Here is a 72089-nt window from a genome sequence, read left to right as displayed (position 1 = left end):
AAAGGGAACGGGCTCTTCTTCATAATTAAAAAAACAAGTTTAGTCAATCAAGGGATTACACCAATGAAATGATTTTTCTCCTAACTGGTCACTAAATTCTAAACATAATTAAAAAAAAAATAATAATTTTCAGACATAGCCTCCTTATTTGTAACTGCATGGGTTTCTTTCCTTTTTTTTTTTTTCTTTTCTTTTCTGTTAACGATGTCAATCACACAACAAAATATGTACAGTGTTCATTTTAATACTATTTTTTGTAAGTGCACATGTGAACAGCAAATTGTTTCCCTGCCATGGTCTGAGCTTAGGGGTCTGGGTACCTGACGAGGCCAAGCTGTAAAGCTCTACTCCTGAGCTTGCCTTAGATTTCAGAAGTGACGCTAGTGACAGCTTAGTGTCCGTGCAGGACAGGAAGTTTCACAGGTGTCTGCAGCTAACTGGTCTCCACTGTGTGTTCCTTGGTTGAGCTTTATGTGTTTATTAGAAACAACTATGAAGTTTTAGAGTTTCCATTTTAGAGTTTATATTTAGATTTCATTTTTAGAGATGAAATCAGTAAGACTCAAGTTTTACCTGGATAATAAAAGCAGATAAAGTATAATAATAGCTGTCACTAAGTACATGGCCCTTCCTCTGTGCCAGGAAGCCTTCCAAGTAGATTCTGCACATTAATTCAACCCGTCCTTACCACAGTCATGAGGAAGCAACTCTCTTTTTCTTATTTTATAGGAAACTATGGCACAGAGAAGTTAAGATGTCCAAGATCACTCAGGAAGCAAGCTTCTGTGTTCAAATATGAATTTAGGTAACTTCATTCCCAAGGTCTCACTACCACAAAGCTGGCCTCTCTAAACAATGGAGCATGCATTTGCAATTAAAGTAAAACTCTTCAATTAAAAAACTAAAAACAATTAATTTTTTAAATAATGAAAAATGATAAAGTGAAATTAGTCTTCATCTTCAATTTTTCAACAAGCATGTTCCAATGAAAACTTAAACTTATTAGTTGGCAATTTAAAATTTAAAATTGGCAGTTTAAATGACCAAAAAACTTTTCTTCAGTATTTTTTGTATGTTGCCAATATGATACGTTTTTGTTTTTCAGGACTCAAAAATATTATGACCATCTAATTTTGTCTAAGTTTCAGCTTTCATCTCTGAATGTACAGTCTTTCACCAACATATGCTTTGACCCTCATCTTCAGTTGTAAACAATGGGAACTATTCATAATGGGGATTATTAGAAGCTTATTACATTGGAAAAGACAAATGTCACTTTCTATTGGTAGCTGAACCTCATTTTTTTCCATTTATAAAAAGAGGAGTTTGACCTGCTCCCTCCAGACCTTTTCAGTGCCAACATTCTGTAGATCTGTGATTCAATTTATTAAATCTATAGTTGAAGACATTTTCAGATGCTCCTAGTAAAAGCATTTTCTTTCCAAGAGTTATTCATGCTCACAACCTACTGTCCTGCTGCTGCTGACTACAAGTACCATCATCTCTAAATTATCTCAGCTGATGGAAAGAAGCAATAATACAGATGACTCAAAAATCATCTTTTCATAGCTCTGGAATGTTGATACAAAGATATATAGTTTTATTTTTTTAATTTTGCAGCAGGAGTGGCAGCAATAAATTTACATTTCCAATTATATAAAATGCCTAGCTCAAACACTGCTCAAATACTGATGGCACCTCAACAAAGAATTCCCTGCTTCTTCTACCCTTTCTCTGACTTTAGGATGAGAGCCATGCTGCTTTGTGCACATCCCAAACGGAAGGGGGAGCAGTGACCGGGACTTAGTTCAAGACAAAGGGGCACCTAGTCTACAATGAAAAGGAGGCCGCAATAATGAAGGCACATGTGAAAAAATGGGAGTCAGATATAAAAACCAATGTGTCTTTCCTTCTACATCCATGTCATAGCGGCTAAATTATTTTGCATTTTTTTATTGGTGTTATGAAAGGATACAAATCAATGCCTCTTTTCTTATACACTTATACCAGTCTTTTTCTTTTCCCCCTTTTTACTGTTATTATGAAGGGAGGACCTCACTTCTCTTCTGTGTCCACCATTCCAGGCAGTGCTCCTTCACCTTGGCTGCACATTAGAATAACCAGAGGAGCTTTAAAAACTTCCCTATGCCAGAATGCACCCCAGGCCACTAAGTACCATCAGAGTTTGCAGTGGTGGAATCCAGGCACCAACATTTCTTAAGGTCCCCTGGTGATTCCAACATGCAGCCAAGGCTGACAAGCCCAGAAGTAAACAAACTACAGTGCACCTAAACAGCGCCCGCTTTTCCTGGGTAATCTCATCTGTCTCCACGTGGGGACACCGCGCCTCCTATTCTGGCCGGACTTGTTCTTCCCGCTCAACCATGTCCCGTTTGTACTCAAGTTCTGCCTGGTGCCGCTTCCAGAGCTCCAGAAGTAAGGTGACTAACAGAGAGAGAGAACAGCAGAATGTGGATCTTCAGTGATGACTGATGCTTCAGAAATCTGTACTTAATATTTATTACCCTTAACAATTTGGTAAATGGTTTATAAAATCACATTTATTTATAGGCGATACTAAACAGAAACATGAGTTAATGCCTTTTTTTCAAGAAAAAAGAAAATGTAGATAATTTATTGAACTTGTGAAAACAGACTATCTAGCTCTCTAGCTCAGGGGAAAGGTATTAACGTGATGGTCAGAGGCAGGTGACTGTGTCTGATGCTAAAGTACCTGCTACCAGCATATTATGCCCACTAAAAACACAAATATCGGGGGGAAGGGTAAGTATAGCTCAGTGGTAGAGCACGTGCTTAGCATGTACAAGGTCCTGGGTTCAAGCCACAGTACCTCCACTAAAAAAAAAGTTTAAAAAAAAGCACAACTGTCATGATTTAAAAGCAGTGCACGGTCCACCCTCCAAGCCTTCTCCTCACATCCCTGTCTCTTCTGTCCAAAGGACCTGAGGGTGGGGAAGGGGATAAGAATGCTTTAGTAACCACTGCATTTCTATTTTCCACCACCCCAGTCACACAAAATTAAAATAATATTCTTAAATATGGAAAACTGCCATTTTCCTCAATCTTCGGTAAAGTAATTTTTAGAAATCGTCAATCTGTTTTAAGACTCTTAGCTTCAAATAGTAGACAAAAACAACATGAAATGTTTATTGAAAAATGTGGCTTCAGGGTAAATCCCCTAACCCCTTCTTCCAACCAGACTGTTACCCCTAGGCCCTAACTCTAGAGAAATTCCAGAATAACCACTGTTCCCTCCACCATTATTCCCTCTACCATGCTCTGAGAATAGAGAAAAAAGACACAGTCCCTGCTTCTGGGAGCTCCTAGGTGCACAGAACTCATCGTGAAATGATGGCTGAGGAGGTGTGTTAAGAGGGCTTGGATAACAGTCAGCAGTGGGTGCTTGGGGCAGAGAGCCAGAACTGTAGCCAAGGCTCTCCCAGAGGAGGGAACCACTGTGGTGAGTTCTGAGATGCCCTAGAAGTGATCAGGTGAAGGTATAATGTTAAGGCCATTTCTCCCTGGGGAGCTGCACATGCAAAGGAGGTAGGCCAAAGAGAACCAGGTCCCTTCCAGGAACTGCAAATAGTCTAGAAGCGAGCACAGGGTGTGGGAGGCAGGTGAGGCAACCAGGTGGAGAGATCACAGGTGCACATCACACAGGACTCTGTGTGCCTCCAAGGTAGAGGAGATATGCAAAGTGATCTAGAAAGAGACAAGATGGAGGCAGGGAGACCTATTGGCAGGTTCATGTGAAGGCCTGCTGAGGCCCCGCCAGGAGGAGAGAGAAGAAAACATTTCCGCAGGTGGACAGATTGGCCACAGGTGTGACGGAAGGGCAGGAAGAGGTCAAAGATGCCAGCCAGATTTCTGGCTTTGGCAGTGTCCTAAATTATAGTGCCATTCCCTGAAATAAGAAAGGCAGGAAGAGGGGCAAGTCATGAGAGGAGACAACTGATTCAGTTCTGGCTGGGTGCCTGTAGGCTCCAGGAGAGATGTCCAGTATGCAAATAAAAGTCTAGAAATCGGGAGAAAGTTCTAGGCTGAGACAAGTAGTTTTCCTGTTTCAAGAGGCTAATGGGTGTGAGTGGACAAGCTCACGAGAAGAGGTGTAGAGGGGTAGCTCTCACCGTCCTGCACATGGGAAGCATCTGGGAGCCTTTAAAATATAGTGCACCCCAGCCTGGAGTGGGGACTTTGTACTGTTTATTGTTTTTTAAATACTTCTTTCCTTTTTTGGGGGGTAGTTAGCTTTATTTATTTTAATGGAGGTACTGGGAATTGAACCCAGGACCTCTTGCATGCTAAGCACGTGCTCTACCACTGAGCCATACCCTCCCCACTTTTCTTGTTTTTAGACATTAGCTCTACTGAGTGGTCAGGTTTGAGAATCAACCTGTGGAGAGCAGAGATCTTTGGGGTAGAGATCAAGGAGAAGCTGCCCAGAGCCCTGCAGACCCCAGCAGGGGCAGCTGGAGACGCAGGGAGCCTCGGATGGGCTGTGAGGAACGTGAACTCAACACTCCCCAATGGCGAAGATGACAAACATATTTCAAGCACCCACTTCCCAGCAGTGTTTGTTCTGACTTTATTAGTTTTCCAGTAATACTGAGTGAGAATAGAAATAACCTGGACACAGGGATCAAATTCAAATGCTGGTTCTGACCATTCTTAGCTGCATGATTAATGATTAAAAGGTTACTCGTCTGCCACGTGTAAACTGGGGGACCTAGAACCGTGCTCGTGGGCTGCTGTGAGCGTAATGAAATGACATCCATAAAGGCCCTCCCGACTCTCAGAGGTAATTGCTACTATTGTCCCCATTTGGGACACCAAGAAACAGAGTCACAGAAAGCTTCAAACATTTGCCCAAGATGAGGGTTGGGGTCAGGAATCAAACCAATGACTTCTTGGATCCAGAGCCCAGGATCTTCTTACGAGCAACATGGCACTGCTCAGGCTCCCTGCTCCAAACCCGCCTCCCTTTGGCTCAGTTCCATGACGCCTGCGCTGCACAGATGTCATCACTGCCTGCCTGCCCTCCCAGTGTCTGACCCCAGCACTCCTCCCTCCGTCCCACACACCGCTTCCTTGGGCACACCAACCCTCACGAGGCCATTGCTGTGGCTACTCGGATGTTTACACGGAAACGCAGGTGGCAGCCCAGCTTTTTGCTATAGCTGCTGCTGTCAGTGGAGGCAAAGAGCTCACAGTTGGTGGGGGAGGCCACTTCTGGTCTCCTCCTTGGCTGGAGAGCTGGATGGAATCCTGTTTCCCTCTGCAACTTAGACATCCAGCATGAGAGATATGTAAGGCCATCTGGCCTCTCAACATAGAAATGATGCCCCCGCAGTCGTACTTATCATTGTAACCTCCTGGCTCCATCAGGGAGCAGAGGCCATAGCCTGTTGTCCACCAAGTTTTGTTTCCTTGCACAACAGCTACAATGGGGTGAGTTAACACTGGACCACAAAATCTACAAAGCCCTCGTGTACTATTTCCTGACACTTGCAGGTCACCCAAATACCCCAGATCCTCCAAGTAAACAACTAGTAAGAGGAACTGAGCTAGCTCGTCTGTCAGACCCCTGATGACAGAACGGATTTGGCCTCTCCTGCTCTTGGGATGATCCATTCTCCTTTTGTGTGCCTTCCCTGACTGAAAGATACTGTTCATTGTTTATGGGCTAGGGAGTATTTGTGGCTCTCTGACTGGAACCTTCAAAAGTAGAGCTCTTGGTGAGAATGGAAGCATGGCACCCACGTCTCATGAGCTCAGCTACCCAACAGCCTCATCTACCAAGACTGTGGCCAACACCAGGGGTCCACGCTGTTGAGTGTTGGGTCTGGAGAGCAATGCCTCCACCACTGAGAACCTGCCCCACCACTTGTGCCCTTGTTCCCATCCAGGGGGAGGTGATGCATCCATGGGATGAAAGCCTTGAGGGCACTAGGTGACTGTGGACCAAGCTGTGACTGGCCGGTACTGCTCCCCATGTGACCCATGTTAGCCTCACATGCAGAAAATCCCCAAAGAGACCACTGCTTGAGTGAATAGGTCACCTATAAGCCAACTGTCCTCGGGCCACCTAAGAAACAACACAGTATACACAGTGAGCCACCCACTCACTGATGTCCCCAAGGCTCACAGCTCCCTAATGTGACACCAGGTACCCCCAGCAAACAGAAGACCCTTACTTTACAATTGACTTGAGAATTCTACTGCCAACACTGCCTTCCACCTTCCACTTATGAAGTTCTTTCCACTCTTTCCCCTGCTCTGCGATTGTGCAATCAGTCCAGAGCTCCTTCATGAGACAGGAGGGAAGGGGGCCGGGCACAGCCATTAAAAGAATGGCACAGCCATTAGCACCAAAACGATGGAAAAGTCAACTCCCAGTAGAACTTGAGCTTCAATACACACTCACCAAAATACAGCAGGATGCTAGATGGCATGCCCACAGGTGCCAGGACAGGTTCAAGGCTGACCATAAAATGTCAAAGGTGAGTGGTGGCCCAATTTCTGGGAATCCCAACACCTTCCCCAAAGCGGTTGGAATATTCCTCCCACTTATTAGCATATGAAGATACTGAGTGCATAAAAACTAACAACCCCACACCTCGTGGCTGCTCTCTCTGCTGAGGGAGACAGCCCACACTCTGTCTGTGGAGTGTGTATCTACTTTTACTTTAAACTGGATCACCCAAACCCCACATCTCATGGCCTTTCTCTTGCCTTCTGAAACAGCCAACTCTGTCTATGGAGTATATATCTCTCTGAATAAATCTACCTTTACTGAATTGTGGCTCTCTCTTGGATTGTTCCTGTGCAAACCAAGGACCCACACTTGGCGAGGTGCATCCCAAGGACCCAAATAAGACCTGGGATACGGCCATCCCCTCCCCCACATTTTCCTGTATCATACATTCCTTCCCAAAGGATCTCACCTTGTGCACTCCAAAATTGACAGCACTCATGTGACCTGACCTGGATCTGCTTCTGCATATATCATTTCTCATGTCCACTAGCATGTCACCTTCATGAGGGCAGGGATTTGGTTCTGTTCACAACGGAAGCTCCAGCACATTACAGGTGCTGGAGAAGTATTAGCTAAATGAATGAGCTGTAGGAATTCCTGGGAATTCCACTTGCAACTCCTAGCCACTTGGGTCCCAGCTGAATCCAGGTGCTCCCTGCTACTCATGGATGACCTCTTGCCACCACTCTCTGCTCTGCCATCACCTGAGCCAGGATGAGCTGAGATGAGCACACACCCCGGAGAGCATGGCGGCTGGTTTATGAGGTTGCAACACACTCACCCTCTGACTGCCAGGGGTTACTTAGGATGGACAAACTGAAGGCAGCCCCATGTGCACTGCCCTGCCCCACAACTCACTTGAAGCACCAGGACTGCACACAGGGGAAACGCTGGCCCTTTGCAACCTAAGGAGAGGGACTATGGGTGAGAAGGGGGTCTCTGTCAACTAACAGTCTCTTCATAAGCCCAGTCTTAGAAAAGCTCTTCAAAGACACTTTTGGTATCTACCTTGTGTTTCTGTAATCCCTCTAGATATTGTCATTTTAATCTATGCATCAGAAATACAGATACTTTTGAAATCTTTATTGATTTTCAATGAAGAAAATCCTCAATTTCCTTCTCTGCTAAGAAAATTACTGCACTTTATATAAAAGAAAGCAGATTCCTTTCATGAGTTTCTATCTTCAAACACCTAATTTCACAAGAATCAGTGAAGCAGGACATGAAAATCATGCTGTGCTTTATCACCTACAGGTGGGCAGGGATGAAATGAATGAGTACTGATCTCATGAGACGGGAAGGCTGGGGCTGTCTTATTCCTGCTACAGATGGAAGGGTCCATATCTGTAAGGGTGAGGAAGGACCAAGGATGAGAAACCAACGTTTCTAACCCACTTCTCTTTTTCAGAGTCCCAGACAAAACAGTGTGATTGTATCAACAAAAACAAGAACATCTGCACCCTTCTAAAAGCACGCTACAACTTTACTACTACACACGGCTCTCTGTCACTGGCCTAAAGGCTGATGACAGCCAAGAAATTTGCAGGACCTTATTCTGTGCTCATCCCTTTTTGTCTTTGGAACATCAGGAAATTTGCCTCCTCTTCCTGAGTGTCATTTTCCTCATCCTTCAAATGGGAGTGTAACAGTCATTCACTTGCTCAGTGTCTATTCGACAACAGGAGACGGCTTATGAAAACAACAACAAAAAAAGCAAAACAGCAATTCTGATCTGTGCTGTCTTCCTCCTCCTCCCTGAACATGGACATACAGGGTAAAATGGCATCTTTCACTAAATCCCGAACTTAAGGAGCAGTTCTGATAAGGAAGTCACAGGACTGCCGTGTAACCGAGAAATTACCTGGTGAAAAAGAATGAGTTGCCTGCAAATCCTCAAAACCTGTAAGGGTGCAAACCCTGGGAGCTACAGACATGGGTGGGAGTTCCTTAGTTCCCCATTTCACAAAGCCAAGAACTTTGCAGGGTCCATGAAAGACACAGATAGCCCAGTACAACCACACCATGTTTTGGAGTACACCAGGGCCACATCGCTGCTGACCTGTACTTCTGTGTGTCCCAGAGCAAGTGCTCTGGGTGGGGGTGACTGTGTTTGAGGCTGGAGAAGAACTTCCCATTCTGTCTCTTTTGCTCTCTCTCTTCCTGCAATAAAACAACTGGTAGGACTCTGCTTGGGAGCACTGCACCCACATTCTCTGGCAATCCACACACTAGGCAGCTCTAGCTGATCTGAGAAAGGACTCTTCAATGAACATATATACACCAAAGTCAGGCAGAAGGCTGCCTGTGACCTTGGGAATCCAAACCAGCTTGTCCTGTTAATCAGGATATTAGACATCTAAAGAAAGTGTGCACCAGATGAAGATGATGCCTTAGACAGTGTTGGTGGTTATGGCCAGCAGTGTCTAAGGACAAGTCATGCTCTGGCAGATGGGAGCATTTTGGTTGCTTTAAGTTTACTACTGAAGGGCTGGGACATTTCATTGGGCCTTGAAACTCCAGACCTCTCTACTCACAAAGGCAGACAAGTTACGTGAGCCAGCTCAGCCTTTATTCCAACTTCCTAACCAAAATGCTATGAGGGTGAAAATATATTTCTCAGACTCTTCTGCAGCAAGGGTTCCAGATGTGGCCTTAAAAATGCCCATCAGAGATTGAGACATGCAAATATTAACTACTATATATAAAAATAGCTAAAAAAATTAAATTTCTTCTGTATAGCACAGGGAACTATTTTTAATATCTTGTAATAACCTTTAATGAAAAATAATATGAAAAGGAATTCTTAAATATATACGTGTATATGAATGACTGGAATACTGTGCTGTACATCAGAAATTGACACATTGTAACTGACTATACTTCAATTAAAAATATATATATATATAATGCCTATCAGCAGCATCTGAGTGTCACTGAAAGCAGAAACTCTGATGAATGGAGGCAGAGGTGAGTGGAGGAGCTACGTTATTTTGCTGGGGTGGATGCAGCCGGCATGGCAGAGATCTAGAAGGAATGCTTACAACAGCCACTTACCGATCTGCAAGTGAGTTAGTGTAATAGCTTCCTGAAATCCTCCCCACCCCTCCTGATGAGCCAGGTGTCTGGCGTTTCTCTGGAAATCACTAGGTGCAGCCTGGAACTCAAAGGTAAAAATTAAAAACTGCAGTCAGGCAGCGAAGAGACTGGCAGGACGTATTGGACAAAAGTAGGTCAGAAACAACAAGGAAAGTGGAGGCGATAGAACGTGTGCTGAGGACCCTGACTTCAGTGGTGGATTGTCTGTGTTGAGGAATCTGAGTCAGTGTGAGTAGATGGATTGGTGTGGACTAAAATGGTGGCCATTCTTCAGATAAGTGTGTGATTTGGAATATATTTATTAGAGGAGGGTTTTTTTTCCCCTTCAACATTGATCACTTCTAAGGAGCAGAAAAATACTCTGCCACACAACATCTAAGTGCAAAAGAGATGCTACGGGATGATGGTGGTATGAAAAATTTCAGTTCTGCAGTTCCAAGATTTCCTTAATGAGGTTCACAGCAGTATGTACTTAAAATAAAATAAGGTACTTAAAATAAAGACATCATCATATGTACATATTCTTAAAGATACACATATGGTGCTATAAGTGGGTCTGAAATGTGTTCTGCATTCTAAAATCCGATGAAATAAAATCAGTAGCTCAATATGCCTGTCGGCTCTATAAACATGATGTAGCTAATGATCACAGAAAGCAAGATCAGCCAGGAAATTTGAGATTTGTCTTTTCCAGTGTCAAAGTTAATATTTTTTGCTTTACTTAAAAAGCATTTTTTTAATTAGGGCTGTCAGCATCCATTGGTAAATGGGGTTCAGTAGATGTGTTCAGATGTTCTAGACAGTGAATCAGAGCAAAGACTGAGGTTTAGACAGTAGTTAAATGCCTCACCCGTGTGATCAGCATCCACATACTGCTATACAGAAAATCCTTAAAAGTGAGAAGTTCACTAAAACAACGAAAAGAGAGGGAAAAAAATAGCCACAGTCTAGTGGAAGTTTTGTAACGTGTAAATATGACAAAGGGCTCTTCATGAGCATATTTTTAAAAACCCCTACACTTCAATAAGAAAAACAACAAACTGACAACAGGTTGCACACTACTCCCCGTAGGAGAAGCCAAGCAGATGGACTCATGTGAATGGGGCTGGAGCTGTAGAAATAGTTAGTCTTGCATGTAACTCAATTAAAAACAAATGCAAATGGGATACACTTCTAGAACATCTGAGTAAATATCTTGGAAAATTTACTCCTCTATGAAGCAATGACAATGGCAAAATTTGTCAATATTAACCTCTGCAGAACTCTGGAAATTAAACAAAAGCTTCCAGCAATCCGGGGAGTGTTTATTTGAAGAAAAAAACAGCTAAATCTCCATAAAGATAGTGAGTTTTGTGGCATTGTAACTTGATCTACCCCATCCCCGTATCCTCACCTTAAATGGTGGCCTTTAAAAGCAACAGTCTCACAATCAAGGTAGGGGCAGAATTGATTTGAAGTTACCCAAAAATTCCATCCCCAGAGAGCTGTCACTATTTGACCTATCTCAATCTCATGCTGTGCAAACAGTCTGTCCCCAGAGTGTGTGTGGAAAACAATCAGCATTGAGTATTTAACATTAAACTGCCTGAGGCAGTGGTACCAGTAGAGGCTAACTAGATGCTGACTAGGAAACTTAGAAGGCAAAATTGAGTAATGAGACGTTCTGGGGGTGGAGGTAGGGTTAAAAGGCTCCAAAAAATACTGAGAATTGTAGAAGGCCATACACATATGTGGCACATGGCAAGGAAAGATCTGAGAAAATCTTAAGCCTTCAACTCTGGCTGAACTTGAGGTTCTGCATAAGCAAGAGCTAAAGGCTACAGAAGAGCTGCAGACTGCCTACCAGTGCTGAGGGCATCCCTCAGCACGCAGACACACAGCCACCTGGCAACAGCTCAAATGATTGGCTCCAGACATTGAAAGAAATCACTGTCCAATCATTATTACAGTGATGACAACTAGGCTTTCTGCACACACACTGATCTCATGGCCATGCATGATAAAGAATACAGACTTTACAGAATTTGTTCAGAAAAGTAACTAAATAAATATCTGCAGCAGCAATGACAATGGAAGCAATGATAAACACTGGAGATGAGCAAAATCTGGCTTTCAGATCTGCCACATTGTAGTATTTTAAATGTCCAGTTTTCAACAGAAAATTACAAGATGTACAAAGAAACAGAAAAGTTTGGCCATAACACAGGGGAAAAAGTAGTCAATAGAAACTCCCTGAGGAAACCCATACACTGGACTTACTAGACAAAGACATAAATAAGGAATTACACATATATTCAAAGAGGTAACAGAAACCATGCCTAAAGAATTAAATTATGTGAACATCTCATTGTACAGAGAATATCAATAAATAAATTTTATATTAAAAACCAACTAGAAATTCTAGAGATACAAATATAATGACTAAAATGAAAAATTCAATAAGAGGTTTCTCTGTAGATATGAACTTTCTGAAGAAAAAGTCAGTTAACTTAAAACTACTGAGATTATCCAGTCTGTGGAACAGAAAGAAAAAGGAATGAAAAAAAAAAAGAACACTGTGTCAGAGATAGGTGGGACACAATCAACAATACCAATACAAACATAATGGGAGCACCAGACGGAAGGAGAGAAAAAAAAAGGGTAGAAAGAATATATAAGAAAATAAAGGCTGAAAACTTCCCAAATTTGATGAAAACATTAATTTGTACATCCCATCAGCTCAACAAACTCCATATGGTATAAACGTAGAGACATCTAGAATAGGCACATAAGACTCAGTGTGTCAAAAGACAAGAACAAAGAATCTTGACAGCAGAAAGAGAAAAGTTGCTCAACAAATACAAAGGCTCCTCAGTAAGACAGTTGATTTCTCATCAAAAACCATGGAGACCAGAAGGCAGTGGGATGGTATCGTCAAGGTGATAAAAGGAAAAGACTGTCACCAAGTATTTTATAGCCAGCAAAATGATTCTTCAAAAAATTAAAGGAGAAATTAAGACACTCCTATAAAAACAAAATCTGAAAGAATCCATTGCTAGCAGGCCTGTTCTACAAGAAATATTAAGGATAGTCCAGCAGCTGTAAATGAAAGGACACTCACCTGAAAAATAAAGAGCACTGGTAGAGGTAACTACATGAGTAAAAAAATAAAACAGTATAAATACAGTATTACATGTAAGTGTTTTCTTCTAATTGATGTAAAAGACAGCTGCATAAAACAATAATTATGAAACTGTGTAGATGCACTTATAAATACATAAAGGTGTAATTTGTATGACAGTGACAGCATGAGGAGGGGGAGGGAAAAGATTGATACCAAAGCAAAGTTTTTGTGTACTATTGAAATTAAGTTGGCATTCATGTGAACTAGATTGCTTTAAAACAAGATGTTAATAATAATCTCCAGGGAAATGGAGGAGAAGGAGGAGGAAGAGGAGGAGGAGAAGAAAAAGATAAAATAAACAACAAATTAAAATGCCACACTTGAAAATGCCTACTTTGTACAAAAAAGTGTAGTAATAGAGCATTGGGGAAATAAAAAGACGTATAGAAAGCAGATAGCAGATGTAACTTCAACCTGATAAGAAATTACATTAATGTAAATGAATTAAATATTCTAATCAAAATAGTAAAGGCAGAAATAAATGGAATAGAGAATAGATGAAGAACAGAGAATAATCAACAAAAAGAAAAGTTGGTTCTTTGAAAAGATCGAGAAAATTGACAAATTTTTAGCTAGTACTGAAGAAAAAAAGAGAGAAGATCCAAATTACTAAAATGAGAAATGAAAGGAAGGATGTCACTACTGCCCTTACAAAAATAACAAAGAATATAAGGGAATACCATGAACACTTGTATAGCCAATAAATGAGATAATCTAGATGAAATGGATAGATTCCTAGAAGGATATAAGTGACTAAATCTAATTCAAGGAGAGACAGAAAACTCAAATAATCCTACAATAAGTAGTGACTGAAATAGTAATCCAAAACATTCCCACAAGGAAATGCTAGGCCCGTATGGCTTTGCTGGTGAATTCCATCAACTACTTAAAGAAAAACAAAAACAAAAACAAACAAAAAAAATGCTTCACAAATTCATCTGAAAATAAAGAGGTGGGTACACTTCCCAATTCATTCAATGAGACTAGTATCACACTGATACCAAAACCAGATAAAGGCATCACAAGAAAACTAAAGACTATCTCTTATGAATATGAATGCAAAAATCCTCAACAGAATACAAGCAAATCCAATCCAGTAACATATAAAATAGACCACATTTAAGTGGGATGTATCCAGGTATGCAAAAGCAGTTCAACATACAAAAGTCAATTCATGTAATATGCCATATTAATAGAATAATGGATAAAAACTAGGAATAGAAGAGAACTTCCTCAACTTGACAGACAACATCTATGAAAAACCTGGAGCAAAGATCATACATAATGGTGAAAGACTGAATTAATTCCTCCCAAAATCAACATTGTATATTCCTCCCAAAATCAACATTGTACTAGAGGTTCTAGTCAAAGCAACCAGACAAAGAAAATAAAGCCTCTAGTTTAGAAAGAAAGAAATAAAACTATTTCGATTCCAGATGACATGATATTATATATTGAAATCACAAGGAATCCACAAAGAAAAAAAAAGAGAGAGAAAAGAAAAAAAATCTATTAGAATTAATAACCAAGTCTGACCAAAATTGTAAGACATAAATCAGTATATAAAAAAGTAATTATATTTCTATACAACAGCAGTGAATAATCTAAAAATAAAAAGAAGGAAAGATTTTCATTAGCAATAGCATTAAAAAGAATAAAATACTTAGGAATATTAAGAAAAATATGTGGAATACTGAGAAAAATGTCTGAAACTTGTATATTGAAAACTAAAATACTACTGATAGAAGTTAAAAATGACCTAAAATAAATGGAAAGCTCCTCTGTGTTCATGGATCAGAAGCCTTATTATTGTTAGGATGGCAATTGTCCTCAAAATGAGCTATAGATTCAATGCAACTCTGGCTTTTTGGCAGAAATGAGCAAGCTGATCCTAAAACTAATATGGAAATGCAAGATACCCAGAATAGTCAATCTTGAAAAAGAACAAAGTTTTGAAGTTTCCAAATTCAAAACTCACTAACAAAAGTGTAATCCATACAGTGTGGTACTTGCATAAAGGACAGACAAATAGATTGAGAGAAAAGAACTGAGAGTCCATAAACAAACTCTTACATGTAGCCAGTTAATTTTTGACAAAGGTGCCATGACAATCCAATGGGGAAAAAATAATCTTTACAAAAATGATGCTGGGACACCTGAACATACACCTGGAAAGAAAGAAAACTGAACTTTTATGTTAACACCATTTATGAAATTTAACTCAAGATAAATCACAGACATGAAACTATAAACCTTTTAGAAAATGAACAATGAGAAAATCTTCAGGACTTTGGATTACAAATACTTCTAAGATATGACACTAAAAGCACAAACAACAAAAGAAAAAAATCAAGTAAACTGGACTTCAGTAAAATTAAAAACTTCTGTGCTTTGAAGGACTTCATTAAGAAAGTAAGAAGACAATCCACAGAATGGGTGAAAATATTTCCAATATTTTCCCTGATAAGGGACTTTTATCCAGAATAGACAAAGAGGACTTAAAACGTGACAATACAAAGACAAATACAATTAAAATGGGCAAAGAATTTGAATAGATGTTTCTCCAAAGAAGACATACAAATGGGAAATAAGCACATAAATAGATGTTCAACATCAGTAGGCATTAGGGAAACAGAGATCAAAAGCACAATGACATGCCACTTCATACCAACTAGGATGACAAATATATATGATATATGATATATAAATATGTATCTATAAACCTGGTAATAAAGTGTTGATGAGGATGTGGAGAAACTGGACCCCTCATACATTACTACTGGAAGTATAAAATGGTGCAGTCACTTTAAAAGCTACTTTAGCAATTCCTCAAAATGTTAAAAGTAGAATACATCCCAGCAATTCCATTTTTGATATATCCTCAAGAGAACTGAAAATATGTGTCCACACAAAAACTTGTCCATGAGCATTTACAGCAGAATTATTCATCATCAACTGATGGATGGATAAGCAATGTGGTGTACTTATAACAATGGCATATTATTTGAACACAAAAAGGAATTTGGGTACCGAAATATGCTACACCATGGATGAGCCTTGACAAAGTCACACTAAATGAAAGACGACAATCAAAAAAGGCAGCATACTGTATGGTTCTACTTATATGAAATGCCCAGAACAGGCAAATCCGTACAGGCAGAAAGTAGAGTGGTGGCTGCTGGGGGCTAAGGGAAAGGAAGGTTAGGGAGTGACTTACTAAAGGGTACTGGTTCCTTTTGGGAGTGATGGCTACACAACACTGAAATGTACTTAAAACACTAATGCACACTTTCAAAGGCTGCATTTTATAGTATGTGAATTATATCTCCATAAAGCTGTTATTCTTGAAGTTGAGCTCACCTATGGAGCAACTGGCACAGCACTGACTGCGGCATCCAGAGTGGGAGTGACCCACCCGCCCACCGTGAAGGAGAGCAGCACCTGACCCAGTGTTGGAGGGGCATGATCTTCTTGCCGACGGACACTGTGAGCAGCACAGACGAGGGGGCCAACAGAGCAAGCTGAGTTCGTGAAACAGGGTGAAGACACAAAGACCTCTCAATAAAACCACTAAGAGTGCACAGTCTCTAGGAGAATATATCTTTGTTTTTTAACTCTTGTTATGTCTGTTTTGTTTTCTATTACCTTTTCAATCTTTACTTTTTAAAGAGTTCTATATGTTTACAGTTATTTCATTTTTAATTCTCTTGGTTTTGATCTGTTATTGATTATTCACAGGTTTCAAATATTGTGTTTTGATTTTTTCCTTCTTTTTATTAAGGTTTTTAAAAGACATCTCAACTCGATTCCTAATCTGCTTCAACTTGCTCTTCTATTATTGATTATACACTTTTTTCAAACTTTCTTTTCCTCCATTCTTTTAAAATTCTCTCTCTCTCTCGTTTTTAAGTTTTATTCCCACAAAGACTTTAGATAGATAAACTCCTTTAAGGACCATAATAGATAACTGATACTCCTTAAGCCACAGTGCCAGAGAGATATGAGCATTATGAAGAAGCAGAGGCAGTACTCCCAATTAAAAGAGCAAGAGAAATCCCCTGAAAGAACGATCAATGAAATAGACATTGATGGCCTACTAGATCAATATTTCAAAAAAGAAGTGATCAAATTACTGAAGGAACTAAAAGAGATACTGTTTAGAGACATAAAATATGTCAAAAACAAAATAGAAGCTATAAAGAAGAGCCAAGTAGAATTGGTAAATTCATTGGCTGAAATGATATCTGACCTAAAGGCTGTACAAAGCAGGCTAGATAATGCAGAGGAATGAATAAGTGACCTAGAATACAGGACAACAGAAAGCACCCAATCAGAACAGCTGAGAGAAAAACAAATAAAAAACAATGAAAACAATATAAGGAACCTATGGGATAATATAAAGCATGTCAATCTATGTATAATAGGGGTTTCATAAGGGGAAGAAAGAACAAAGGGGATGGAAAAGGTATTTAAAGAAATCATGACTGAAAACTTCCCAAACCTAAAGGAGGAATCAGACACCCAAGTACAGGAGGCTCAGAGGTTCCCAAACCAGAAGAGCCCAAAGAGACCCACACCAAGACATATCATAATCAAGATGGCCAGACTGAAGGATAAAGAAATGATCCTAAAGGCAGCAAGAGAAAAACAAAGAGTGATTCACAAGAGAAGGCTCTCAGCTGATTTCTCTACAGAAACACTACAGGCCAGAAGGGAGTGGCAAGATATATTCAAAGTCCTGAATGAAAAAGAAGATGCAGCCTAGGATAATTTGTCCAGCAAGGCTATCCTTTAGAATAGGAGAGATAAAGATTTTCACAGAGAAGCAAAAACTAAAAGACTTTAGCAACACTAAACCCATGCTAAACGAAATATTGAAAGGTCTATTCTAAATAGAAAAGATGCACGATGCTACAGAAATGAGAACTCATAAGTGGAAAGGTGATAACTACCACGAATTACAAATAGAATAAACATGAAATTGTAAAAGAAGACATCTAAATCATTGAGTGGGAGAGGGAAGCAAGAAAATATAGAGTATTATTTTCTTTCTTCTTCTTTTTTTTTAAATTTTTTGTTCTTGGTAGGATGGGTTTGAGATTATATTACTATCTGTTTAGTACACACAGTTACAGTAATTGGTTAACAGACTTACAAAAAAGTGTAACTACAAGCCAAAAACTTACAAGTGAGTCACAAAAACTAAATACAATCCAAGATAATACAAAGGAAAATTACCATACCACAAAAGGAAGAAGGAAGGAACAAAGAAGAAATACCAAATCAACTGCAAAAATAAGTTCAAAATAGCAATAAACACTCATCTATCATTAATTACTGTAAATGTTAATGGACTAAATGCTCCAGTTAAAAGACAGAGTGGCAGACTGGATAATAAAGCAAGAACCTTCAATACACTGCATACAAGAGACACACTTTGGAGAGAAGGACACATATAGATTGAGAGTGAATGGACGGAAAAGGAAACTCCATGCAAATGGAAATTCCAAAAAAGCAGGTGTAGCAGTACTGATTTCAGGCAAAATAGACTTTAAATCGAGGGCCATAAAGAAAGATAAATAAAGACATTTTATAATGATTAAAGGAGCAATACAAGATGAGGATATTACAATCATTAATATATATGCACCCAACATGAGCACCTAAGTACATAAAACAACTACTAACATAGATAAAGGGGGAAATTGATGGGAATACAATCATTGTCAGAAATTTTAACACCACATTAACATCACTAGACAGACCTTCCAGACAGAAAATAAAGAAGGCAAAAGAGAAATTAAATGATACAATAGAAAAATTAGATTTAGTGGATATTTTCAGAGCATTACAACCTCCCAAAATAGGATATACATTCTTTTCAACTGCGTGTGGAACATTTTCTAGGATTGATCATGTACTTGGTCACAAAAGAAGCCTCAACAATTTTAAGAAGATAGAAATTATCTCAAGCATCTTTACTGACCACAAAGCCATTGAAACTAGAAATCAAATACAGAGAAACAAAGGAGAAAAAAAAAAAAGGAAAGCATAGAGATTAAACAACATGCTATTAAAAAACCAATGAGTAAATGATGAAATCAAAGTTGAAATTAAAGAATACCTTGAGACAAATGAAAATGAAAACACAACCACACAAAACTTATGGAACGCAGTAAAAGCAGTGCTAAGAGGAAAGTTTAGGGTGATACAGGCTTTCCTCAAAAAAGAACAACAATATCAAATAAACAATCTAACCCACCAGCTAAAAGAACTAGAAACAGAAGAGCAAAAACACCCAAAAGTCAGCAGAAGGAAGGAAATAATAAAGATCAGGGAGGAAATAAATAAAATAGAGACTGAAAAAAATAAAGAAAATAATCAATCAAACCAAAAGCTAGATTTTTGAAAGAATAAATAAAATCGAGAAACCTCTGGCAAAACTCACAAAGAAGAAGAAAGAGAGAGCGCAAATTTGCAAAATAAGAAAGGAAAATGGAGAAATTACAACAAATAACATAGAAATACAGAATATCATATGAAGATATCATGAAAAACTACATGGGAAAAAAAATGGATAACCTAGAGGAGACAGACAAGTTTCTGAAAACATACAGTCCACCAAGACTGAATCAAGAAGAAACTGACCACTTGAACAAACCGATCACTAGGATTGAAATCGAATTAACAATAAAAAAAAAAAACTCCCTAGAAATAAAAGTCTAGGATTGGACAGCTTCACCAGGGAATTCTACCACACATACAAAGAAGAACTCATACCAGTCCTTCTCAAACTATTCCAGAAGATTGAAAAGAAGGAACATTCCCAAACTCATTCTATGAAGCCACCATCACCCTGATACCAAAACCAGGCAAAGACACCACCAAAAAAGAGAATTACAGACCAATATCACTGATGAACACATATGCAAAAGTCCTTACCAAAATACTAGCAAATAGAACCCAACAGCACATAAAAAAGATTATACATCATGCTCAAATGGGGTTCATCTCAGGGACACAAGTGTGGTTCAACATATGCAAATCAATCAATGTAATACTTCACATCAACAAGAGAAAGGACAAAAACCACATGATGATCTCAATAGATGCAGAAAAGCTTTTGATAAAATTCAACACCCATTTATGATAAAAATTCTCACCCAAGTGGGTATTGAGGGAACATATCTCAACATCATAAAAGCTATATATGACAAACCTACAGCCAGCATAGCACTCAACGGTGAAAAACTCAAAAGCTTCCCACTAAAATCTGGGACAAGACAAGGATGCCCACTATCACCACTCCTATTCAACATAGTCTTGGAAGTCCTGGCCACAGCAATCAGGCAAGAAGAGAAGTAAAAGGGGTCTAAGTTGGAAAAGAAGAGGTAAAAGTGTCACTATATGCAGATGACATGATACTATATATAGAAAACCCTAAAAGGTCTACACAAAAACTACTAAAGCTGATCAAAGAATTTAGCAAAGTAGTAGGTTACAAGATTAATGTTCAAAAGTCAGTTGCATTTCTTTACACTAATGATGAATCAACAGAAAAAGAAAGTAAAGAAACAATCCCCTTTAAAATAGCACCCAAAGTAATAAAATATCTAGGAATAAATCTAACCACAGAGGTGAGAGAATTATACACAGAAAACTATAAACCATTGGTGAAGGAAATTAAAGAAGATTTTAAGAAATGGAAAGGTATCCCATGCTCTTGGATTGCAAGAATCAATATTGTTAAAATGGTCACACTGCCCAAAGCAAACTACAGATTTAATGCAATCCCTGTCAAATTACCCCGGACATATTCCATAGAACTAGAACAAATCACAATAAAATTTATATGGAACCATCAAAGACCTAGAATTTCCAGGGCATTACTTAAGAAAAAAAGAAAGAGGCTGGAGGAATAACTCTCCCAGACTTGAGACAATACTATAGAGTTACAGTCATCAAGACAGCATGGTATTGGTACAAAAACAGACATATAGACCAATGGAACAGAGTAGAGAGCCCAGAAATGAACCCACAAACTTTTGGTCAACTAATCTTCAACAAAGGAGGCAAGAATATACAATGGAATAAAGACAGTCTCTTCAGCAAGATAAACATACGACAAGATACAATAAACCTCCTAGAAGAAAATACAGGCAAAATATCTCATACATCTCAGAAATGTTCCCCTAGGGCAGCCTACACAAGCAATAGAAATAAAAGCAAGAATAAACAAATGGGACCTAATGAAACTTACAAGCTTCTGCACAGCAAAGGACACCATAAGTAAAACAAAAAGACAACCTAGAGTATGGGAGAACATTTTGCAAATGAAACTGACAAAGGCTTGATCTCCAGAATATATAAGCAGTTCATATGACTTAATAAAAAACAACCAAATAACCCAATTCAAAAATGGGCAGAAGACCTAAACAAGCAATTCTCCAAGGAAGACATACAAATGATCAATGGGCACATGAAAAAATGCTCAATATCACTAATTATCAGAGAAATGCAAATCAAAACTACAATGAGGTATCACCTCACACCAGTCAGAATGGCCGTCATTCAAAAATCCACAAATGACAAATGCTGGAGAGGCTGTGGAGAAAGGGGAACCTCCTACACTTCTGGTGGGAATGCAGTTTGGTTCAGCCACTGTGGAAAACAGTATTGAGTTTCCTCAAAAGACTAGGAATAGACTTGCCATATGACCAAGGAATCCCGCTCCTGGGCATATATCCTGAAAGAACCCTACTTCAGGATGACACCAGCACCCCAATGTTCATAGCAGCACTATTTACAATAGCCAAGACATGGAGACAGCCTAAATGTCCATCAATGGATGACTGGTTAAAGAAGTGGTATATTAATACAATGGAATACTACTCGTCCATAAATACTGACAATATAGGGCCATTTTCAGCAACATGGATGTTCCTGGAGAATGTCATTCTAAGTTAAGTCAGCACGGTAACAAGGAATAAAGAGAAGTTACCTCCAGGTACAGTTATTTTGATTAAAATATCCATACAGAAAGCAAGTCACCCCCACCACTGTTGCCAGGAGGAGCATCTGAGTGTAATAGCCCAGCCAAGCAAAGTAGATTCCAACCGTCTCTCCATAGAATTTCCTGCAGAAAGACTGAAGGTAGTTTCGGAAGACACACAATCACTCTGTAGCTTCATCCTCATGTTAATTTCTTTTTTCTTTGTTTTTTGGTGGGCATAATTAGGTTTATTTATTTGTTTTTTAAACGGAGGCATTGGGGATTGAACCCAGGACCTCATGAATGCTAGGTATGCACTCTAGCACTGAGCTATACCCTCCTTCCATCATACTAATTTCTGATTCTAAATCAAGGGGGCTTTAAGTTTAAACCTCTGACTCAATTCACACTTAAAACATATGCGTTTTCATAGAAGCCCCCAAATTCTACCATGAAATAAGAAGTATTTTACGTATCATAGAATTACAGATCACTGGTTCACCTGCTGAAGAGAGATAAATGAGAACAGAGCAAAGGAGGGGACGAGGCCGACTCTGGAGCAGATGCAGGGGATCATCACCACTCACTGGACACACTGGCACATTCAACAAATCCCCCCAAAGATCATTCTTAACAGGCTTGACACAAGTGGACGTCAACAACTGGCTCAGTCATCTGCTCCTGCCTTATCTCGTGAACTTCCCTGGAGCAAATGCATCGTAAACCACAGATAATAAGGAAATGGCTGATAATGATAACAACTGGGAGTGCAATGTCTCTGTGACAAAATATTTATAAAACTCATTGTGGGAATGGGAGAGGGCAGGAGGGATGTGACTGAGGAAGGCGATGCCCTGTATTCTTTGTATCTAGCATGTCTGTTGTTCTTAGGTTTTAAAAACTCTTCAATGTTTCTCAGTTCATATGGAGTAGACGGAACAGGCCAGGGAGTCAAGATTAGAAGCAAGGAGGCAGGGCATGAAGCGGTGCCAGGCTGGTCCTGAAAGGGAGACAGACACAGACAGGCAGACACAGAGGGCTTAGGGGATGAGGCGGAACAATGAGGCGGTGGCTCAGGTGTGTTTTCTGTGGCTGATACTTCCCTCAGCTGGCTCACGGCTGACTCAGCAGTGCTGGGTAAAACTTGTGGCTTTCCTCAGCTCTGAGTTCTCTCTGAGGCTTCCGGCTCAGTCTGGAGCTGAGATGAGCTCCGAGGGCTTAGCCTAGGGGGGACTCAGCTCTGAGAACAGCCTGGAGTCCTGAGAAACTTCACGCAGGAACCCCTAGGGCTGGACCAGCGCTCACAGGGCTGCTGTGAGACCAGCTCCATCGTCAGAGACCTGGGCATGGACCATTCCATGGGGAAAATGGCTGAGCCCGATGCCAAATCAGATAGGAGGGACAAAGTGTGTTCATTCTCATGTGACTGTTCTTTGTGGCCTGGCTCACAGATGGCAGGCTCAGGATGGTGTCTGGCAGAGAAAACCCTGGCAATGGGTTTGAGATGTCTTGGACTCTTTCTTGTTAAGCTTTTTGTAATACATTCTTATCAACTATCCGTCCTGAAAATGCCACATTCAAAACTGAAAGAATGTTAGAAATTGCCTGCTCCAACTGGCCAGTGGTAAAGACACCCTGCTACAGTTAGAGAGCTGGGCAGGCAGCCTCTGCCTGCATATTTACAGTGACGGGGAGTTCATTACTTCCACAGGTTACATGTTGGCAAGAAGGTCAGAAAGAATTTTTTAACCTTAAACAGATGTCTGCCCCCTAGTCCTTGCTGAAAGGCTAGAAATAATGAGGATCCCTTCAAATGTAGTTTTGTCTGATTGTTATCTCTCTCTGTCAAAAACACCCCAATTCTTAACATCAATTTTTCAAAATTCAGCTTTGATTTCTTTTTATCAAACTTATACCATACATTCATTAAAGAGTCAAACAGTTCTCGAACACCGATTGTAAAAAGGAGCAGTTCCCAACAACCGCCCCATTTCCTGGCCAGAAGCAACCACGTTCAGCTCCTACTGCTGACTCTTGGAATAATTACTCCCTGTCTCTGACTAATATCCTTGTAACACAGCCTACTGCCTTTTTCAGCTTTATGTATCACCTATTTAACTATCTATTTTGGAAAATGAGGATTAAGCTCTCTTTCAAACCCCATCTCATCTACACACCCAAACCTTCATTCTTCCAAACTTTTGACACAATTACATTATAATTTTGATCAGCTCGGTATCCTTTCTTTACGTTATTAGGACTCTGTACAGACTGTTCACAGCTGTAGCAAGTTGTCTGCTAGGCTTACTTTTTCCTTTCCTACTTTGTTTTCCCTGAAGTTAATAATTGTCTTGGTGGTTCATAGCTTAGATTTCTGTGCACTTAACAATTCAACCCCAGACCTTCTCCTAATGAATAACTTTCTCAATACTTTCCAATACATTGTCTACAAATTTCATTTCCTTGAATAAATCTCTTCAGATCTCCTTCAACCTGGATTAATGACACGCTAGACTTGTCACAGAGCTCAAGGGGCCACTAGTGGGAAGCAACAAAGGGAACACATGGACCAGGAGCAGGGAACAGATCAACATATTTTCCTTAGCAAAACATACTTAAAATAGTGGGAAAATTGTTTTCTTTACAAACACAAACACACACACAAATCCCAAAAGCCCATAAAGAATGATTAAATAGCCATCAAACCCATTGCCCTGCCATCAAATACTGTATAACATAAAATAAAAATAACAGAAGGAAAATATCATATAAATATGAATCTCAAGGGGGATGGGGTACACTCAGTGGCAGAGTGTGTGTTCAGCATGCATAAGGTCCTAGATTCAATCTTCAGTACCTCCATTAGAAGAAAAATTAAAAAGAAAAATGTATCAACTTTAAATATTTACATATGTACAAACATCCTCTTTTAAAACTGTGTTCTACAGGATAACCCAGGTTAATGAGAAAGTGCCTCTTAATGACTGTGATCTTGCTGATAATTAAGGGAGGAAATTAGGGTATGACCACATGAAATAAAATCCCTTATGAAATAATGATCTCTGGTGACAATAATTATTGGCTGCTGTCATCACAAAAAAGAGAGTCAACTGGACATTATGTACCTTATGCTAGGAGTACAAAACTTCACATAACAAGTATTCTTGCACAAAGTTGAATCTCAATCAGATCAAGCTTTTAGGGGAGGATCAAATCACTTAGCTAAAGCAAATACATAGGATGGAGAAACAAGTCTAACACCACAGGGGAGAATGAAATCAGCCAAAGAGGAAATAGAGAAACCCCTCAGCAATTTTAAGGAAAATGAGAAACAGGAAAATTATAGATTAGAACCCACTTGAGAGATATGCTAGCTGCAATGTCTGAACCTAGTCTGGATCCTGATTTCAACCCCAAAACTACTTAAAAGTGTATTTTTGTGACAATCGGGGAATTATTTTCTAACCTTAAAAAAAAAAGGAATATTCCAATTGTATTTGAAAGAGACCTTGTCATTTCACTAATGAAAGGTTAAGTTATGTAGGAATGTCTTCAAAATGATCCCTTTGTGGGAGAGGGGAGGAGGTGGAGATGAAAGATGCAACAACAGTGACTCTGAGTTTATAATTCTGGAGCTGGGTGACTGATACAGGCAGGCTGGCTGTGCTGTTCTCTCTACTTCTGTACGTTTGAATCTTTCCATAATATGTGAAAAAAACAAAAAGACTTCCGTGTTTTAAAACCCTCACTTGGAAGGTTAAGAGGTTTGCCCAAGTAGGTGGGCACCTGCATGGGGCACTGAGATTAGAAAGAACAGGCACCTGGCTCCAGGCCGACCTGGGGCTACCTTGACCCTTCTCTTCTCCTCACCATCCACAGCCAGCCCATAACTGCATCCTGTCAGCCCCATTCCCCAAACGCATTCCTCCCTGGCTCCCACCATCTCTCATCTGGCCCACTCCAAGAGCCTCTGACCAGGCCTCCCTGCTTCCTGGGTCCCTGCAATTCATTCTCCACATTATCTTTGCAAAATGTAAGTGAGAGAAAATTACTTTAGTGCTTAAACAATCATGACTGCTTCTCACTGCGCTTAGAGTCTACACTCCTTTCTGGGCTGCTGATGCCCTTATAAACCTCGCGTCTCATCACTCTCACCAGCGCTGGCTCCAGTATCTCCTCAAACCTGCTGAGCATATTTGTGCCTCGGGGCCAATGGACAAGCTGCCTCTGTTCCTGGGGTGACTTTTCCCAGATCCTCAAAGTCCAGCCTCCTTATCACCATCTCAGCTCACATGTAACCTACTCAAAGATACCTTTCCTGACTCACTTCCCCCCAAGTCTCCCATCTCAACATTGTGTTACTTCATTCATTTCAATCTGACATTGTTTCCTTATTCGCCCAATTATTTTTGTTTGCTCGGTTGTCCTTGGCCTCCCTCCCCCCAGCAGCCTTGCCCAAACTGCATAAGCTCCCGGGAAGCAGCCGGCACTGCTGCTCTGAGAAGACACATGCTGAGCGTGACATTACAGTCACGTGGTGTAGTGAAACGGTGTCGAACAGCAGATACAGCAAAGCAGTGAGAATTTCTCTCTTATTTTATAATTTAAGTGAAAACTAACATTTACTCCTGTTTAATGAAGAATTTGGTAGGTCTTTTGTCCCAGTTCCTGGACGGCAACCACTAAAGCCTTGAAATTTCCCAAGATAGGAATGTCTTTGCTATTCATGGTGGACCCTTGTTTGGCTTGTATTCATGGGATGACTCAGGATGGGGACTGGCCAGCCAGAGACACCAATCATGTGATTAGAGGAGTGGGGCTTTGAGCTTTGTGACAAGTGAGTGACCACCAGGAGAGGAAGGGGCTCAACGTTTAGGGCTAAGTAAAGGTTTGAGTTACAGTTAGGGTTTGGGTTAGCCATGTCGGTAGTGACCCAGTAAATCATGTCTTTGTTATAAAGCCTCCAGTAAAAACTTGGGACAACAAAGCTCAGAGCTCCTGTGAGCTTCCTGGTTCGTAACACTCTTGGAGGACTGTCACACTCAGATGCCGTGAGGGCAACCCTGAGCCCTTCCCACTGGAGTGCTCTCCACAGCAGCTCACCTGATGAGATCTAAGGGCTGCTTCTTGTCTATGCTTCGAGGAGGAGCCCATTCCCTGTACAGAAGGCCCTGTTCGCTGGTGCAGCTGAGGTCCTCTGACGGAGGCTGAAGTTGCACTGGGAAGCAGAAGCAAACAGGTGAGCGTCACTGTCACCAAGTGTTCACATGTTCTGTTGATAAAATGTGGTGCTAACACTTTGTGGTCATTTGTAAATAAGAGGCCCTCACTTGCCAGGAGGGATGGAGGTACCATATAATTTTTCATAATTCTCACCCAGTATTAATACTAACCCTTTGAGGGTCATTTGCAAAAGTGGGTGGAAAGGAACACTTGGATGTTACAGTCCTGGGACCACCGTGGGTACCTGGTGAGAGCCTTGCAGATGCTTAATGTCCTACAACAGTGCCAGTCTTCCACAGCAAATAACTAGGCCACACAAGTGCCCAAACTGCTGCAGTGGAAGGACACCTGATGGTCCAGCCCCCTCCATGGACACCCAGAGGAACCTGGACTCTGGCAGGTTAGAGGCAGGGTCAATTCTAAAACCCAGGCTTTTTTGTCCCCACAATTCAGTAGTTATTCAGTGACAGCACATGGAATATAAACAACAAAGAAACTTGACATGATGTTATATATTTAGCTTACTAAAGAAACAAAATTTAAATCCAGTCGTTCTCCTTCCCACCTGACCTACTTTCCTTTCTCCTGTACTAGAACCAGATTATTACCCACCCAGCCTTAACATGGGTCCTGACTCCACTTACCTCCCTCCCAAACACCACATAAAATGATTCCTCAGCCTGGATGTGAGACCAGCAATTACAACAGGCTTTAGTGGAAAAGTACTGGTTGTGCGCAGATGCCAACTAAACACTGTAGAATCCTGGTGTCCCACATTAGTAATCATGACAGTTGTTTGCCAGTGTCCCCAAAGTTCATTTCAGACTCTCACTGCTAATTTTGCAGGGACATAAATATAAAACAGGTGGACTGCTGGGCTGGACTGCTATGCTGGGTCTCTGATCCAGGAAGCTCAGTGTCTGCTCCCTGCACCCAGCTCCCTGTTCTGTTCATGCATGTGCATCAAGCAGCAGTTTAGTGCCCATTTTAATATCTTAAACAGTGCATTTCAGTATTGTCTTCATCCACATATACGTGTACCACACAGTACTAATGATCAATCTCAGTCTTTGCTTTCTTTGGTCTTAGAGAGTCAGATAAATAGATAGCAAAGATAACAAAGTCATAGAGCGCTATAATACAGTATTTCCTTTATTTCAATGACAGGATTTATTTAAAGAGCTTAGATATAACATCCTTGAATTTATGGCATCATTAAGCGTCTGAAGCTGTTACATTTTGAAAACGTCATTTCATGCGAGATGTTATCAGTTAGAGATGTGCTCCTGAATTTGAGGGGTTGCTGTCATCTCAGACGGAGTCCCTAAAAAATGTCAACACTCTGCAGTATTGCCATAATGACAAGAACCCAGACAGATGAAATTTGGAAAGCCCTGTGGCTTCCAAGTGCACAGACAGAAAATGGTATTTCAGAGGGAAAAATCCTGAATTACAGAAAATGGTAAGTGAAATGGTCTAACATTTATTTCCCTTACAAAGAAGTAATACTCCTTTGGTTGATAATAACATCTGTCAGTAATTATGAAAAGAGCTGACAGATGCATAGTACTTCCTATTAGCCAGGGCTGTTCTAACATTGACTCAGATTCATTAATCCCCATAGCAACTCTACGAGGTGGGTATTATTATTATCCCCATTTTATTGATGAGGAACTTGATAAACACAGAGGCTAAATGACTTTTAAAAGGTCGACAGCTAGAAACCAGCACAGGTGTTCCAGCCTGAGTCTACGCTCTTGTCCTCTTCTCTTTTTTTTTTTTTTTTTTTGGTGGCGGGGAGATAGTAAGGTAATTCTGGTGGGGGCTGGGGAGGTAATTAGGGTTATTTGTCTATTTTAGAGGAGGTGTTGGGGGCTGAACCCAGGACCGTATGCGTGCTAAGCATGCTCCCCATCACTTGAGCTGTACCCTCCCCTCTTGAGTCTATGCTCTTAGCTGCTAATCCACATTGCCCCACATGGTAACTCTGGGGGAACTACAGTTCATTCATTCACTCACTCGTTAAACTCAGCCTTCCTGGTGCCTGGGATTCCGCAGTGAACAAGACAACATTGTTCCTGCCCTAAGTGAGCTTGTCGCCTCCTGACATATTATCTTCATTTTACCCAGGAAGAAACAAGGTCAAGAAGATTAACCTTTTCCTGTTAACACCGGAGGATACATGAGGTGCTTTATTTCATTTCTGCCATTTGACTTACACCATGGGGAGGGAAAGCTGCCTTGCAGATCCTGGAGCTCACAAGCCTGTTAATCCCGAATTGTTTTTAACACTGTCCCTTACTTGATACTTGATCTGAGAAAGGATGAAGTAAACCTAAAAAGATTCTAAAAGAGTGTGTGGTTTATACAGGATAACTAACCAGCCACTGTTTACTATCCTAACAGGAATCTGTAGGCATATTTCTTTTCTTTCACTTTTTTCCTTTTTATGGACAGCTTTAAAAACCAAACCAAACCAACCAAACCAAATCACTGATAATTCAACAGCAGGTTCTAAATCACCCCCAAGACATCAGCTAAACTCGGTTTAGACTTACAATGCGGCTTCTGGTGGCTGGATTGAAGAATGTATCTCTATCCTGAATATAAAAGTCATTCACGCAGCTCTTCTCAAATAGGGCAATGAAAAACTCTTGCTCCGGCTTGATGATACTTTCATCCACATGGAGGACTTTCATAAAACTGCTGAAATTATCAAAGGCTGGGGACAGGGTTTTCAGATCATTGGGCTTCAGAGGCAATTTTATGTGCAGTATCTCAGCGTATGTACAGAGCACCTCCCACAGGGTGTGTATTTTTCAAATACAAGCTTGTCATCCAAAACCTATATTGGGAGAATGAAAACACAAATGAGGAAACTAACTATTTTCACATTTTTAGTACACAGATTTTTCTTACGTTGCTGGTAGTTAAAGCACTTGTGCAAACACACACACATATGACACTGGTAAAAGTGAAGATATAATAAAAATAGATTTGCAAACCATCATACATTTTTGCCTTAAAGATAATTTCTTTGTTGAAATTACTGAAAAGTCATTTAAAGTCCTTAGAGTTCATTCATAAAATAACCATTGTTTTACATGAAGAAAAGCAAACTTGTTAATTTTTAGTCCAAATTAGTAACTAAAATTAGAAACACCATAATATTCTTTGCAGTGGTATTGTAATGACAATTTTTTTAATTTCTGAAACCTAGGACTATTTATATATCTGTTCAATATAGTGTTAAACAGCCATTAAAAGGGATTTAAAATAATTATATTTATTGATATGGAAAATATAATAAAAGGAAAAAGCAAAAAAATGTGAAACAATAATTTTCCTTTTTGGAAGGGAAAAATACCTACATTTGAACAAAAAAAAATGTTTAGAAGGATTTTAAGTTTCTTTATGTATAATTAAGGTACAGATGATTTTTAATTCCACTGCTCTTTCATTTTCAAATTTGGGGGGTAAATTTTTATAATAAAAAAATTTAAAACTGTTCTTGCATTAATGCATTAATAGATATATTTATGACTATATTCTCTGGCTATTAAAAAAGATCTCCTAGCTTTGGATCTGAAACATACATTCCATAATGCAGATCCTGACTGACTCGCCTCCCAGCCCACAGTGAAGGTACGGCTAGGGTGACATATTTCAAGTACCATTCCAGGTAACATGCAGGCTCCCAGCCAATGGCTGCAAAGGGACTGACACTGATCAGGTTGCTCCCAGCTGCAGACCATCACAGATGAGGTTAGATTCATAGGCTCATGTTTTCTCTGTCAAAAGAAATCAGAAAATGTTAGGCTTTTACTTTCACCAAGGGAACAAGGAGTTGTTTGACTTTTTTTATGCAAAAAAAATAAGAACAAACCAATTTGAACCTGATGAAAAGGCATTTGCTCAAAACAGCACAGTAGCAATGAAGGTGCTCTGGCTGGCAGGGACTTGTTGGATTCCTGTGAGTGCTGGACTCCTCACGTGGAATTCCCTTGGCACTCCAGAAGGCCTGTGGTTGTCCCCATGGGTTTGTGGCCATATGTGGAGCACAAAAGTCTCTGGATTTGCCAGAATTTCAAAGCTTTTTTGGCTTATGAAAGGCTTTGCACTCAAATGGAGTTTTCTTGAGTCCACTCACTGATGTCATTCACCAGAGTTATAGTTCAGATCTGACATTCTAGACTCTTAAAATCTTGCAGACATTCAAAGGGTTCAGATTTGGATGTGTATTCACCTCTTCAGGCCTGGAACAAATTCGATAAAGCCACCCGGACAAGTTCAGCAAAATGCAAAGACATTTTTCTCTCTGCAAGACTGAAATGTCTGTGAAGCTATAAAAACTTCTGCATCTACAAATATAGGGAACCAACTCATCAATAACATATCTATCCATAATGCATGGCCATTTAAAAAAAATATTGTATTTGCTGCTATTAAATTCTATCTGGCTTTTGCCAAATTGTGTCCTAAACTGAAAGGAAAGTATATAAATGTAGAGAACTTTTGACCTTTTAAGAGAAAAAGGAACCCTCCTACTCGGTTGATGGGAATGTAAATTGGTGCAGCCACTATGGAGGACATTATAGAGGTTCCTTAGAAAACTAAAAATAGACTTCCGTGTGATCCAGCAATCCCATTCATGGGTATATGTCTGGAGAAATATATAATTCAAAAAGACACATGCACCCCAATGTTCACAGCAGCACTATTTACAATAGCCAAGACCCTTAAACCATCCAAATGTTCACTGACAGATGACTGGATAAAGAAGGTGTGGTATATTATATATATATGTATATATACATATATATACACACACATATATACACATGAACACACACACACAATGGAATAGTGCTCAGCCATAAAACATAAAATAATGGCATTTGCAATAACATGGATGGACCTACAGGGTATTATGCTGAGTGAAATAAGTCAGAGAAAGAAAAACAAGTATTCTATGTATTAACTTACATGTATATCTAAAAAATAAAACAAATTAATGACTATAATGAAACAGAAATAGACTCACAGGTACACAGAACAGACTGGTGGTTACCAATGGGGAGAAGGAGGATAGGGGAGGCAGGAAGGGGGTAGGGGATTGAGAGGTAAAAAATACTACATATAAAATGGATAGGTTACAGGGCTGCATCATACAGCACAGGGAAATATAGCCATTATTTTCTGGTGACTTTAAATGGAATATAATCTATAAAAATGTTGAGCCTCTGTGTTGTACACCTGAAACTAATATGATGTAAATCAACTACTCAATTACAAAATTTGAAATCAAAGTTTTCTTTTCATATTATTTGCAATAAGTTAGAAGCAAGCACTGTCAATAGAAACATAGTGCAAGTCACAATTTTCCAGTAATCCCATTTAGACAATAAAAAGGAACAAGTGTACTTAATTCCAGGAATAATTATATTTATCCCAAAATATCCAATATACTATCATTTCAAAAGTGTGATTAACACTTTGAAAACTTATTAATAAATATTTTACATTATTTTTGTTGTATGAAGTCTTGAAAATCTATTACATATTTTCCACTTATAGGACATCTCAATTCACAATAGCCACATGTGGCTGGTGGCTACTATACTAGACAGAGCAGATTACACCATTCACACTTATGATAAATTACCTGCTCTTACTTATTTAAAAAACTTGCAGAAATGTCTTTAGATATTCCCTATATCTAACAAAGCAACCTTGACGTTTGAGGAGTATCTTCATTATAAATTGAAAAATAAAGGTAAGAGAGCCATGGTTACATGTATGTTAATGTAACAATACCTTCTTAATTCATTCAGGACTTTACAATCTTTCTTCATATGCCAAGGATTCACTGTCACTGTGCAATGTTTTTCACTATTATCATCTTTGGAATTGAGAGGCTTCTGATGACCCTGCTTTGTGCATCTGTACATAAAAGAAAATAACAAAACAGAGAAAAAGACCTTATTAAAGATAATTTAGGGGGGAGGGTGTAGCTCAAGTGAAAGATCATATTCTTAGCATGCATAAGGGCCTGGGTTCAATCCCTAGTACTTCTTCTAAAAATAAAATAAATAAATAAAAACCTAATTACCTCCCCTCAGCAAAAAATTAATTAATTACTTTAATAAAAAGTTTAAAAAAGATAATTTAGTGCAGGCTTATCAGGCTACAAGAGCTACAATTAATGCCCCTCCTCCCATTAACTTAGAAGTCTCACAGTATTTCCCAACATAAAGGCTAAAATATAATTCAGAACACTTTCTGATGGTCAGCATGATTTTAACAAAAAAGTAGATAATTACCTCCCTGGTGTCAAAGCTCTGTCAGAGATGTGCACAGAAAATTTAGTAAAAACGATTTTGCAACTACCTTTGAAAAAATGCTGAGAAATGATCTTTTCTGTTGGAAATTAGTCTGCTTTTACATTCTGCAGTAGGCATACGTGTTTACAAACCAGGCAGGAGCTGGATCATATTTTACACATACTTTAGAAACTGATTTGAATTTTGCTGTATACCTGCAAGGCTATTTTTTAGGTAATAACATAAGTTGGCCACTGTAATAAATTTTCTTTCCCTGTTTGCTTAATCCTCACAACAACTCTGTAAGCTGCTATTATTACCCCCATATAACAGATAAAGTGCTTGAGGCAGAAAATAATTTGGGTAACTAGGTAAATGGTGGAGCTGGGTAAGACTGCAGCCAGTCTGACACTCAAGTCCATTCTTCTCACCGATGTCTGATACTGCTGCCTACATTCAGCAATTACCGTTTATTTCATATTTAAGTGTAATTTCTAAAAGTGCAAAGATATATTAGTACTGCTGTGTAAATTATTCTTTTGAGATGTGATTGCCAAAAAAACAAATAAAATCAGGTTGCCACCGGGGGGAAGCCGAATGACATATGGACGGAAACAAGGGAACTTTTTGAAGACACAGTTGCACAACTGTAGAAATACCTGAAATGGCTGACTTGTACAATTATAATGTGTGAATTTTATGGACTGTAAATTACACCCTAAGACAGCTATTAAATTAAGAAACTGGGACACCAAATTAAGACTAAAACTCATATATATATCACACAAAGAACAACAGGCAAATATCATTATTTACTGAACCATTTTCCTTCATGCAGCTTCCTTTCCTCACCCGTTACTGAAAGGATGAATCATTTTTAAAATAGTCTTTTAATCTATTCAGCAAATAAATTTTGACTTCCTACTATGTACCCAGGACTAGTCTAGGCACTTGGAATAGATCAATAAACAAAACAAAAGTCCTGTGCTCACGGAGCTTGGTTGGAGTCTAGCTGGGGTGAGGGGTTGAGGTGACAATTCACACAACAGAGCAGCAGAGGAGGTGGCATGTTAGGAAAGAGGAACCATGGAAAAAATAAAAAGGGCAAGGTAAAGACAGTTGAGGGTATGGGATGAGGGTGATATTGTATTAAATACCAGAGCAGGCCACACTGAGGACTGAGGTTAGAACTAGGACTATGAGGTGAGAAGTCCCAGTTGGACGGAATAACCATCACCAAGGCCAGCTTGCACCTCGCATGTTCCAGAATGGGGGCACAGCTGGAGCTGCGGAGAAGGGACAGTGCAGATCCTGTACGGCCTTGGAGGACGTTGTAAGGACTGTGGCTTTTACCCAGAGTGAAATGGGGAGGCACTGCAGAAGGACGACACAATCTAACAGGTTTTCAAGGCTCATTTGACTGCCGGGTGAGAATAGTCAAAACGGGTCAGAGATGAAAGGAGGGAAGCCTCTGAGAAGGGCTGTGCAGGAGGAGAGGACAGTGGCTCAGGGCAGGGAAGCAGCAGTGGAGGCAGGAGCCATGGTGAGAAGTGGCTGGGCTCTGGAGATGTTTTAAAGGCAGTGTCAAACCAGATCTATTGACAGAATTCATGTGGTATGTCAGTGAAAGTCAGAATAACTCCAAGTTTTTTGACCCAAGCAACTGGAAGGATTGTTTCCACTAACTGAATGGGGGAGGCTGCAGAAAGAACCAGTTTGGGGGGTAGGAGGACCAAGAGCTCAGTTTTTACACATGTTGGTTTTAAGATATCAGAGTTCCAAGTGAAGATGCCAAATCAGCAGAAGATTGTAAGCGTCCAGAGTTGGAGAGAAAAATTCTAGTGGGAGACAGAAATGTGGGAATTATGGGTCACACAGGTGGTACAGGAAGCCATGAAACCCAGGTACTCAAACATTAAGATAACCTGGCATTAACCATAGAAGTTATCCTTGAGGGCCTGCCTACTAGGTGTGGATATCAGTCCTATTTCCCGACCACTCGAGTTTTAAAAAGGAACTTACAAATGAATTCGTGCAAGACACTGCCTCCAGTGGGTGGGTCCAGAGCTGGAGTCGGAGAATGGGATGGTGCACGCTACTCCCTACGGCAGAATGTGTATGTGTGTGTGTGTGTGTGTGTGTGTGTGTGTACGCATGTGTGTGTGAGAAAGGGGATGAGTTACACCTGGCTTAAGAAAAAGAGCTAGTAAATCTAGAAGCCGAAAGATGAAAGAACATCCAGATCTGGTAGAGGGAACAGGGGAAACACTGTGTACTGTAAGACACATCCCCATAATGCCATTTCCCATCATCCTTTCATCAGAAACACAGTTGGAACGGGGGGAATTATGTAGATATGTGCGATGTACACAAACTTTCTGACTATGTAACACTGAATATCTACATATGTAGCAAGTTAATGATATTTATATCTGCTTCAAGTTTAATAACACGTTCACAACAGAGGGAAAATAAAATATTGAGGACTGGTAGAAGTATCCTAGAAGGCCTTTCAATGCTCAGAATGGAAGCAAAAGCAGCTTCACCCCAGAAAGAATGTCATTAAGAGTCAAGAATGTTTATATTTGCTTAAGAAATTGAGAGTTACAACTTCCTGCTTTAAAGAATTAACTTTAAGACAGATACCATACTATAAGTAACGTCTATACTGGTGCCTTCTTAAAGCTATTTTTAGTTCCTGCTTTTTCTGATGTACACCAGAAACTCTGCAAAGAAACCTTCTATTCAAAGGCTTAAAGGAATTAAAAAAAAGAAATAACACTGCATTCTTTTAAGTGTTCTATTTACTGAAAGTCACTTGCAAATGAAGTACACTGCCACAGGTCTACATTTTTAACAATAAAGTCCTTTGCACAATTTTTCAATTGCTATGTGACTTTGTGTCAGTCTCTCACTCAGAAGCAGAATGGAGTACCAGAAAATGACACATCATGTCTAAAACTACAGATGTGGAAGATGAACGTACACCAGGAAACAGCTAAGTGGGAGGGTGAGGTTTACCTTTTAAGTTACCGTAAGTGCAGTTACACCTGCTCCCTGCTTCCCCTGTGAAGTGAATAACTAGTTTCTTCCAGAAAATCTCTCATTCTGAAAACTGTCTTCTTTAAAATATTTGGAGATTCTCTTTTAAGGTTCTTTCACTTTTAAGTCTTTCCCCAACTCTACATCCCATAATAAGTGTTAAAATTATCCAATAGCCTATTTCTACAGAACATACTCTACAAAAGCTGAGGTTTCTCAGGGTTTGGATCCCAGAACTCTGCTACCAGATAATCCTAAAGCCTTCCTTCCATAACTGACTCTTCTGCCAATTCCCAGCTGCGGGCAAATTCGGCTTCTCAGACCAGGTAACTTTCTAACTCTGCCTACGAACACTCTACTTCCAGTAAAGGAACTCTCAGACAGGAAGCACACAAAGCCCCTAGTGAGGAATGCCTCCTTCAAACAATCAAGATGCCATCACTAAGCAAATATTTAAACCTACTGCAAAACTTCTGAAGACATCTTACAAACAATATAGTTTCTATAGATGCATACTATTTGCTCTGGAACAGTGATTTCCAATGGAGGGAACATAGGACCCCATGACCCAAGCCATTTTTTAAAACTGCACACAACCGTCCCTCTTCATGTGAGGATTCAGGCAAGCCCGTCTTACAGGTCTAGGTGTAACAGAATGACAGCACCTCTAGGAGTAGGGTGAAAAGCAGCAAGGTAGACTTTTAGTGAAAGGGGGTGATGTAATAGGCCCCAACGCCCACTTACCTCCCACAACAAGAAAATCATCTCAGATTGAGAACAAACACTTTGGGAAACAGAGGTTGTTTATGCTTTTATGGTTTTCTGGTGGAAATAATGCCGTGAGTCATGTGAAGTTGTGGCTGCAAAATTGAACAGGGGACCAGACATTTTCACATTCAGGACACAAATAGCCCCTGGGTTACCACCATATCTGCTCTCCCTTTGCCTGTTCACCCCAAAAGCTGCAGAAATCTCCTGCTTGCAATGACACCCACCACTTCTCACAAATTCCTGCCAAGTTCATGTTAGCAGCTGGTGGTGTCAAAGTCACCATTTGTACTGCTCTGAAGTCCCTCCATTACTTTATATCCCTTCTATTTTCTCTGTTGTCTTCCTAGCTACACTTGCATTCAGAAGCTGGTTACTGCACTAACATTGCCTCTGTAATCAGTCCAGGATATAGAAAGTAGAGATTCAACTGTAACCAGTCCCAGAATACTTGTCATGCCACTCTAGTTTCCCAACAAAATACTCTGGCATCCCTCATCTCATCCAAAGAACCACCGCATTACTTAGAGGTTGTAAAAGTGGAGGGATTTCTCTACTGGGAAACACTGTTGCTTGTGGTAGAGTTGTGATTTCAGTTTTTGTAACTAGTTACAGGCAAAAAGACATGTTCCACAAATTTTCTTCAAGAGTTTGGAATTTAAACTTTTATTAGATACAGAGCCAGCGGACTAACTGTAATCTATGAACACATGGTCATATTACCAAATACTGTTCATGTCTGCCTTACAGACATGTAAGAACTTGAATTACATCTGCAGCCTGTATGCTTTTAGAATTGGATATGAAGCATCCTGTGAGATAAAAGAAACCTCCTATCCAGTCACAGAACACCTTACAGACAACATCACATTAATGCCACTGAATACATTAGTATAGTCCGTGTATGGTTAAGTTACATCTCCAATTTCCCAGAGCTGGAAAGCAGATTTCTAGAAAGGCTGGAAAAGCCCAACTACCAAAACAGCTCAAAAGTTGAAGCAGACTCCTGCACCTCCCAGGGCGGAGGGTGGAGGGGTCATTGCCCACCACCCTGTCCTCCCCCAGGACGTGGCGTGTGGGGAAGCAGGCAGGAGTGGGTGGCTGAGACTCGGAGGTGGAGAGGTGATGAAATCAGGAGTGGAACTTCTCTGGTCCTAGAACAACAGAGCTGTAAAAAGCTCGGCTTCAGTTCAACCCGCTCCCTCTCCCACTTTCCCTCCCACCTACGTTACAAACAGAGCACAGTCAGGCACTTTCTGCCCATGACAGTGACTACTAGCAGGAAAGGGACCAGGGTAAAAGCATGTCCTATAAAAGAGCAGTCTGATTTTAAAGAGTATGTTATAAACAATGAACAGCACTGTCAGAGTTGGACACCTGTTAGGCGTTCAAATAGGGAGGTGGAGGCTGAGGATTCATTTCCAGCACTTCCATGTCTTTTATCACTCCTATTTCTGACCTTTCCTTTGCCACTTTTTGTAGCACTGCCATCACTGGCAGGTAAAGGGGCAGCAATGTGACTTGGCCGCTTGGCTGATGGGGCTACATTTCCCAGCACTGGAATGAAAAGGCACTGGAAGAGGATCAGCTGGAAGATGTGAACCGCGGTCCTGGCCTGTGCCAAACACTAACCAGGTGACCCTGGGTTAGGCTCTTAATCTCTCTGTGCTTCCGGCTGTTTACTTATAAAAGAAGGTTTTGTCATTGCACAAATATATCCAATATGAAATGTAACGCAAAGCCAAACATAATGACATCTCACCTGCTTGCCTCAGGGAACTGTACAAGCACTGAACATTATGTGAATGTAAACACAGAGTTAAGAAAACTGTTGAGGTAAAGCGCTAAACTGAACATGGAGATAAAGTTTTATGGATTTTCTTGGCTTTCTTTTTTAATTGCAACACTGAATTAATAGTTATTAGCTATACTCCACACCACCACCCCTGCGAATAAATAAAGTAGGTTAGCACTGCCTGGATGCCTGCTATTGTCCGATGCTAAGCAGGGTGAGGGGTATAAAGGAGGCTGAACAAGGGAGTCTTCTTCAGTTACCAGCTAAGTGAGGAGACACATTGGAAACCACCCGGGAATGGTACCAAGTCAGTACTCAAAGCCAAGGTAACAGGCTACCGATCATAAACAGTGGAGGAATACAAAGAGGAGCTAGAAGTATTTGGAGTAAATAAGGAAGACTCTATGAAGGGGATGGGGATCCAACTAGTTCTCAGGGCATTTCTAAGCTGTCTTAACTGAGGACTGGAGTTGACTCCTGGTTTTTAATAAGGCACAGGTTACCCTAGGAGGCTAAGTCACATAATGATTAGAACACATAAGGTAAGGCCAAAATGATGGAGGGTCGAGACTACCTGTCTGAGATCTGGTTGTGGTAAGTCTTTGACTTGACTCTAGATGTTGGAAGGTCAAAATGGTAGGTTGACTGAAAAGGGGGGGTGAGAGAATATCCAAGAATTCAACAGAAGGAAAAATTCATGTATCAGGGATGAACGCTTTTCATCAGAGTATCAGCAATCAGAATAGACACTTGAAACCAAAAACATACAGTTCCAGAAGCCGAGAATATGTGGAGGATGGTGAAAGAAAGATAAATCAAAGACCATTCCAAGCCTTTGGGTATTCAAGACCAGAAGAATGATTATCCCACTGAATAAGTGGAGACGCTGCAAGAAAAAAGATATGAAATCAGCTTTAGACATGTTGAATCTGACATATGAGCTAAGAGTAGGTGTTCTCTAAGAAGCTCAAAATTCAAAACTGAAGCACAGATCTAGAGTACAGGCTTAAGCTGCAGATGGACAAGACTTGATAAATCTCCTAAAAGAAAACATAGGCAAAACATTATCTGACATAAATCTTAGCAACGTTCTCCTAGGGCAATCTACCCAGGCAATGGAAATAAGAGAAAAAAACAAACAAATGGGACGTAATTAAACTCATAATTTTCTTCACAGCAAAGGCAACCATAAGTAAAAGAAAACATCAACCTAAGAATGGGAGAAAATATTTGCAAATGATACGACTAACAAAGGCTTAATTTTCAGAATATTTAAACAGCTCATACAACTTAATAACAACAACAAAAAAAACTCACTCCAAAAATAGGCAGAAGACCTAAACAAGCATTTCTCCAATGAAGACACAAATGGCCAATAGACACATGAAAAAATGCTCAGTATCACTAATAAACTGAGAAATGCAAATCAAAACTACAATGAGGTATCAGCCCACACCAGTCAGAATGGCCATCACTCAGAATTTCATGAATGATAAATGCTAGAGAGGCAGAAGATGGTAGGGTACCCTCTTACACTGCTGGTGGGAATCCAGTTTGGTGTACTCATTATGGAAAGCATGGAAATCCCTCAAAAAACTAAAAGTAGACTTACCCTATGACCCAGCAATCCCACTTCTGGGTATATAACTGGAAGGAACTCCAATGTGAAAAGATACCTGCACCCCAGTATTCATAGCACCACTGTATACAATAGCTGAGACATGGAGGCAAGCTAAATGTAGCAACAGATGACTGGATAAAGAAGTTGTGGTATATTTATATACTGGAATACTACTCTACCATGAAAAGGACAAAATAAAACCATTTGCAACAACATGGATGGAGCTAGAGATCGTCATTCTAAGTGAAAGCAGCCAGAAACAGAAAAATACCAAATGATACCACTCAGATGTGCAATCTAAAATAAGAGAGAAAAAGACACTGTGAACTCATCTACAAAACAGAAACAGACTTGCAGACTTAGTAAACAATCTTAAGGTTACCAGGGAAAGGGGATGGGAAGGGATAAATCTGGGAGATTTACAAATTTTAGCCACTATATATAAAAATAGATTTTAAATAAAGTTTCTTCTGTATAGCACAGAAACCTATGTTCATTATCCAGCAATAACCTATAATGAAAAAGCCGATACAGCCACCAACTGAGGAAGCAAGAGAAGAAAGGAGAGTTAGTTATGCTGGGCTAGAGCCCACTTCTAAAATCCTTCTCAGCCACTGAGGCTGCCCCGAGTAACCTGAGCCCTCCTCCCAGGGACAGGCTGACATGACATGTGTCCTGCAAACCTGGGGCAGCAGAAGCCGTACCCAGGTCTGGCCCTGGGAGAGATGGGAGCAAGACCACCTGCTCCCCCTGGGGCAGCACCCCTCCCCGCAGCCCCCGCCTCCTGACTGCACCGCGCCTGCCTCTCAGGAACCCACTGACTTGAAAACAAGTGGTCCACGAACCTGGGGCATCGGCAGGGAGATGGGCAGCGACCTGGCAAACTGGTCGATTTGCCCCCATCTCCCCCACGGCCTGTCCAGGGCTCGGCCTCTGCTGCTCCAGGCACGGTGCCCAGGTCAGCCTGCTCCCGGGAGGAAGGCGCGGTGTGGTCGTAGGCAGTGGCGGGTTATGGGGTCCGCCCATGGTTGCATGTGGATTTGCTTCAAACTCCCCATGACATGGCCTGAGCTTGTCCTCTGCTGCCCCAGGTTCGTGGAACTCAGGTTACAGGTCAGCCTGCTCCTGGAAGGCGGGTGCTGTGCTGTCAGGGAATGGCGGCGGCTGCGATGGCGGGATTGGGGCTGCCTTGTGAGAGCGCAGGGGTTGCAACCACTTCCCGCTGCTGCTGCAGCCATCCCAGCACACTGATCGCACCGCGCCCACCTCTCAGGAGCAGCCTGACCTGTAACCTGAGTCACAAAAACCTGGGGATTTAGAGGCCGCCCCCAAGGTCAGGCCGCGGGGAAGATGGGAGCAAATCCAGGGGCTCTCATGGGGCAGCCCCCATTCCATCCGAGGTCCCGCGACCGCACCGCACCCGCCTTCCAGGAGCAGGCCATGGCCTGAGGGCCAGTCGGAGATGCTCCGGAGACGCCCGGTGCCCTCCCACCTCCCGGGGCTGTGCCTGCTCTCCTAAACCCGGACATAAGCGGCGGCAAAAACGCGGGGTTCAGGAATTACTAATAGCGGGATTACCACGAACTACAGCGGCGGCTGGGACCAGCCTCAGGGTCCTAACGCGACTCGCGGCCGGGACCTCACCTCCGCACCCCTCCCTGTGCGCCTCCCCAGCCGCACAGCCCAGGCGTCACCCGCCGGCTCCCCGAGCAGCGCGCCCCCACCAGCGCCCCCTTTACTGCCCGGCAGCGGCAGCCGAACCAAGGGCAAGCGGCGGCCCAGACCCCAGGCCGCGTTCCTCTTCCAGGAGCTGGTCCAGGAGCAACCGGCTGCCGCCAGCTTCCACGCGTTCTGGGCGGGTTCCGGCGTCCGCGCGTCTGTGCGTCTGCGCGTGCGCGCCCCTCCTCCTCCCGCCTGAAGCGCAAACTGCTCGGGTGGGTCTCCTGCTTTACCGGCCCTTGCCACTGGGGCCGGGAGGGGCCAGGTGGGGCCCCTCCTGCTCGTCCCGCCGGGTCTCCATCCCCAGAGCCTTCACCCCGCCACCAACTGGGTCCTGGCACTGAACTAGAACCACTACTGCCCTGAGCCAGGCCACACCCCGCCAGCCCCACTTCCCCTGCTCACCTTCCCCTCCCTGTTACTACCCTCCCACCCCTGGCCAGGCCCAGTCTCCCACCAGACCTTGAAGACAGGGCTCCTTCTCACACCGAGGTCCCTGCCCTGACACTCCAACCTGCTAGGTCCTAACCTATGACCCCTACACCCACTATCTTACCCCTCATGCCTCACCACACGACCCCCAACATCCTGAAATTGTCCCCCTCGCCTCTCAGCCAGGTCAGTTCCATTCTAAGCGGGCCCCACACCCCACAACCTGTACCCCCTCACCATGGGATCCCCTTCACTCTGAGCGCACCCCTACCCTGAGCTCACTCCCTCACCCCTCACCCTGTGGTTGGGGTGGGGAAATCCGGGCTCCAGTAATGATGACTACTGCCACCAGTGGGGGATCCAGCCTAGTGTGCACCTTCATAGTTAATGTCTGAAGCTACAGGGCGAGGCAGGCTGGGCTGTAGGCGGTTCCAATTCCTGCCCTGGCACCCTGATCCCAGCACCCTGTGTCTCATCTGACCAGATGGGTCAGGGTGATCCCAGGATGCCAGCCACTGGCCTGTGGGCCTTGGGTGGTTGATGGTCCTGATGGTGGTCTGGACCGTTAGGGCGGAGGCACTGGCACGCAGACCTTTGAGGTGGGGGAGTTCAGAGGGTGCAGTTGAGCCCAGGGGTAGACAGCAGATGGTGGGCTGTGTGCATGGGGCAGTTTGTGTGGCCTGGCCTCAGCCCAGGTGGGTGCAGGGATATTGTTCATCCACACCAGGCCAGAGGGAAGAGGGACGGGAGATTTTAAAGCGTCAATTAGGAAGCCAAGGCTGGAGAGCAAAATAGGAAGGTGCACTGGCCTAGCCACCATGGAGCCCGCTGCGACGCTGGTCCCTTGCATCAGGGGAGACTGGCAGTTGACTGGCCAATGAGACATCCCCTGCTGTGGTATAGTTTACAGGCAATTGAAGGGAATTTGACAGGTAACTTTTATCCAATAATTGTCACTTTCTCTGCGGGAGATCAGGTCCAAAGTCATGGTGAATCTGGCAGGGATCCTGCCTGAACTCCATCCTGGGACAGTAGAGGACCTACCCAGGAATCATCCTCTTAGCTCTCACCCAAAGGCACTGTAATAGAGAAGAACAAATCTGACTCCATATTGGATCCGTGCCTTTTCCTTTAACCCTCTGCCATGTTTTCTAGGCTTAGTCTTGCTAGCTCTGCACCTTTTGTAAAACAATGTTGCCTTTAGCCTGAAATAAACAGGAGAGCCTATTCTCAAAACTCTGACCTTTAAGGATATTAACACTTTTGCACTCCTATAAAGATAACAAGTTGCAGAATAGAAAAAGTTTGTTTTGTTGCAGGTTTTACAGGAACACCATGATCTGACCCACGTGGACAGCTGCAAAGGATTCCAAGAACAAAGAAATCCTACACCAACAATTTGCAACAACCAACCACAGCCCCTCCCCTATTTACTAGAAAAGGAGCCTAAAGTCTGACTTGGGGAAGATGGTTCTCCAAGATATTAGTCTGCCATCATCTTGGTCTGCAGCTGTCTATGTAGACCAGGTCATAGTGCCTCTGTAAAACCTCTAACAAAACAAAAGTTATTTTCTATTCTGCAACTTGTCTTTATATAAGTGCAAAAGTGTTAATATCCTTAAAGATCAGAGCCTTGAAAACAGGATCTCCTGTATATTTCAGGCAAAAGGCAACATTGTTTTACAAAAGGTGCAGAGCTAGTAAGATTAAGCCTAGAAAAGAGGGCACAGGGTTAAAGCCAAAAGGTCAGATCTTCTATGGAGTCAGATTTTTTTTCTTTTCTATTATACTATATTCTATTTTTGTTTTAAGTTTATAAGAATAAAGTTTAGCCTTTTCCCATTTTAAATTGTGCAATTTTAAGGAGCATTAAGTGCATTCACAATGCTGTGAGACCAACACCACTGGATTAGACAATTGCCTTCCTCAAACTAAAAGCTTGTATACAAAGCGCACCCCACATCCTACCTCCCCTAGCCCATGAGAAGCCCTAATCCCCTTTATCTCTCTATTTCTTTACCTATCCTGGAGGTTCCCTATCAACGAAATCATATAAAAGGTGGCTTTTTTTTTCTCGCTGCCCACATATCTTAAGTAGGGACGGGTGAATTTTTTGTTTGTTTGTTTTCACGTGAATTAGCATTTTTGTATTTTGAGAGGAAAACCCAGATGGATTAAAGATGAGACGTACCAAATGAAGCCCTTTTAGTAACCCTGCGCATAATCTCGTGGTAGGCACTTGTGTTCTAAGTGTGAAACCAGAGCCAGAAGGGAGATGCTTAGCTCTTCTTGTGGCAAAATAAAACCAAACTAAAGCAGAAAACAAAGGCCAAGAAAGAAAGCTGGAAAGAAAAACCACAGCCTGGAAAAAGCTTTCCTCATGACCCAAGGTCAGAGAAAAGCTTCATATCCCTGTGGTCCAAAAACCTCTTGAAGCCCAGTGTTCTGAAAAGAAACAAAACACACACAGGCAGTTCCAACGAGAGGCAGTGCAGGTGGCCAGTGTGTGCTAGAGATGCTCGACCTGTAAGGTGAGGACATAGGCAGATGGACAGACTGCAGAGATAGCATTGGCCACCATCACACTGGCAGGTCTTTAGCCCGGTGACAACCAGCCCTGGTGACAAAGTGAGCAGGCAGAGGCCCCAGGAGGTGCCCTGGAGGGAAGAGCAAATGGACGCTCCTCTCCGGCAGAACAAGGTACAGGATACATCAAAGTGCCACAGATGCATCCCTTCCCTAGCAGTGCTGAACCTTAGAGCAGATCCCACCAAAGTGCTTGCACAATTTTCAAAGATAATTTTTCTTTAGTAACAAGAATTCAAAATAATCAATATGTCATCAAGGGATTTTCAGAATTGACCTGCCCTGGGCCCGAACAATACACACACATAAATACACACATATACACATAAATATATACACACATACATACGGGAAAAGAGACAGACAGACTGAAACACAGAGAAGCAGGGGAGACAGAGAAACAGAGAGAGAGACAAGACAGAGAGAGAGGCACTGAGAAAAAAAGACAGAGAGAAGGAACACTGAAGCTGGGAAGGAGTGGAACTCACGCACATTTTCACAAGTCAGTCTGCATGTCAGAACCTGTTCTCAAAGTCCATCCACCCTCCAGGGGAGGGTGTGGGGATCACACATGTGCGTGGGAACTGAAGGCAAAAAATATGAAGCCATTGTGGGGCAGCCCACCACAGAGGCCGAAATGGGACACTTGGCCTGTATGTCAACATGACAGAATGACCTAGGGGGTTGTATGCCAGAGTGGACGATGTCAGAGTTGTATTTAAATTTAGTCACACGACTGGGAGCTGGGAAGCAAGCAATAAGGAAGGTGACTTTCTCCAGACCTCAGGGCAGACCCCGGCCTGTGTGGCATCTGCTCTGCTCTCCGCCAGCCCTCTGTGGGGTCCTTCATTTGCTGAGTCTGTGCACGAGCTCCCTGTGATGCCAGCCCATGGGAGTGACAGATGCAGTAGGTGTTTCTAGGTCTAGAGACAGGATGGCTTCTCTAGGAAGCAGGGGACAGAATGATCCCCACTGTGCTGATGGGAGGTTGGGGAGACCCTGAGAGGCACGTGGCTTGTCCAGGGTGACAGCACTGCTGAGTGGGGGGAGCCATGTCTGAACCCAGCTGTGTCTTCAGAGCTGCAGCCCTGACTGCATCCAGGACTCCCCAGGGCTATGAGGGGGGCTGAGTTGGTGTCACTGTGTGTGGACATGGCATGGAGTGAGAAATGAGAGATTGGAAGCCCAGAAAGGCCCTTGGGCAGCTATGTGTCAGGAGGAAGCTTGGGTAAGTGGACCCCAGGAAGTGACCTCACTTCCCTGGCAATAGAGCCCAACAGAACTTGGAACCAAAGTCACCAGGCACCCACTCTGTAGAGAAGTCCCTACTCAGCTCACTTGATTGGAGACAGAGGCATGTTCTGCTGCATCCCAATATCTCGAGGCCGCAGACCACGGAAAGCCCGCAGCGAGGGGCTGTACCAACTCTGCCGGCACTGGGTCAGGTCTCACCCAAGGCGCCTCTGGAGTTTTGGTCAGAGAGACCCAAAGGTAACACAGGGAGGCACAGAGCAGGCCCGCCCAGGCCAGGCCACCACTCAGATCCCACCCAGGTATCCCCACGGCCTCGTCCCGACTGGTGAAGGTGGCGCAGTCACATTGGGGATGGGTTTCTGCCTCAAGTAAGAGCAGGTCAGAGGTCTGGGGGGCCGGTCACATCCACAGCCCAGGTCAAAGCTGGCTGGCTGGGATGTGGAGAGCTGGGGAAGGGTCCTGCTGCCCAAGGTGGAGCCCATGCATTCTGGGTATTTTTTTTCTTTCCCGGGTGTCTGAGCTGAACAACGTCTCGGTCTGATCTGGCAGCAGAGGGTCGAGTGGACAGAAGCAGGAGTGTTCCTGTCCGGGCAGGGCTCTGAGACTCCCAGGCCGGGTCAGCTGCTGGTCACTGTCATTGCAGAGCCAGATACCACATATTGAACAGCAGCTGATGAATAAGAACACCAACGCCCCCTCCCCAAGGGAAGGGCTGATGTGCCACTCTTCTGAGGGCCAGCGCAGGATACAGGTGGGTCTGGATATGGCGGGGTCCCCTCCACCATGGCCCACAAATCAGTGGGGCAGGCCTCCGACCCAGAGATCACCCAGGGCTCTCCCCAGGTACCTACCCGGGGATGACGGGTTGCTCAGCACACCCGGCTCTGACCCGGAGCACAATGCCCACCTTGCTGCAAGTCAGGTGGAGGACCAGGAGCCCCCGAAAAGGAGCCCAAAGGTCAGGAAGGCAGGGCTGGTGCCTGTGTGTAGGTGAGGGAGGGGCAAGGGCTGGGCCACACAAGGAGGTGCCCCAGAGGCTACTGTTGGGACCAGAGCAAAGAATGGCCTCAGACCACCTGTCTGGAAAAATTCAGTCACAGAACACATCCTGTGGGCACTTTCTGGGTGGGAGCTGTCTGGAAAGGTCTGGGAAGTTTTCTGTCCTTGAAGAGGCACATGGAAAGGGAGGCAGGTGGGTAAATTTTTCCTCTCACACAGCATGAGCTCTTCCACAAGGCTTAAAATTCTTTCCACATCCAATAGTTACAGAGTAGGCAGGGGCAGGGGAAGATGTCAGAGACCAAAAAAAGGACCATCCGGATCCAGCAGGAGACCGCGAGTTCCCTCCTGCCTCTCCTGCAGCTCCTCCTGAACCTGCATCTGCAGCTGGACTGCTGGGCAACGGAGAGCCAGTTCAGGCATCACCACCACCTGGGGCAGAGACCCCTCTGCACCCACCCACACCTTCTCCAAAATTTTCTCCAAAATCCCACTATCAGCCCCCCTCCCCCTCCCCCTCCCAAACTTGACTTCCCTTCCGCTGGAGATGTTTTTGTTTGGTTTTCTTTAGTTTCCTTTGCTTGTTTCACGTCATTTATGGCATGCTTTATTTTTCTTTTTAGAGTTTCATTAATAAAATATAGGCTTTTCCCCTTTTAAATGGTGCAACTGAGGAGCATTAGAGGCATTCACAATGTTGTGTGACCATCACTACCATCTAGTTTCACACTATTTCTTTCCTCAAAGTGAAACCTTGGATCCAGAGCGCGAACTCCCCTCCCTCCTCACCCTCCTCCTGACAACCACAAGTCCTCTTTCTCTCTGCGTGTCTTTACCTCTCATTGGTGTTCCCTGTCAATGAAACTTTAATAAACGTTTCTTTTGTCCCTGCCCACTTGTTTTCAGCTGGGGCTGGGGATTTTTTTTGTTTTCACTTGAAACAGAATTTTTATCATTTTAAGGGGCTATCCAGGGGGATTAAAGATGTGATGTACAAAATGAAGCCCTTTTAGTAACTCTGTGCATAATCTCAGGGTAGACACTGCTGTTCCCCCTGTGACACCACAGCCAGAAGACATAAGGGAGATGCTTAGCTCTTCCTGTGGCAAAAACAAAACCAAACAAATCAAAAAAAAAATAGCAAAAGCCCAGAAAAACTGCTTGAAAGTGAGACCACAACCTGGAAAAAGCATTCCTCATAACCCAAGGTTGGAGAAAGGATTCCCATCCCTGTAGTCCAAAATCCTTTCGAAACGCAGTGTTCTAAACAGAAACAGAACAGACATGGGCAGTTCCAATGAGAGGCAATGCAGGTGGCCAGTGTGTGTTAGAGATGCTTGACTTCTCAGGTGAGAACACAGGGAGACGGAAACACTGCAGAGAGAGCACCGGTCACCATCACACTGGCGGGTCTTTAGTCAGGTGACAACCAGCCCTGGTGACAATGTAAGCAGGCAGAGGCTCCAGCAGATCCCCTGGAGGAAAGAGTGAAGGGACGCTCCTCTTCAGGACAAGAGGGTGCAGGACGCATCAAAGGGCCACAGATGCATCTCTTCCCCAGAAATTCTGATCCTTACAGTTCATCCCACTAAAATCCTTACACACCTATTCAAAGATGCCTTTTCAAGGGTGATCATCACAGCACTGGTTGAAACAGTCTGAATTAAAGCAATACTAATGTTGATGAAGAGGGTATGGGGTCCATTTGTTCTAGTTCATGTGGATGAATGAATGCTGTGCAGTTGGAAAAGTGGGTGTCTGGTCTCAACCCAATGTCAAGGGAGGCCTCAGGGTGGAAGTATGCAGACCCAATGTCTGCACCCAGGGTCCCATCTGCACTACCACATATGTGTGAAATCAATATAGATGTAAATTGATCTGATTGTGAGTGTGTGAGAGACAGAGATGGAGAGAGACATACTGAGAGACACAGAGACTGAGACATAAGCACCAAATTATTCATGACAGTCACCTCTGTGGGTGGGAATTACAAATCTCTTCTCTTTTAGGCAATATTTCAATTTTTTGTACTGTGTCTATATTACTCTACTAATTCTAAAAGGATTAAAATCCTATCTTAATGTGACCCATTCATTACTCATCTATGGAGTAATTAAAGTACATTAATCCTATTTTTAAAAGAATTTAAAGTCTTCTCAGGACGCAGTTCCATGTCAGCTCCGTGGCAGCAGAGGTTCTCCAGGAGGTCGTGTCTCTTCTGAATCAGCATCCAAAAGAGGTGAGGAAGAAGTCCCAGACTTGGACACTGAAGACTACAATAGATTAGAGATTCTGTTGAGAGAAACTAAGACCTACATTCACAGAGAATAATCCCATATTCATGGAGCAGAAGGCTTCATTCTACTAAGATGACAATAGTCCACGAATAGATCTAAGGATTCAAAGAATGCCTACCCAAATCCCAGGTGGTGTTTTGCAGGAATTGACAATCAATCTAAAATTCACGTGGAAAATCCAGGGGCTCAGAATACATGAGTGAATCTTGAAAAAGAAAACAAAGTTCGAGGAATGGAAAGTCAGATGGAACCCATGGTTAATACAAAAGCACTTTAAGCTGAAGACACCTGAGATTCAATAGATGTAGAAGAAAACCTGTCATGGAAGCCAATTCTCTCCTCTCCCTTTGCCCTATTAAGTTAGGTTGATAAAAAAGCCTTTAACTTTCACCATTTAACATGGTACTTACTTTTCTGGTTGGCTCCTGCGTGTGTATAAATGAACCGTTTCTCTCGTTCATCTCCTCTTTACTTCTGTGGGCACTTTGGGAGGGACTCTGGATGATGGGGACCTGCTCTTTTCTCACCTTCTTTAGTGACAAATTTTGTCCATGGTGAAGTGCTTAAAACAAAAAGGCTCATTGGTTTTGGGTCAGATTTGGAACATGTATACCTTTGGAGACCCCCTGGAGGAACAAGAGGGTTCAATACTGCTGGGAGAATTTACTTGTCCAAATACCTAACAAGATGCTATTTGCATAGTTTTTTTTTTTTTAAGATTCTTACCCTAAAACAAATACCCTATCTAAACCTCTTGGATGATCAAATAGAAAGAAAAAAGGAGAATCATGTCTGGCCTAAGAACTCTTCCTTATCAAAATGGAAGGACAGAATCAGATTCAGAGCAAAAAGTAAAATCCATTTATACCATCAACCGTCCCACTCTTTTGTACACTGTCCTCATGTAATCTGCCAGATGGCGCCCTGGAGAAGGCCCTTTGCCCGGAACTCGTGCTCATTTTCAGAGCTCGGCCAAGCAGGAGGTTGGTCCCCACGGCCTGAGAGGGGCTATTTGTGAAATCTTCTCTGCTGAGACCCACCGGACTGAAGGGAACTGTGTGCTCTGAGGGAGAGAGAGCACACCGAGCCTCTGTGGAGGCATCTCTGAGATCATTCCAAAGGCACACAGCTCTAACTCTGGGCATGGGAATCTTTGATAGGCATCTTAGTTGGAAATCTCCTCCTGGATAGAAAGAAGCAGATTCAAGATGTTGCAATTGGATGGGCAGGTTGGCCTCTCGAATTTGTCGATGAGAAGGACACGCAATTCACTACAGAAGTAGGAACACCCATCCCTGCTCTGCTGACTTCATCTACAGAGAAACAGAGACGTGGCTCTAGGGGGAATTAAACATCCACCAACCCTTCTTACCGATGTCAACGTCCCCACTTTATTCTCCTGTCATGTCTCTGCACAAAAACTGTGGCTCAGCCCCAAATATCACATACCCATCACCCTGAACCACTCTGTGTCTGTGTCCAACTCGAGCATTAAGGCCTGTGACCATTAATGTCAAATTGTGTCCCCCTTTCAGCCCGTCTCCCGCCATCATCCCAGCCCAACCTCGGTGTCTCACTCCAGGTCAGCAGCACTCTTCCCATTGGCTTCCCATCAGCTTATCTTGCCCTGCTTCCATTGCTTATTCCCCATATATTACCCACAACAGTCTTATTAAAGTATGAATCGGATCAAGTTGTTCCGCTTTGCAAAATACTCTCGTGATTTTCCATTGTATTCAGAAGGATATCCAGAGTCCCTACCAAGGCCCTGTGTGATCCAGTCCCTCACCTGTCTCTGCAGCCTCAGTTCTCACCGTTCTGCTCCAGCCCATCTTCACCGCCCTGATGGTCCCCACTAGGACAGCTGTGTTTGTAATTCCAAGTCTCGTACTTACACTTCTCCCGGCCTGGGAGGCTTTTCTTGTCTGTTACCTACGTGGCTTATTCTTTTGCTTCATTCAGGACTTCAAATTATTTTACCCTCAGAGAGGACTTATCTGACCACATTATTTAAAATAGCATGCACATATTTCCTATTCAATCATTTTCTCTCTTAATATGCTTTATGTTTCTTTCTGGCAATTATTAGTACCTGGCAGTACGTCATATATTTATTTGCTTACTGGTTTATTGTTTGTCATTCTTACTAGACATGTATTCATGGAACAACAAATAACTGTTTTAACCAGTAACTTTCAAACCGCCTTTAAATGAATTCTTTTATAAGATGAGAATTTCAGATGCTTCCACGGGTTGCTTAGGGAAAAAAAAGAGAAAGGATTCAGGTTGAACTAGGTTATTAAGGACCTGGGAGTTGGTTATTTATTTTTTACATAGTAGTGTGTATCTGTTAATCCCAAACTCCTAATCTAGCAAAAGACCGAGCTGACTACTATTTTTAAAAGACATTTTTTTCTTTTTAAACTTGGGTTGTTTGAGATCTCTTTTCTTATTTGTTATTTTTCTTTTATTTTAAAGACTTTTTCTTATTATTTTTCTACATTGAGGTACTGCGAATTGAACCCAGCATGTACTCTACCCCTTCAACTATACCATCCCCTCCAAAGACAATTATTTTTATACTTTGACAATACCTTATTGAATTAAGATTTTTTGTTCCATTTTCCCTTCATAGAGTTTATAACTGAGGGAGAGAGTCAGAGGAAGCCCTGGGCCATCCTTTCCTTCTCAGCGGGTCACTACACAGCAGAGGAGCTTGGCTGTCGCCAGGCCCAGCTCACCTTTCTGCTCTGAGGGCCTACTCAGGCTACTTCTCTAAACAGCGGCATGTTAGAAGCAGCAGAAAGCCAACTAGAGAGCAACAATGACAAAACTGACCCATCTGCAGTTGGACAACATCTGATCTGAAATGACCCTCTTAAAGCTCTTCTTCCTATTAGTGGATGGTTTTCAAAAATATTCCCAAGGAGATGAATCTCACTGTATTTTTCTGGATTTCTTGGGCCTTCTATGACTTTAACTGCAGGCTTGATTTTCTGCAGAACGTCTGTAGGGAAGCCAGGCAGAACATGTGAACAGACCCTGAAGGCCACGGCTGAGGCCTCCGGTCAAAACATCCTTGCTGTGCAGAGCCTACGTTCATGGGGCCATTTTCATGACTGCTGTAATTAGTTCTCATCCAAGTGTCCCACCTAAAATGTTTCTAGATAGAAGGTGGTCTGACGCAGGTGAGCAGTGGGGATGTGGGATGCAGATGGCAGACAGACTGGAAGGAGAGAAGGGAAATGTTTCTTCAGGCTTCAGTTTGGAAGATTTCTGATTTTTATATGGACATTAAACTTGGTCAGGCTGAAGCACCGTTTGCTCTAAGATGGGGTGATGTGCACGTATCCCTACAACTTCTAAAAAATATGTTGAAGCTGGACGTGACAGCCTAGGGGACAGACAGCTTAGAGTGACACCTCCGTTCCAGGATGCCTATGATCTCGGGCTCACAAAGAGGAAAAGAATACACATATTTTGCCTGTGTAGGTCTATGTGAAATTATTTTGACCCTTGCCGGATGGTGTAAGATCAGAGATCATGTAGTCTTTCTTACGTCGCAAAGACGACAATTCTTCTTGATGAGTCAGCAGACTGTTTCCGATGGCCCGGGGTCTGTGCCAGACATTAGCTGTCTAGACAAACACCACACAGCCCCCCATCCCTCAAGGAGATCACAATGTGTCGTGGAAGAGACAAATTTAAATAGGTTTTGAAAACAATTTGGTAAGAGTCACTTGGCATCATGTATACTGTATGTTCAGAGGGGCTTTTGCACTGCCTGGGGCAGGGTTCTAGAAGGTAGGGAAGGTGTCAGAGAGGAAACGCTTTCTGCACTGACATCTGAAGGATTCCAGCAAATCTGTAGACCAGGAGAGTGCGAGGTGGGGACGGGATTCTCAGCAGCTTGCGTGTCTCGTGCAGACGCCTGGTCGTGTCTAAGAGCACTTTGCACTTAGGGAAGGAAGGTCAGTGGGGCTAGAGGCTGTGGGGAACTAACGGAAGCTGAGGCTGAAAAAAAGCAGCAACTAGGTTATGAGAAGGTGTGACGTTAAATCAGGGAGCGTGGACTTCCTCACTTACGCAGCGGGGAATTCTTTGGGGTTTTAAGGAGGAGAGTGACAGAGATTAGTCATTAAAAGTGAGAAAAGTGGATTGTTCATTCTAAAGAACAGCATTGGGGAGACTAGCAAGGGGTGGGAATTAATGCAGTGGGGAGCGAGTGGCGGGGACTTAGTTGGGGGACAGTAAGGAAAAGAATTGCAGTACTGACGGGGGTGAGGGAGTGGAAAAGTAAAGGAAAACCCCCAGATGTATGTCACGGAAAACAGATGGGATAGTGATGACATTGTTTGAAGAAGTAAACCTAGTTCTGAGCGAGTGTAAATTCAGACATACAGAGCTTGAGATTTTTATGGGTTAATCAAGTGAGAATGTCTACTTGTCAATTATAAGTATATTTCTGGGACTGAAATGAGATGTCCATGCTGGAAAAGATTTGACAGTCAATCAGTGGACAGAAAGAAGTTGAAGTCATGGGAATAAATGCCACCAACTGACAGTTTATCAAAGTGAAGGAGGGCACTTCTGGTTCAGAAAATATGGCAGCAGACACTTGAAGACCCACTCACTGAAGACACATAAAAACGTAGGATAAAATGCCGCCAATCTTTTCCTGTTTTTTTTTTACAGGCACCTTTATTGTGGTATGATTCCTGTATAGTAAATTACACATATTTCACATGTACTATTTGATGAATTTGATAGATGTCTACGCCCAGAAAACCATCACCACAATCAAGATAGCTAACATTTCCTTCACTCCCAAAGAGGGGCAGTTTTCGAATTCCCATCTTTATACCTTCCCATCCCCTTCTCTCCAGGGTAACCGTAAGTTTGTTTCTCTATCTCTGTGGGTCTGTTTCTCTTCTGTAGTTAAGTTCATTTGTGTCTTTTATTAGATTCCACATATAAGTGATATCATATGGCATTTTTCTCTTTTTCTGGCTTACTTCACTTAGAATGACTATCTCTACGTCCATCCATATTGCTGCAAATGGCATTATTTTGTTCTTTTTAATGGCTGAGTACTATTCCTTTATCTAAATATACTACTATTTCTTTATCCAGTAACCTGTTGATGGACATTGGGGTTGCTGCCATGTCTTGGCTATTATAAATAGTGCTGCTGTGAGCATTGAGGTGCATGTGACTTTTACAATTAGAGTTTCCTCCTAACACATGCCTGGGAGTGGGAAGACTGGATCATGAGTTAAGTCCATTTTCAGGTTTAAAGGAACCACCACAATGTCTTCTCTAGTGAAAACGCAGCCCATTTTATTAAAGCAGAGCCATGCTCAGAAAGTAATGGGTATTTCTATGAGCCAGATATGAAGTGCAGTGAGTGTGGCCTGTTCAAGAATCAGAGGGCAGTCTGGCAGGGCTGGAGGAGAGTGACCGGCAGACTGAGGTACAGGCAAGATTCAGACCACGTGGGTACATACCAGGCTGGTGATAGAGCCTGGACTTCCAGTCATTTCTTGGTAACCATGGGGTACTGGTTCCAGGACTCCACCCAGATGACAACATCCATGGATGCTGACGCCTTTTCTATAAAATGGCATAAGACTTGCATGGAACTTATGTGAACCCTCCAATGTACTTTTTTTATACATATATACAAACTTTTTTATTGAGTTATACACATTTAACAATCATGCATCAAATTCCAGTGTAGAGCACAATTTTTCAGTTATACATGAATATACACGTACATTCATTCTCACATTCTCTTTCGCTATGTCCTCCTGTGTACTTAAAAGAATCTCTAGCTTACTCACCATATCTAATACAACATGAATGCTATGTAAGTAGTTGCCGGTGTATGGCAAATTCAAGTGTTGTTTTATGAAACTTTCTGTTTTTTTCCGAATATTTTCAACCCACAGTTAGTTGAATCTGCTGGATCGGGAGCCCCTAGATACGGAGAACCCCCAAGCCCTTCCCACCTGCTAAATTTCCACTGTAAGCGCTGAAGGGGACCAAAGAGAGGAGAAGAGCGCCCTCTAGCGGCTGGAAACGCTGAGGCATTTCTTCAGTGGACGCAGCGCAGGAAAGAAGGTTTCAGGCTGACTAGCGCAAAAGGAGGGCCCGCCTGCACAGGAAGGAGGAAGGACGGCAGTGGAAGTCAGATCGCACCCTTCCTTGAGCTAGCTGCTAGCAGTGAGGGACGCCAAGGAACTGGGGACATGTCGCGTAGGGGGCAATCCTGGCTGCCAGGTACAGGGTTCGCAGGGCTGGCATCCAGTTTGCACAATCAAAAGAACAAGGAGTGGGGGTGGGGGGAAGGGGCTGCCTTAGCACCGGGATCCTGACAAGGGCCAGAGTGCCCTGACCTCAGCTAATGCGGCTCCCCTAGTAAGACAGAAAAAGGGAACTCTGAGGCAAGATATTGCAGATTCCACCGCAGCCACACGGATAACTAGATCTCTCAGCTGACAAAATGGGACCATCGGAACCAGGAATCTTTCCCTTTATCTTCTTTTGGACCTTGGGACTGGGAGCCACACATCTTTGACGGGAAGCATCTTTACTCCAGTAGAGAGCTCACTTTTTCAGGAATAAGCATGGAGAGAAAGAGTGCGGTGATGGTTTAGTGGTTCAAAGCGGAAGCCCTTCTGAGAAATGGTAAAAACATGCTTCTCAATGAAGCAGAGTTATGGCAAGAACATAAAGCTGCGTATAGACAGGGAAGGGTTCCAAGTCCACCGCTCGAAAAAAATTAGCCAATCATGTGTCCATTTGATTGGGAAAGAAGTAAAGAACTCAAAAATGGGAAAGACATGAGATTAAGTAGTGGTAGTGAGCAAAGAAATCCAAGATGTTTATACCTATATATTCATTGGGAATGTAACAGACTTAAAGCAACTGTCTAAAAAGCAGTAAGTGTAGCGCGCGCGCGCACACACACACACACACAATTGGGAAGAGCAGAGAGGTAAAATATGCTAAATGTATCATGATTGAGAAACAAGATCTAATAGATGATTTCATTTTTGAGACTGTTCTAGCAATACTGGTCCAATTACATACAGAGTTATGAATTTAGAGATGACTTATAAAAATGTAGAGAGAATTTTCATTAAAAGGCAATACAGCTTCCAAATCATTGAAGAGAAAATTAACCTCAAAAAAAATTCATCAATTCAGCTAAGAAGGAGTAACGGAGACCATATTTACCATCCTAGAATAAACTCCAAGATGGATAAAATATATGAAGCAATGATTTTTAAGACACGTGGAAACGATCATCCCCTAGGACCTCGTCCTGCCACCTCCATATCAAGGCTGCTAGGGCTCCTACTGCCACTACCCAGGATGTCCACCATGTGGCATCATTGCCTCCCTCTGCTCCTGCTGCAGAGCCAGTCCTGAGCAGTCCTGTTCCAGGTTTCGGCAGGCAGCTCCCAGGAGCGCTCTGGTGGGCCTTGGTCCCTGTTAGCCACCAGCAAAAGGATCGAGGTTGAGCAGTGAGCCTCCTTACTCATCAAAGATCTAGGAACCTACCTTATTTCTCAGCAGCCCTTTACCCTCGTCTGCTGTCTGGTACTCTCCACCCGACTTGCAGAGTCCGCAGCTTGGGCAGCCTGCACGCTGGCCCCGGCCCATCAGAATCTGTTCCCCCAGCCAAGAGGCCACGTGCGGTCGTGAGCAGGCCTCCAGGCCTCTGGAGCCGTGCCGCTTGGACTGCGTCCTGGCCCTGGGCTAGCGAGCTCCATGGCCTTGGCTGAGTCAGTTAACATCTCTAAGCTAGTTTCCTCATCAGTCAAATGAAGAAGTAATCAATATGGGGGGAAAAATCAGAATTGGGGCGGGGGGACTACATTTCTGGTGATTGAAGATTATTTTCATTTTGAATTATACAGTGAGGAACACCATACAATTTTTACGACTTCAGACTTCTAAAGGACAGCTTCTGCTTCTGCTATTCTTAAAACTAATGCATGCACGTACACACAAACACACGTGCAGACACACTGCCTCTGTTCCACATACATCCCCACGCACACACACGGAGTCATGTGCCACACGCACACCCATAACATACACACAACCACACACGTCCTCAGGCGCGCACACACACGCAAAGTCACTGTCACGTACCACACACGTCCCCAGGTGCACACGAGCCTGCACGCACACACACCTCACACACACCTTTGGCGTCACTCTAAACCAACTTACAATCAAGGGTCTCAGTGTCCATTGTTTCATCCGCTCAGAAGCTCCTGACTTCGGAGCATGAAGCAGGAGCCCCTCCTCTCTGTAGATGGTCTTTGCCTCTTGCAGTCTCAGCAAAGCCAACAGAACTGCTCTGGACCTTTGGAAGTGCAGGGCCAGAGCATACCTGGGAGTTCCCATCCTATAGATGTCAACATTTTAAGTGCAGTAGGTTCTAAACTCCTGCCTTTACAATGACACATTCATTAGAAGGGGGAAGGCCAGGCTTAACTTTAGAATTCCCAGACTCAGGGGAGTCCCACACAGAAAGTGACTGTGGGGAGAGCCGATTCCCAGTCTCTGACCACTAGCCTGACCCTTTTCTTCCCAATGCTGGGTCCATCCCATGCCCCAAGGGGCCTTGAATGTGCACAGGGGGACACTCAGACCTCACGTCCGGGTTCTGTCCATACCCTCCATGCCAACAGCTGCCCATTGGCCTCTGTGTGAGTCCAGGGAAGCTGAACTCAGGGGAGAGTCAATGCAGACACTACAAGTGGGTCAGGGGCTGCTGGGGCAGGGCCTTCGGGGTCCTGGGTTTCCAGAGCACGGGGTGGAGACAATGGGCATGTCCCCTTGGCCCTGCTGACTCCACCCCGTGGAGGGCGTGGCCAGAGGAGGTGTCAGGGCCAGAGGGACCCTCTGTAGTGCAGGACGCAGGGCAGCGGGTTGGGGGAGGGCCCCCTTCCCGGGTTCTAAAGGCAGAAGCCCTAAGGAAGGGCCTGAGGAGACTGTAAGGTATCCTCATTCCCATCAATTAAGAAAACAAAAGCTCACCGCTGGTGAGGGTGGGAAGGCTTTTGTTAGAACAAGGGAAGGCGCTTGCCAAGGTCTGGCCAGACAGGGCTGGGGGGCTTGCCAGGCTGATGAGGAACCGAGAGGCCATCAGCCTCGAAACACCGCCCCAATTCCTCTGGGTGACAATGAAATGCAGAGAGACACGGAAAGCACGATAAACACAGGCCCCAAACTCAGCAGCCTGTTGCTTGGTTCACTGTCCGTCTGGCGCCCCCTCTGGTAGGAGCCTTTACCGCGTCACCCAAGGCTGACCCGGCTCAGGATTCCAGCTGATTTTCCACAGGTGGCATCACTTGCTGGTGACACGAAGCAGGCACGTTAGCCACCTCCCAAACCCTGAGGCTCCTCCTGGGAGGAGCTTGCGGGCCCCCAGTCCAGCCTCTGCGCCACGATGCTCCTTAGTGCCACTCCCGGTTTGCTGCCCCAGCCTCAAGCTCTGGCTGGAACCTCGCCAGATTGTCGATAAATGTCACCCGTGCACCATGTCTAAGCTTGGGGTCCAGATGTGACCACGGCTCTTATCTTCTTCCCATCGATGGATCATTCGGGCTTCATGTCATCATGTTGGCAGGAAGGCCAGCACCGCCCTCTCGAGGACTCCCTGAAGACACATAGAAACATAGGACACAATGCAGCCAATCTCTTTTTTTAAAAACACCTTTATTGTGGTACGATTTCTGTTCCATAAATTAGACACAGCTCACGTGTAGTATTTCATGAATTTTCATAGATGTCTACACCCAGAAAACCATCACCACCATCAAGAAAGCTACCATTTCTATCACTCCCCAAGAGGGGCAATTTTCCAATTCCCATATTTACCCCTTCGCACCCCCTTCCCTCCCTGGTAATCATCAGCTTGTTTCTCTATGTCTGTGGGTCTGTTCCTCTTTTGTCGTTAAGTTCATTGCTGTCTTTTTTTTAGATTCCGCATGGAAGTGGTATCATACAGCATTTTTCTCTCTTCTGGCTTACTTCACTCAGAATGGCTATCTCTGTGTCCATCCATGTTGTTGCAAATGGCATTCTTTTACATTTTTCATGGCTGAGTAGTATTCTGTGGCATCAGTAGACCACTACTTCTTTATCCAGTCACCTGCCGATGGATGTTTGGGTTGGTTCCATGTCCTGGCTTTTATAAATAGGGCTGCTGTGAGCATTGAGGTGCATGTGACTTTTTGAATTAGAGTTTTCTCCTGACGTATCCCCAGGCATGGGAATGCTGGATAATAAGGTAAGTCCATTTTTATTTTTTTAAGGAACCTCCATCCTGTCTTCTCTAGTGGCAATGCAGCCCACCTTACTGAAGCAGAGCCATGCTCAGACTGTAACGGGTATTTCTAGAGGTCAGACATGAAGTGCAGTGAGCTTGGTCTGTTCCAGAAGAAGAGGGCAGTCTGGCAGGGCTGGAGGAGAGTGACCAGGGCATTGTGGTACAGGCAGGGTTCAGATCACATGGGGATGTGCCAGGCTGGGATCAGGAGCCTGGGCTTCCAGTCATCCCTTGGTAACCTTTGGCCACTGGTTCCACGACTTCCCCCTAATACCAACATCCATGGATTCTGACACCTCTTGTATAAAATTTCAGAGGACTTGCACGGATCTTTCGTGCTCCTACCCGTGTACTTTAAATCCTCTCTAGATTACTCACAGTATCTGAGGCAATGTGAATACTATGTAAGTAGTTGCCAGCCTGTGGCCAATTCAAGTTTTGCTTTTTGAAACTTTCCATTATTCTGAATATTTTCCATCCACAGTTCGTTCAGTCTGCTGAATAGGGGGCCCCTAGATATGACAGTGGTCTGTATTCTCAGTTTAATCTAAAACAGACTACCCAAAGTAAAGCAAACCAAACCCAAATGAGCTGTTTTAATTAACAGCATTTAGAGCAGTGGTTCAGTGACACAAGTCTCCGAGCTGACTATTTTGGTGAACAGTGTTCATCTACAGAAGCATGTTCTAGAACCATCTATCACCCCAGATGTCAGCTTTTGTTTATTCTGTTGCTTTCTTAAGCTGAACTGTATCATTACCCAGAATCTCCTTGTTTTCAGCACACTGCTGTAATCTTTTCTGCAGGCCACTCATTTCTTATGTGTTTCTTCCAAAATTTTTATTTCATATAATTTTTCACCTATAAGGTAAAGTAACTCAATAACCTGAATGTAATTTTTCAAAATATGGAAATAACTAAATTAAAAGATTTCACATGAAAACCAATGCCTATTTAATGAAAGCATCATGAAAAAATAAGGGGCAAAAACAAACAAACAAACAAACAATGGATTTAGCTAGGTTTTGCACAGCATAGTGTGTTAGTAAAAGAAGGTTGTGTTCACAGTCTGAATTCTCAAAGTTTGTATGATTTTATTTAACACGACAAACACTTGATGGGAGCAATTATTATTAGTGTATTTTGCAGAAGAGGAAAGTACATTTCTTACGAACATGCTAGTGGACTTTATTTGTACATATCTTACACTGAAGATCATAAAATCACAGAGAAAAGAGCCTTCCTTTGGCAATAAGGGCTCATCTGATCGACATTTCCAGCCCCGTGCCCTGACCGCCTGCGCCTCAGGACAGGTTCACTCAGTGACACGCCCACGAGACACAGCTGCACGGCCTCCCTCCTCTCCTCCTGAGGCCCTCCACTTGCCAGGACCCAGCTCAAATGCTTCTGCTCCCTGAAACCCTTACCAGGAACCTCCTGTTTATTTCTAATTTTTTTTTAAATATTAAACATTTCTGCATTCTTACCTTACTCCTCCTTTGTTTTCCCCGGTGGGGAACGCCATATTCACCCTCGTGTCTTCTACAAACACTTCACGGTGTTGTCTGTTCACTTGTCAAACACTTGAGAGCTATGTGTCAGGCCCAGGGATAAAAAGGGTGTCCGGCCCTGGAAGGTCGCGGTCCAGCTGGGAGGACTGCAAACAGCTGCGCACACAATGCCACGACTTCAAAATAATTTTTGAGTTTCTTCAACTCTCGCAATTATTGCTGCTGAAACCAATCAAATGTACATACCTCTTAATAACTAATTTTCAAAAGTTCCTAAAATTACAATATACTTCTAGGAATAGCATTTTGCTTATATTAGTTGCTATAACTTACACTCAAGTTCAGCACAGTTACGAGTATAAAGTACTCATCCCAGCTCGGCGTGCTCCCTGTGGTGCGCGCACCTGCTCTCTGGCTTGGTCTCTCTCTTTCTTTGTTTTTCCCAAGTCTGCTTCAAGAGCTTGCTTGCTTCAGTCTTTTGAGGTCTTCCAATAAACCTGTTTTCTCTTTCTTGATATTCCTAGAAATACAAAAGTAACTTATTCCTAATCACGGCAGATTGTGGTATAGGCTCTCTTTTACCCAATTCATCCTATTCTGCTGCTGGTCATCTTTCCTAAATTTCAGCTCTGATTTTACCCCGCCCCCTCCAAATGATGACGAGCTTCCCGGAGCCCGCCGGAGCCAGCTCTGAGCATGTGCCCAGCACAGCCGCAGGGCCCTCCCCACCGCTGCTCTCACTGCTCCCGGATGACGACGACCCCCTAACTAGCCCGCCTCTTCCACTCCTGGCACCTGCGGTCCGCCCTCCACACAAGAAGGGGTGAATTGTTTTGAAGAGTCCATTAATATCACTCCTTCATCTGAAACTCTCTGGTGGCTCCCCTGTGTTAGGGTAAATCTGAAGTCCTTATTACCATGACCTTCAGTGTCGCACAACCCAGTGTTGCCTGCTCCTCTGATGCATGTCTCACAAATCTTCCCCCTCCTGCTCCACTCCGGCGGCAGAGACCTCCTGGCTGCCTGGGAACATGCTCAGCACACTCCTACCCCATGGTGGTTGCACTGACTGCTTCCCCTGCCTGCAGCTCTGCTCCCCAGAGCCGGGTGTCTCACTCCTGCACTGGCTCAGGACTTCTGCTCAGGTGCGGCCCCAGGAAGGCCTTCCCTGATCCCTCTTTCTAAAATGGCAGCCCCCAACCTGGCCCCCAGGTGTGCTGCTTTATTTTCTTCTCAAAACACTCATCAGCACCTGACACGGTATATATTTACTTGAAAGCAAAACTTGATTTTGCTCACCTTTGTGTCACAAATGCAGGAAAAAAAAAGGCTTGGCCCAACATTCCACACAACTCTCAATATCCTCCTTCCTCTGCTTCACAGAGTCACACTTATCCTTCAAGACTGAGTTCAAGTGCGGCTCTTCCTGATAACCTCTACCCCCCCAAGAACCTTCCATGTCCCTCCAGCACAGCACTCAGTGCTTTGTTTCCCATGACCCTGACCTGTGTGCAGGCCTTTTCTCTTTAACAAGCTGCAAGCTCTGTGGGGACCGAGACTGATGTCACCACCTGGTTACCTGACGGCACTAAGCAGAGGGCAGTTGCTCAGTAAATGAACATGGGGCTCAACTCAGAACTGCTGAAGGAATTCTCGGATTCATGGCAGGACACTTGATACAATTCAGTTTCAAAATAAAAATTGTCAGAAGTTTTGTCTCACACTACCTTAAAACCCAGCCTTACCAAGAAAATAAATCCACCCATAAAGTGCTGTATTATCACGGGTTTTGGCTTCATCATTTCATTGTTGAATCTTCTGTGTGACCTTCTGTGGATGTCATTTCAGGAGAGTTACTGAGGTTCTTCAAGATTTTACTGTGATACACACTCAGGGGCCTCTGGCCGCCTCTCTGACCTGATCTTCCACCACTCTGGTCCTTACTCCTTTCAATATAAAATATTCAGTTCTTAAAATTTCAAAACTAACTCACAGTGGAACTCTGTGTCACTGAAGACAAAAAGTTTATTTTCTCTAAAGAGCAAAACACTAAGTGAGGAGTACACTCTAAGGGAAACGCTGATGTGGGATCTAAAAGAACGCAAACCCTCAGAGTGTTGGCTTATTAGGAATATAAAAATACTTCCTGCCAATTCTCAGAGAAAAAAACAAATCAATGTCCCGCAAAGATTTGATGCATTTTCCTGTGGGGTCTGTGCCCCCTGTCATGTCATTCTAGACTCCCTTCTGAGAAGCACACATTGCCAGTCAGACACATGGAAACTAACCAACCAAATACAGTCCACTACCTGAACCTTAGAATCAATTTTTCTGTTTTTCCAGAGACATTATAAAAGGACGTTAGGACTCCATATATGATCATCTAACCCCAATGTACTAAAGAAATCATTTATTTCATTGTGAAAATTATTTAGAGCTCCAGTTTTGGACCCTGGAATAGATCTTCTCTTTTAAAAAACAGGCAATATAAGATGTGAAATTTTGAAACACTTTACTGAAGCATTTGGTAAGAAACAGATGTAAATCGTCATGCTTCAGAACTAGGCAGATTAGCCTTGGCCTAGGGAAAGGAGATTTTTCCCCCCTACTTACTCAAAAGTGCCCTCACTTGCCAACCTGTTTACTTTCTAGCTTTGTCTGTACAATGTGTGTCTTTTTCTATTTTGCATGAAAGATCAGTGTGAGCTAACAGCAGCCCTGCCTCAATGCCCTAGGTTATCTTACAGAAAAATGGAAGAAGTATGTGAATATGTGTAACATACATGACATTCACAGCCAAAGAACTTTCTTCTGACAGCAGTCCTATTTGCATGTTTTGGTGAAATGGTTAGTCACTTCTTAAAAGAAGGCAGGACCCTAGCTTGCCCACGGCTGTTGGTTCAGCTCCTTCACTTAACATGTTAAAGGTGGGTGTAGTAACATCCAAAATCCCTTACAGTGTGAGCTCTGCCAGCCCGCCACAGTGAGTGCTGGTTCTCACCACTGAGGCTCCCCTCCTCTGGAGAAACATCCTCACCAAATGGCAGCCCCTGACCCCTGGCCTAGAGGTACACCCACCCACTTCCTAGAGCACACTTCAGCCAGGGCCTGACTGGCTGGGGGGCACAAATGGCTTTCCCCCACTTGCCTCATTTGGGGACCAACTCTGCGGTGCAGTCTGCTCTCCTGAGCTTCCTGGTGAGGGAAGAATGACGCCAGCCTCTGGCTGAGACCACGGTCTCACTTGACCTCCCTCCCCCTGCCCACCCCCACGTTGCATCTCTCTCTCCCCTTCTCCTGAGAGTTATCCTGCAGGAAGTCACCTCCACAAGGACCCCCGGCTCAGGGTCTACTTGTTCGGAACCCGACCTAAGACAGGAAATGATACTGTATATTTATTTTACTATTATTACTAAAAGCATCATTACTGAGATGCATTACATAAGTGTCCCAGGCTTAATGATGGATCAAGAGGGCTGTTCAATTTCCTAAAACTGATGTCAAATTCAAATATGAATATGCTGAAAATACTGAAGTATATATTAGTTGTCTAATGCCAAAAGAAAATCCACTGAAAACTAAAAACATGAAAGTTACAAAACTGAAAATCAATGTAAAATTTTTAAAATTTCCAAGTATAACTAAATGTATTGTTAATATAACAATAAAATGCTTAGAAAAAATTGATTTGATTTTAAGAATTTAAAAAGGACTTACTTTCAGGATGCTAATTTGCTGAATAAGCTCTGGTTTTCCTTGAACATTCACTCTTCATTTTTCTTGTTCATGGAGATCTTTCACTTGATTATACAATTTTTCATTTTCCTTTTTATAAATAGAAAGTTACATTGTAGTTGTCAGCAGGACCTATATAACATTAGCATATGTGCTCATGAAAGATACATCCTTCAAATATTTTTAGTCTTTAAATTTCTTGTTTTTGAGTAAGCTTTAAAACATTTTTCAAACTTTCAATTTTCTCAGAAGACAATTTGCTAGCTGAAAACAACTGTTTCCAAAATGCTCCAAATGCTTAGTAAACAAAAAAGTTGCAGAACTTCCCAAAGCCAGCGAGCCTGGCAGTATAATGTACTGCGTTTCACAGGGGTAAGCGGGTGAGTGACTGCAGGAAAAACCACGTCCTGATTTTGCACATCAGGGATGGAAAGGCCAGGGGGGCTGTTTGTGTGATAAAAAAGAACCCGACTCCATATTAGATCTGTTCCTTTGAATTTAACCCTGTGCTCTGTTTTCTAGGCTCAGTCTTGCCATCTCTGCACCTTTTGTGGAACAATGTTGCCAATAGCCTGAAATATAGAGGAGAGCCTTTTCCCAAGGCTCTGACTTTTAAGGACATTAACACATTTCCATTCACATAAAGATAACAAGTTGCAGAATACAAAATAACATTTCTTTTGTTGGAAGTTTACAGGGGCACCATGATCTGACCTACGTGGACAGCTGCAAGAACACAGGATTCCAAGAACAACGAACTCTTATGTCAAGAAGTTTGCAACAACCAAGCAAGTAGGAAAGGAGCCTGAATTCTGACTTGGGGAAGATGGTTCTCCAGGACCTTAATCTGCCATCTTCTTGGTCTGCCAGCTTTCTGAATGGCTTTCTAAATAAAGTAACTGTTCATTGCCCCAAGACCCTGTCTCCTAACTTACTGGCTTTTGTGCAGTGAGCAGAATGAGTTTGGACTTGGTGACATTTGTACCTTCTTTTTTTCTGTTTTTGGCCCATCTTTCTGTGGTGAGGAAACTGGATGGAGCCACAGTGGGTAGACAGGCTTGTTTCTGGAACTCTCTGCAAGCAAGGAGGTAGAGACTAGGTGTTTCCAGGAGATCAGGATGAGGCAAAGCAAAGCCTAGACCCAGCTCAGTACCTGGCTTGAGCTAAAGAGGGACTCAGACAGTGAGATCAGTGGCAATCTGTGCTTAGATGCTCTGGTTTATTAACCTCTTTAAAATTAAGAGTCTGATGAAAACCAAGGACCTTTGTGAATCTAATGAAACTCTGAACTGTCTCACCACACCTGGCCTAATGCCTGGCAGATAGTCTGTGCTTAATTCTGCAGAATTCTTGAAACCCAGAAAAATACGTACATATGTTGATACACAAGTTTTGTGTTCTGTGTGTGTGTGAGGGGTGGCTGGTATACTCATGGGTCTGTTCCTCAAAGTGCCATGCTCCGTGCGAGCTCAGAACTTCAGGCAGAGGGTCTGGATGGCTCTCAGTAACTCTAGGGCCGTGTGTCCTGCAAAATCAGTACTATCTCATTTGCAGTAAATGCTGTCATCTCTGATGCAGTAGCACTTTCTCTGGATGTCCCTGGAGTGAAACTGCTTCTTATTGGCAGGCTCAAGGCTTAGGCTACTGCTGTCAAAGGAGAAAAAGGTAATGAGACAGAAGGGGGTGGGGTGGTGGGGAGGAAATGAAGGTGAAGCTCGTGCTGGAGATCACCAAACCTGTCCTGCCTGCCTGTCAGGTTAGCGTCACCAAGATGCATCACACAGAACAAATGTCTGACTTCTACAGGACACGTACATTTTCTCCCAATTTTAAGTCAATTTTTTTTTCAATCTCAGGGCATTGGAAATTAATGTCTGATTCATATTTCTGAATATAATATCAAAACTAGCCAATATTATCTACTGAAAATCATTACAAAAAATGAAAGAAAAATGGGACAGTTTCTAAGGAAACATGCCTATAACATTAGTCATAGGCAACACGCATTAACTGGTTACTGTGTGGAGGGCACTCAGGTTGGCCTGCACTGTCTTTTTTATGATTTAAATATATATATTTCCTAATGTGGCTTTAATGTCACACAAGTGGCTTTTAAGTGTAAAGCAAGAGAAAACTGGTAGCCAAGGAAAGCCTGCCAGGCCTCTGTTCTCCGAGCCCATGGAAGGCCCCGCCAGCCCATCCAAGCCCTGACCAGCGGGTTTAGCAGCAGCTTTGACAACGTCCCCGTGTCCCTCAGGAACAGCCAGGGAGTAGGCCCTGCACTCTCAGAAGCCTGGTTTCCTACGGGGCCGTGGGCTCCTCGGGGCCCCTGGCTCACTACACCAGTGAAAACTCCCTTAATCCGTAGTATTTTAACTCTGACTAGGGAAGGGCGGCTCCCCTGGCAGGCAGGCTGGGGGCAGAATCAGCCCACCTTTGCTGCAGGGCTCCGGGAGATGAGGCGCTGTCTTATCTTAATTTCACAACCACTCTTATGAGACAGGTACTGTCAGACTCATTCCCATTTCACAGATGGGAAAACTGGCTCAGAGGGGGGATGTGACTTGCCTAAGGCTGCACAGCAGGTAGTGAAGCCAAGCCTAAAACCAGACTCTGAATCCAGAACCCATGCTCTTAACCACTTTAATTCTGCCCATGACAAATTTACAGACCAAATGATTACTTCCTCATACTGCCAGAATTCCCATTACCTGATAAATGGACACAAATATTTTTAAATGCCTTATTTTCAAAACCAAAGGATCTCATAACAAACTCACTATGTGCTGAAGAACCCTACCTGTTGACGTCCCTGAACAAGTGTCTCTTGTTCCTATTTCTTTTTTTGATTTTATTTTTTCTCTGTGGCAGGAGCTGATGTTTCCTCAAAAGGCAACCACCTTTGTTTCTTGTTTGATTCTTCAATGCTACTTCACTAAGAAAATGCAGAAATTATTTTATTTGGGAAAGGAAATGATGAAGTGAGGAAGAATAAAAGAAAACACAAGGTGCACAGACCTAGAACTGTCTTACAACCACACTGGAATTAGTTTAACACCAGCGACAGTTAATTCATTACAGGATGTTTTGTGCTGATGGCTCTGATGATGTAATTAACTCAGAAATGCTACACAGTGTCATTCTCTGAACTTAGCCCTTCTACAGCAATCTTTCTGAAACTCTGTCTTCCTTGAAGGTCACCACCGTGAACTAAGGGATTTATTTTCAAAAAGGACTGCTAACAAGAGAAGGATCAATATGAGCCAGTTTAAATTCTGATTTTTCCCCAGGGGTTTGATTTAGGCTTTTCTGATGGGAGGCACTCTCGGGAACCAAGTCACTGGCAGCAAACGCATCAAGTCAAAGAGCCACAGGGACAGAGGGTGACAATGCATTTAGCAGGGAGTACTAGTTCTTTTTCCATAAGTAAAAGAAAAAGTAGGACAATGTGTCTAGTACCTTGGCTCGAAGAATATAGTTGTCTTGACTCAGTTGGAATAGTTCCTCCTCCTGCTGTCTCTGTAGTTCCTCCATCTTATCTTCCAAAGCTCTCGCTCTTTTTCTGAGAATGTGACTGTAATCCACTGCCTGAGGGCCTGTGCCCCTCTGCATTTTCCCTCTGCTTCCTGAACTCTTTCAAACATAGTCAGTTTTGCTTCCTTGTTCCCACCACCGTAGCCTGAAGAATGCTTTTAAGGAAAAGCATTACTTTGGTATGTAGAGTTATATATTAGATTTGAACACAGTGGGTTAGGGAAAAAAACACAAATGAAAATGACACGGTTAACAATGTTCTACTACACAAGAAAATCAATAAGTGTTCAGTAAGAGTGAGTGAGTACAGTATCACTCAGTGCAGAAGAAATTTCATTATTTATAATTTAATTTTAACATATAATTATAGACCATACAACCATTATGAATATTACTGTGAAATTCAACACCTACATTCAGAAACTGAACACAGGCATCAGTTTCTGAGGGGTCTGTAGACTTCTCAGGGAGCCACGCAGCTTTCCCCGTTGGAGGCTGGAGTTGCTGGCTTGGTGAGTCCTGTTCCAGATATTCCTAAATGTCATGAACAATGGATAAAAGCACCGCAAATACAAACTACATTGAATGTGTATTCGGCAATTATGTAACAAGAATCACTAATACAACAGGAGCACTAAGACAAGTGAAGATCTCACAGCAGGCAGGTGCATAACAAGTGCCCTCACACAGCTGTCCCCCTGCACGCAGGACCCTGCATGCGGGACCCCTGCCCGGAACCGGTTTCTACTCCATTTGACACAGAGGCCAACTGACCCAAGGCTCATGTCCAATGACACATGGAGCTAAATAAATGTGAGGAGAATGTGGATCAGGATAATTTCAGGTTTTATCATTTTTAAATAAATTACTCTTTTAAATGTTCACAGAAATAACTAAAAATATCTAAAAGAGGCATCAAAGAGCAGCTGATAACTTTATGAAGAATTTTAGTTCAGATTAAGTGGGCTTTAAAGGACATTTTTCTATATAAAGTATATCAAGGTATAGTATCACTGGAATAATATAAATTGCATGGAAACTATAACAAGTTTAAGTTTGATTAAAGAAATAAATGATAATCCTGCTCTAATACTGTGATATCACTCATCACATTAGAAAAAATGTTATTCATGTATATTTTGGTCAAATTTTTGGCTTTTAAGGTACCTCGTAAATCCCCAAACAGCAGAAGTAGTTCTAAGGCCAATAATTATTCAGTTAGTAATACAAAAAGAAAGTTTCAGGGAACTCCCTAGAAGAGATCTGGAGGCCCGTACTCAAACCCTGCAGATCCTGAACTGACCCCCAGTGAACGTTTCCCTGACTGCCTTCGAGGTAAGTGAAGAATTAAAATTTTATATTTTTAATATAATTTCTTTAGGATGTTAACATTTTAAATGCAAAGTTTACTTCTTTCATTAAAAGTGAAATAAGTGGTTCTTAAAGATTTGGAAACTACAGAAAAGTCAAAAGAAAAAACAAGTCCCCAAAAGTACCTCACCCCAAGATTTCCTTCAAATCTTTTCCAGGTTTTTTCCTTATAGAGCAGTAATCACATTTAATTAGGCAGTTTGATTTAGAAGGTTTTCTGTAGAAACCTTTTAAAGCATTCATAAAGGATCTGTTTCAGTCAATGTAAAATCAGGCCATTAATCCCTCCAAGTCACTGGAGGACCATTAACGTGGCCGGTGAAGGGGTCAGACCCACCAGCACTGTGACTCTCCCCAGGACGGGGCGGCGGGAGTGTGGCAGGTGTTTTTTGCTCCAGCTGCGGTCAGCCAGTGTTTTCACACCAGAATTCTCCCTTCCTGAGTTCTTTATTTTGATTTCTCTAAGTTGTTATTTTTCAGTAATAGTACATGGACAGTATCTTTTCCTTTTATACAGGAAAGGAAAGTTGCTTAGATATGAAATTCAAACATGAAAACACCGCAGAATTTGGGACTTCTGAGCCCTTCTTAAAAAAACAATGGATTAAAAAAAATCAGTCAAATTATAGGGCAATCAAAATAATTCCAGAATGGAGGAGCAATGGCAAATGGACTGGTGAAAGGCGTTCTGGCTCTGTAATAACCAGAACCAAGATCCACTTTCAAACGCTTAAGGGAATTACAGCCGCTGGAGAGAATATAATAAATATATTAATTGTAAATAATATAATCATACATAAATATATATAATGATATATGACACATACATTATATATAGTATATAAAATAAAGTTATAAATAATATACTTATTTAAAAAAACCCAAACAAAAATGGGTAGGAGTCATGTGAGTGGGGGATGTAAGAGTTTTACTACGTATTTAATAGAAGGGAAAATTGATCGTGTATAAAATTGGAAAAAGTAGTTAAAAATAACAATACAGCTTTGGCAGTCTTTCAGGGGTTTTCATAATCTATGTTCTTGAAGGACCTTTTGGGATGTAACATTTCTCAGGATGAAGTTTCTTTTTCTTCTTACAGATTTAAGTAAAATGAAACCTAATGTTTTAATGAAAAGAACTGATAAAGTGTGATCTGTTCCTATAAAATGCTTCATCCATTTTTATTTGTCCACTTGCCTGCCTGTCTCCTTCCTTCCAGCTCTCATCCCTGCTTCCTTCCATCTGCAGAAGGACACACACACGAGAGGCATGGAATGAGGCTCACCCACTATGACACCAGCTGTTTCTGACTAAATTATTGCTTCCTTTTTACTTTTCTGTATTTTTGAATTTAAATAATGAGCAACTATTCCTTTTGTGACAACAAACATACTAATCTAAAAATAAAAACACAAGAGTAGACAGTCAAAGAAAATTAATTTAGAATAAAAAGGAAAATCACCACATGGCAGACACTGCTAGCTGCCAACCTCCTCTTCCTCCCCACTAAAATTCTGCCCCGGGCAGCAATGTGCCAGTTACAAACACCCCTCTCCCTGGACTCCATGCACCCGGGGTGAGGTGGGGGGCAGGGGCACAGGATCAAAGTTCTGACCAGTAAGATGAAAGCAAAAATTTCCAACACCGGGCTTCCAGGACAGCGACTACTTCTCTGATTAAGCTGCTGAGTTAATGGGTGTATACCTTTTAGCTTT

General features: G+C 42.7%; 1 long non-coding RNA gene across 1 annotated transcript; it reads right to left on the bottom strand.

The window, feature by feature from the left end:
• Positions 1–62073: 62073 nt before the first annotated feature.
• On the bottom strand, positions 62074–69204 carry LOC141578070 (uncharacterized). Its single transcript, XR_012507938.1, has 4 exons — positions 68929–69204; positions 68270–68404; positions 65452–65559; positions 62074–62254 (listed from the first exon to the last, which is right to left on the bottom strand). It is a non-coding gene; the product is annotated as an uncharacterized LOC141578070 (long non-coding RNA).
• Positions 69205–72089: the final 2885 nt, after the last annotated feature.

This window comes from Camelus bactrianus, chromosome 7 (genome assembly GCF_048773025.1).
Source record: "Camelus bactrianus isolate YW-2024 breed Bactrian camel chromosome 7, ASM4877302v1, whole genome shotgun sequence".
Lineage (NCBI taxonomy): Eukaryota > Metazoa > Chordata > Mammalia > Artiodactyla > Camelidae > Camelus > Camelus bactrianus.
This window is presented reverse-complemented; position numbering and strand designations above follow the sequence as displayed.